General features: G+C 33.7%; 6 pseudogenes; all 6 read left to right on the top strand.

The window, feature by feature from the left end:
• Positions 1-40,392: 40,392 nt before the first annotated feature.
• On the top strand, positions 40,393-43,259 carry LOC149572297 (putative cinnamyl alcohol dehydrogenase 1 pseudogene; annotated as a pseudogene).
• A 188-nt stretch (positions 43,260-43,447) lies between these two features.
• Positions 43,448-45,207, top strand: LOC149572296 (putative cinnamyl alcohol dehydrogenase 1 pseudogene; annotated as a pseudogene).
• A 204-nt stretch (positions 45,208-45,411) lies between these two features.
• Positions 45,412-48,054, top strand: LOC149572295 (putative cinnamyl alcohol dehydrogenase 1 pseudogene; annotated as a pseudogene).
• A 165-nt stretch (positions 48,055-48,219) lies between these two features.
• On the top strand, positions 48,220-50,021 carry LOC149572294 (putative cinnamyl alcohol dehydrogenase 1 pseudogene; annotated as a pseudogene).
• Positions 50,022-50,075: 54 nt separating this feature from the next.
• LOC149572293 (putative cinnamyl alcohol dehydrogenase 1 pseudogene) lies at positions 50,076-51,985 on the top strand (annotated as a pseudogene).
• A 526-nt stretch (positions 51,986-52,511) lies between these two features.
• LOC149572292 (putative cinnamyl alcohol dehydrogenase 1 pseudogene) lies at positions 52,512-61,527 on the top strand (annotated as a pseudogene).
• Positions 61,528-72,089: the final 10,562 nt, after the last annotated feature.

Genomic DNA, 72,089 nt, shown 5'->3' with positions numbered 1-72,089 from the left:
CTTGAGGCCTATAATGAGGAGGTAAAAATGAGAATTGAGCTTGAGGACAAGCTAAAAAGGAAGCCCACAAGGCCGAGAATTACATACCCCCCAAGACCACTTGTTGAACCCCTCAAATCAACTCCAAATATTGAAATACTAGAAACCCCAAAAAGGCCTCAGTTCTACACTGTAGAGGAGTTTGAAGAGGAGGAAAACAAATTATATGCACTACATGTAGAACTAAATGATCAGTATCAAGAAAATTTGAGGCAGGGTGTTATGTATTTAGTGGACAGGATAGAATGGCCACCATTTTTTGATTTATTGTTAGGGATTGCAATCATCAAGGATGAATTGAAGAGAGATAAAGTTGTATTCAAACCCCTTGTGCAAAAGTGGACAGAAAGAAATGAAGATATCACTACTATGTGTATATCTATCATCTAGTGCACTATCATCAAATAGAAAAAATATTTGACTTGTTGAATAAATTGCTAGGATTTGATGACAAGGAAAATTATTTTCAAAAAAGATTGATTATTTGTTTTTCCAAGTATATTGTAGAAAAAATTTATTTATTCGCTTGTGCACTAAAGACTATTGATAAAGTGAAGGAAAAAGAGGAATGGAAGAGGGAGGTTGATGAGATTTTTTGTGAAAGGATAAATAAAGTTATAAATGAAACTAGACTCTTGTTATGGTTTATGACAAATGAGGAGTTGGTTAAAGTGCAAATATTCTATAACTCCATCAGAAAAGAATTGGTTGATATAGAAGCAATTGAAAATTCTTTTATAATAGTACAAAGAGATGTCCTCAATTTTGAATCACTTGATGATACTGCCTATAATGAGTGGAAAGTTAAATTTATGTCAGAAGAGAAGATGCTACAGGATGATGAAACAAAAGATGATGAGGAGGAAGAACGTGCCAAAGTAAAAGTTACCCTCATAGTTAATGATGAAGACAAGGAATATCATCGGATTAAAGTAAGTTTGTAGGTAGTCGAAGATGAATCATTGCTTTCAAACTTGATGGCCACTTACACTGAGGAATTAGAGTAATCAAAGAGTTAGATGGTAACACTTTTGTCTATTTAGGTAGAATAACAGAAAAGGAACCCACAAAGGAATGTTTGATGTATTAGCCTTTCTGTTATTTGTATTTTGTCTTTTGTTATAGGTGTATGTAAATATCTTTTTGAGGGACACTTGTCAATCACAATTGCCCTTTTCTTTTTGCAACTCATGTTTATATAAATGAGTTTTCAAGGAAATGTGATGGTCCAAAAACTTGTATAATTTTTGTGTTTCTCAAGAAAAGTACAGACAGTTGGTCCCATAGTATGTAGTTGTTTTGAGTTTGCTTCCACTTGTGCTCTCTGGTGATATTGAAATGACAGAATCAACAAGATGTTCTAGGCTTTTCTTTGAATCCTATTGACTATTGTATTAGCCATTCAAAAGAATAATACAAAGGGGTATTAACACTATATTTCTATCACCAATTTCTGTCTCCATTTTATGAGTTTGTTTACTTTGAAGTCACTTAAATAAGGTTTAATTGGTTGAATGCAATCTGGATGGGTTGTATGTTGGTTTTATTGTTGCTTATAATTCAAGGAATTACTAAAATGCTTCATTGAATTAGTAGGGTTTGTGAGCTTATAAAAGGGATATTTCATAAGAAAGGAAATGGGTGATTACAATTGATTGATTCATTTGCAAGTTATTTGAATTAGATCTCTGGCCAATAGTCAATTTTTTGCCTAATGGATAAGGCACTAGTCACATGAGTCAGAAATGGGCAAGGGTGAATTATGCTAATACATATCAAATCATTTTTTAAAAATCAAAATTATATCATTACATTTTGTTTAAAGTTACTATTGTTGGTTACCACTCATTTGCATATAGTTTTCTGAGTCTTAGATAGCCACTAATTCTAGGAATACTTGTAAACTATAGGAGATTTATAACCAGATCTCCGTATAGGGGATGCATATAGATTTGAGAAGCTTTTAGAGAAAATTGATAAACTATGTATGTGCCTAAGGGTAAAAGATGAGAATCAGAATGAAACTAAAATAATTTCTTACCATAGTTTGCATTAGAATCATCCCTAGGTATACCCACCTTGGTTTAGCAGAGCCTAAAGAGTAGAAAACCATTTTTGGTTTTGTTGAAGTTGGGTCAAAGTGGTTTATTCATGTAATTGCTACTAGGAATTGGATAATCCTTAGATTGTGTGAGTAATTTCACTATGATATTGAGCATTTTGTTGCTTAGTAGTTTCAAACACCAACAAAATGGCAACTCTACTGGGGAATTAAACTTAGTGTTCTCATAAATAGTGAATTATTAGAGATCTGTGTCCCCTTGGGTAGAGTTATAGATATTTCATGAGAAGATTCCTGTGAGTTTGAAATTTGTTTACATTTTGCTTGAAACTATTAATTGAAGAAATTGTGATTATCCATTCAACAAATTTATTCCCATTCTGATAGGGTGGGTGGCAACTCAAATGGTTAACCAGTGTCATTTTTTAAAAAAATTGTTGTCCCAAATTATGGAGAATAAAAGAAATACATGGGAAAATGTGAGGAAAAACCCAGGAATCAAATTACAAACTGATCTCCCTCCTTGAAGAAGATAGAATTGGGCTATGAAGGGAAATCAGATGCAGAAAGGAAGCTATTCATAGGAGCAACTAGTAGGGAAAGATAACATTCACCATTCTACTATTGAAAAAATGCCTTCCTCCAAAGGTCCGAGATCTCATCCAATTTTGTCTGATGATGATTTCTATAATACCCCTAAAATGATATGTTAGGAAAAGGTTGTGCAACCACATACATTTGGTCTTGAGGATAGGACTAGTAAAAATATTTTCTAGTGTAGTACAAACCATTTCATGTCAGAATATTCACCTAAAAAGGTTAGACCTAGACACTTAGAACCTAAAAGTTTTAATGATGAGAAAACATCTGCGTTTGAATTCACTATCCCTGATCCCGATGAGAATGAAATTTTGAAAGCACAACTTGCTGAGCAAGAAGCTATTAATGGGATATTTGAAAAGGAAAGGGAAGAAGTGATTACGAAAAATTATGAAGAAAAACAAGAATTACTAAGGCGAATTGCTGCTCTAAAGAAGAAAAATGAGATAGCAGCTAGTACATGGCAGCCTGAGATTGTGGGACAGGTTAGACAACTTAAGAGGCAAGAGAAATTTTTTCTAGAAACTCAGAAAATGAATCTAGAGGGACCTGTAATACATCAGATTAAGAACTATACTACTCTAGAAGTTGATAACAATAGAGTAAAAAATGTGGAACCTGTTGTAGAGGCTAAGGACAAAGGAAAACAAAAGTAGATTGGTATTAAGATCAATGAACCAGTGAAGACAATTTAGATCCATGACTCTATGTCATTTTTTGATATTGAATTGGAAAAGAGAAGAAAAGAAAGAGATGCTTTAGCCAAGAGATTGGAGATTGTAGAAAATGAGGCTGCTATAGCTGAGATGAACAATAAGATCAAATTCTTGGAGATTACCAAGAAGCATTTTGCAGCTATGCCTAAGGATGATGATGGATCTAATTATGCGAATCAAAATACTACTAAGGTACATATTTCTTTCTTGCCTTCATCTTCACAGAAAGTAGATCTTAACAAATCTTTTGGTGATGCTAGCACTAGTAATACTATGAAAAATACTAAGAAAGACAGTGCTAATCAGCCCAAGATTGATTTACAAAGAAGACCTATTCAATTAGAAGGCTATAGGAAAATATAGAATCCCTGGTTTTCCAAATCCTATCCCATAAGAAATGAGGAAAAGATTTCCTAAATTTGATGGAAATAATGTTATTTCTTGTGAGGACCATTTGAGAAGTTTTCTTGATATGATGAGTGATTATGAGGTTGAAGTTGAAGATGTCATTATGAAGTTGTTTGTTTAGTCTTTAACTAAAGATGCTAGAGAATGGTTTAAGAGACTTCCAGAATTTTCTATTGTTGATTGGAAAGATATTGAGTAATATTGTTTCAAAGAGAAATATGGTGACAAGAAAAATAAGAGATATATCTTTAGTGAATTCAATAATATTAAGAGGTTGCCTAATGAATCTGTCACTGAATTTAACACTAGATTTTAGGAAAGGATGTACAAGCTAATGCAAGCCATGTGAATTGATGACAAGGTATGTCTGATCACTTATTTGAATGCTTTTGATGGTAAAATGGCATACCAACTTAGGGATAAAGAGCCTAGGACCTTAAGAGATGCTTTCAGGATTGCCATTAATATAGAAAATAATTTGAGGATTTTAAGGAGATTAGAAATAAAAAGAGATGATCCTAGGTTATTTGGGAATAAGGGAAATAGAAAGGAAGAAAATAAAGCTATAGGAGGAAAAAAGCAAGAGCTTAGTGAAATGAGTCAGATTCTAAATGCTATAAAAGGTTTGAATCTTCCTCAGATGAAGAATGATGGGAACCCCACTAATAATAGGTCTCCCTATCAATCAAATTTCAATAGACAAAATAGGCTGCAAAATTTCCCTTATAATACTACTTAGAAGGATGGCCAGCCTAGTATCCCTCCTCCCAAGAATAACAACAACAAGGTGACCCTTGATCCTTTATCAAAAAATTCTATAAATTTGGTAGATGATCCTAAGTTTTTTGCTGAAACTACTTGGTGTTTTGCATGTCAATTACCCCATTCTCCTGAATCTTGTGCAGTAGCATTGTCATTCCCAGGAAATCAAACTGTAGTAGAAAAGTGTCATGAGAAAGAAGAAAATAATGATGATGTAGGATGCAATATGTTTGAATCACATTATTCTAGCTATGAAGATTATGACAGAGATGTGTATGACCAAAGACAATTTCAAAATGTCATACAATAACAAGTATTTTCTGATCAAAGTGATGTGGCAGACAATGTTGTTAACATGGTAAATGCAAAGGAAGAAGTAACACTAAGAAAACCTTCTAGGGAAGAGATTGATCAAATTATTGCTAATATGATAGCTCAAGTTTAGACTAAAAACATGACTCAGAGAGATTAGAGTAAAAAGGTAGCTAGTATCTTCATAAAAGGGGTTGATCCTAAGAAGAGGGAAATTGTGAAACCTAAAGAAGCTCCTACTATGAAGGTTAAAATTACTAATAGAAGGTGGGAACAAAAGAAAGGAATGTGACTAATGATGATCCTCTTGGTTCTTCCATAGATATGCTTGCCATTTTGTCTCAGATTATTGTTAAGGTTCCTCTTTTTGAATTGCTAAGAATTCCTAAACACCGAAATAAAGCTATAGCATGGTTGGGAAATACTAATGTAAGGGTAAGTATGGTTTGTAATGAAAATCATAGTCCCAAAGAAAGCACTAAAGAAGAAGTAAAGGAAAATGACATTGAAGGAGTCATTTCTCAAATTCCTCAAATTTTTTTGGATAATATTGTAAATCAGTGTTTGGGAAATGTTGAACCATTTTTCTTGAGCATTTTAGTAAAAGCTAAAACATTAAAAAATGGCATGATTGATTCTGGTGCTTCCAACACTATGATGCCTTTTGAAATAATGAAGGAATTAGGCTTAAAATTGGATACAAATCAAGGAAGATGTTGTGCTATGGATAAAAGAGAAGTGATAGTCATAGGCATTATAAACTCTTTGCCATATAGATTAACAACCTGCCTTGACAAAGAACTTACTATGAGTGTATTGATAGTTGACATTCCACCTCAGTATGGCATGTTATTATCAAGAAAATGGAGGGCTGCTATGGGTGGGAGTCTACAATGTGATTTTTCATTTGCAACTTTTAATATTGAGGGGAATTTGATAAAAGTCAATAGGGAGCCTAAAAGTATATACATGATAGAGGAAAATGTAGAAGATAATATGAAAAATTTTGTGGATACAGATGTAAATGCATTCCGAGCTGCGTTCCTAACCTTGAGAAAAGATAAACATAAATCACAGATGGAAGTAGAAGCTGATGCAAAAATAGATGAGGGTGATTTATGGACTATGTTCTTCAATGGTGCCTATTACAAAGAAGGATTTGGTGCAAGTATCTTATTGATTTCTCTTACAGGAATAACATATAAGTTCTCTTTTACATTGAGTTTCCCTTATACTAATAATATAAAAAAATATGAGGCTCTGTTATTAGGACTCAGATTAGTTCACAAGCATGGGATAAAGTGTTTACATGTTATAGGAGATTCTGAATTGGTTGTATCCCAAGTGTGAAATGTTTATGTATCAAAAAACAAAAGATTAAAACAATACAGAAATGCACTATGGGATATGATTGAATATTTTGACTCATTTGGAATAGCTTGGAAGGATAGGACCAACAACAAGATGGTAGATTTGTTAGAAAATGTGGCAATAAAACCTGATGATATTACATTTTCTAGTATACCTAAAGTGGAAATCCAAGCTAGACCCTTTGTTCCTGATGATGTCCACAATTGGCAAGTATTTGAGGATGATAAAGATATTTTGAGGTTTTTGAATTGTGAGTATATGTTGTTAGGGAAAGAAATTGATTGTGTAGCATATGTAGAAAACATAGATGGAAAGGATGTTGTCTTTGGACAAGAAGTTGTGCAATTGAAAACAAGCAAGCTACCAAAAGGTCTAGTGGTCCTAGAAACTATTTTTGATAATCATGATAGGTGTCAAATGGATACTAGTGAATACAGTGCTAAGGATCTAGAGGAGATAAATTTGGGAACTGAAGAAACCCCTAAGAAGGTGTATATTGGGAAAATATTGTCTCCTAACATAAGACAGGGCTTGATAGGTTTATTAAGAAAGTATAGAAATGTGTTTGCATGGTCATATGATGACTTAAAGACCTATAGAGAAGATCTTTTTCAACATGAGATTCTATTAAAACTAGATGCTAAACCCTTTAGGCAGAAATAGAGACCAATAAATCCAACTCTAGCCCCTAAATTGCAAGAGGAATTGGTCAAGATAAGAGATGCAGGGATCATAAAACCTATTAGACATTCATCTTGGGCATCCAATTTAGTCCCTATTAGGAAGAAAAATGGAGATATAAGGTTGCGTGTTGATTTCATAAATCTTAACATATCTTCATTAAAGGATAATTATGGTTTGCCAAATATGGAAGCCATGTTGCAAAGGGTCACTAGTTCAAAGCTTATGTCAATGATGGATGGATTTTTTGGTTATAATCAAGTGGTTGTTAAAGAATCAGAACAATTTAAAACTACTTTCACTACTCCATGGGGTACTTATGTTTATATCAGAATGCCATTTGGGCTTACCAATGCTGAGGCAACTTTTCAACGAGCAATGTATGTGGCTTTTTCTGATATCATTAATAAATTCTTGGTTGTATATCAAGATGATTTAACTTCCTATTCTAAGGGTGAAAATGATCATTGCATGCATTTAGAAAAGGTTTTTATTAGATCCCTCAAGTATGGTGTCACTTTAAATCCCAAAAAGTCTCAGTTTGGTGTCACCAAAGGAAAGTTGTTAGGGCATTTAGTTGGCAAGCATGGAGTAAGGATTGATCCTAAAAGGGTAGAAGCAATAGAAAAGACTCAGAAGCCTAAAAGTGTTAAAGGAGTTCAGTCATTTTTTGGGCAACTTATTTTTCTCAAAAGGTTTTTGACTAACTTTGCAGAGATTAGTAGGCCTATATCAAGAATGCCAAAGAAAGGATCTGAGATAAAATGGGATGGTGAACCTAGTATTGCAATTCAGAAAATTAAGCAAGGTATTAAAGATGCCCCTATTCTTAGAGCTCTTGATTATGACAAACCAATGCATATATTTTCTTTTTCCTCATTTCACACTATTGCTACAGTACTATTACAGAAAAGTGAGGAATGTTATGAGCAATCGATTGCATTTTTTAGCAAGTCATTGCAAGCAGTTGAGCTAAAGTATGATATTAATGAAAAATAGGCATATGCATTGGTCAAAGGAGTGAAGGCCTTCAAATGTCACTTAATGGGGGCTATAGTTATTTCTTTTGTCCCTACTACTGTTGTGAAAGACATTTTCTGACAACAAGATGTATCTAGCAGGAGGTGTAGGTGGATCAATAGAATACGAGAATTCAATATTGACATCTAGATTACTAAATTGGTCAAAGGTCAAGTTTTGGCTAAGTTGATGATAGAAGAAAATCTAGAGGAAAACCAAATTAATCAACTAGATGATAATTGCAAAGAAGATATCTATGATATGGACACCTCTGATTGGTGCAAGGATGTAATCTGTTATTTGCAAACTATGAAATCTTGATCAGAGTTAACTGATAATCAAAAGAGATCCCTTATGTTGCATGCTATAAGATATGTTATATTCCAAGGACAGGCATGGAAGGAGTCCTCTTAAAATGTGTGGATGAAATTGAGTCTAAAATAATTTTGAAAGATATGCATGAAGGTGTATGTGGTGGTCACTATATGGCCAAAACTATTGCTCATAAGATTTTGAGGGCTAGGTTTTGGTGGCCAAAACTTTTTATAGATGCTCATAACTTTGTGAAATTATATGATACTTGTCAAAGATTCAGTGAGAAGTTGAAGTTTTCTAGAAATCTACCCTTAAGACCTATTGAGGTGCAAGCACCCTTCTAACAATGGAAAATTGATTTTATAGGAAAAATCACAAATAAGTCTAGTGGAGGCCATTCTTGGATCTTGGTGGCTATTGATTATTTCACCAAGTGGGTTGAGGCAATCCCTACTAGGAATGCAACAAGAAAGGTGGTGATTAATTTCATCTTGAATAATATTATAACTAGGTTTGGATGTCCTCAGAAGATTTTAACTGATAATGTCATGTGTTTCAAATTAGAGGAATATAAAGTTTTTTGTAAAAAGTATGGCATCACAAAATACACATCATCACCCTACCACCCTCAAGGTAATGGTCAAGCTAAATCTAGTAATAAGAGTATATTGAAAATCATCAAGAGGATCTTAGGAGAAAACAAGAAGGCTTGGGACTCAAATTTTCCATTAGCTCTATGGGTTGATAGGGTTACTATGAAAAAGGTCATTGGGTGTGCCCCATTTGATTTGGTCTATGGTATATAGGCTAGAATTCCATAAAATAACCTCAAAGAGATGTATAGATTTGTTCAATTGTATGAAGATGATATCATTGATGAGATGCAACTCAGAATGGATGATATATTGCAACTAGAAGAAACAAGGAGAGAATCTATTGTTCAAAATGCAAAGTTGCAATCACAAATGAAGTAGTTATATGACAAATGAGCCAGTAATAGAAAATTTGAAATAGGTGACATGGTACTGATGTGGAATGCTAGATTGGAAGATAAAGCAAAGCATGGTAAATTTGACCCAATCTAGCTTGGCACATATAACATTTGTGATAAAAATGGAGAAGATTCATATTTTCTAAAGGATTTAACTAGAGATATTCTTGAATTGCCAATTCATGGACAATTCTTGAAGAGGTGCTTTTCTTAAAAGTATCTGTTTTCCATGAAAAAAAGTTTTAGGGTTGTTGGTTTTCCTATACATTCTATATATTTTGTAAATACCTATAAATAGTTTCTCTATATAGTTTGGTTTTTGGTTTCTTGTTTCTGTGTGTTATTCTATGCTCTCTGAAAAAGTTGTCATCCCTATACCAAGTATGTGGTCTGCTCTTCCAAAGATTATGAATTCTTGAATAGACTCAAGTAGTCTATCATCCCCAAATAGAGCCACTGTTGGTCTAATTTTTTACATATTAACTTTTATTAGTATCATGGTGAAAAAAATTAGATGTAAGTTCTTTTGTAAGGTCCTAGGGTTTTAGGTTTTGGTCTCATATTTTTTATATCTTTTAAAATTTGTATAAAGCCCTAGATCTTGCCCTTTTATTTTATCTTAGAACAAAAGTTTTACAAAGGAGAAGCAAATATTCTTTTCCTACCTACTTTGAGCTCATTATTGAAGTCCTTTTGAAAAAGGTTTTATCCTACTATTTGATCTTATTTGAATCTATGGTTGTTGCATACTCGCTATAGCAAGATGCTCGAATATTATGCCTAGTGAGGTAGCAACCATCAGAGAACTATGTTGTCATATTGAAAAATGAAGTCCAGTGCCGAAAAATGTGTGTTAATATGAAGGAATTATGATCACGTGCTATGTCCCAAGCTTGTTAGTATTAAGAAGAATGCACATGGAAATACTTGCAAACAGTGTCATCGGAGTTCAAGTTTCTATGACAATTCGCTAAGTTGCTATCCAAAAATCCATGCAACTTGCTAGTGGCAACGTAGTGAGTGCCCAAATTTTGCAAAAGGAAGTAACCTATTTGAGGTTATTGTGACTGCAAAAATTCCCATGCACTCTTATAAATATGCACGACTACCTTCCCTAACGCCAGTTTTAATTAGTAAAGTCTCAATCAATGTATCTTTTGTTACCCATCAACAAAATTGTGAATCCGTCAGAGGTCGCTATATCGTTAGCCAGAAAAACACCAATTTTTTGGTAGCAACATAGCGAGGGTCCAATCATTGCAAAAGATGACATTCATTTAAAATAAGAAATTATTTTGAGGATCCTGAGTAAAATATTGAGCAAGCTTTTCTTTTATTTCTATGCAAGTTGTGTCACTCATAGTTTTATTTCCCAGTGTCAGTTTTGATGGTTACTAGAAAGTCACTATATCGCTAGCCAAGAAGTTGGTGTTTTCACTAGTAGTGAGGTAGTGACTAGTCGAAAGGTTGTGATATAATAAAAAATCTTCAAAGGTGGGCCCCAAATGAGTGACTTGACAAAGCTGAGTTATGTAGACCAAGCAACATGATGGCTTCCTATTAAACATTTATCAGCCGAAAATTCTAAATTCATTGGAACTAGCTATATCGCTAGCTGGATGGTAATTTTTCTAGTAATGATGTAGTGACATGCCTATAAATAAAAAAATGGAAAGGCCAAGGACATGTGATGTCATTAAAGGTTTAAAATAATCTATATATGTGATTACATATTAAACTAGCTCAATGCTAGTAGTAACCTAGACCCACTCCCCATGCATAAAATAGGCAAATAATTTTGATCATCAAATCAAGCATAGATCAATGATACTTGCTAACTTGCTATGAAAAGATGTGCAAAGATTATGTATAATGAGTTAGTGAACAAGAGACCCACCATTGTTCTCTTAAGAGTTGTTTCAAATGTCTGCCACACGATCAAAGAAAAATCATTGGTTATCGCTAGCTCGCTATAGAAAGGTGTTTGAAAGTTATGTATAGCGAGGTAGCGAGTTGATGATATGTGTCCTCAATTATCCATGGGCCTAGTTTGAAATGATAGCATTAGAGGAAAGGTATAGATGGAGGCAGTTTATTGGTTTGATTGCCAGTGTGTTAAGAAGAAAAGTGAGTCAACCTAGTTTTCATTCCTGGATCGTAGAACTTTTCAAGGATCAACGGCACAAATTTAAAAGGAAGTGCAATGCCACTCTATTTTTCTATTCTTCACATTTATGATGAATGAAAGCTTCATGTGTGGGAGAAATCGAGTATAATACAATAGATTTCATTAGTTCTAGTCCTATGCAAACAAAGATTTCACATTTTTTGAGCACAAGAGCCTGTTGATCATATTGTGTTTAGCCTGGTACAAATGTGAACTAATTCCTCATCTATTTGAGAGAAACTATAGAGGTTCAAAGAAGAACAAGTCTATAAAGTCAAGTAAGTACTCATATATAACTTTTGTAACATTCTAGTTCCTATTATTAAAATCAAGATGCCTCCTAAGAAAGCATTTTCTGGGCAAATTAATTATATGGATAGAAATGTCCATGATGATTTGTTAGAATTACTCCTAGAATCCACTACCGAGCCTGCACAAGTTAAAAGGTCAATTTTCTTAAACCCTAGACTTAAGATTATTGATGGCCTATATGACAAGGGGAACTGAGTTAGGGATGCAACAACTATGCAAACTGGTCTTGTCTTGTTTAAAAAGTGGTTTTCATAAAGGAATTTGTTTGCCGCGCATGCTAATGCCTTGAATTTTGATTTGGGAAAGCTAGTAGTTCCAAGTTTTTCATGGATTATGATATGCTTAAAGCCATTGCCAAGAATTATGACCAAGCTATTAGGGTGGTGAGAAGAAATGATGGTGTGCCTTTTATCTCAAATAGTCGTGAAGAAATTAGAGAGGTTTTTCACCTAGAACCATTATTAGATTACCATGTGCCAATTAATTTTCCACAACTAGAAAATGAATACAAAGAAAAGAAGGATGTAACTAGGGGAGGTGTACTAAGGGCACACATTGGTAAAATAGGAAATCTGCTGGTAATTACTGCAGTCTCTGGAGAACCTTTTAAGAAGAGTCTTTTCACTTCCTGGGCTGTAGAGATATACAAGACCTTGTGCCATGTTTTTGGTGAAGATGAGCAAGATCTCATGCCCATTAGCCTTATGTATATGATGGTTCAAATTGCTTCTTTTGGTGTAGATGTTATCTTTGATTTTGCTTCCTTTTTGGTTGAAGAAATTCATGCTGGTTTAGTTGGAATTGCGAAAGGCAAAGTGGACAAAACTTTTGGCCACTACTCTCTATTAATGCATATACTCTTGTTCAAGGGGATGACATATTTTGGTAATGAGATGGAATTGAATAGAGAGGAGAATGGGGAAGCATTGACAGTCCATTTGTGGAGCGCAGATATGACCTGGGATGCAAATAACGCCAGTTTTGTCAAATTTGATAGGTATTTTGCTTCTAAATTGAGATGCCTCATATTAAGAGACAATCCTAGAATCCATAAGTTATTAATGGACCTCCTTAGACCTATGGATAAACCCCATCACTTGAAAGTTTCACATAATTGGGGAGATATCATTCCTTACCCTGTTTCTACAATTTTCAAAATCTATGGTTTTAAAGGGAGTCCTCGTGTCCTTCCTTACCAAGTACCTTTGAAGGTAGGAATGGCTTAAGTTTTGTGGCAGATAGGAGGAGTAGAAGAAATGTTTCTGTTGAAAAGACAACAAGGGTCAATTTTCCCTACCTACACAATGGCCCATCAGTTTGTGATTACCAAAGGGGGTTGGCTCTTTTTGCATAAATTTTTTTATTAGTATATGATTGTTGTCTCCCATCCCCGTTTTTGTGATTCTGTGGGATTTTTTAATCAAACCTTGAGGCATAGAATTAAGTTGGGATAGGTCAAACATGTTTTATATTATCTAGAGGAAATTATAAGGAATGAATTCTCATTGCAAGAGTAGGAAACTGAAAAATAAAAATGGAGAGTTTATTCCTAGGTCCTATAATTCATTCATTGGTTTGATAAAAAAATATAGTCCTTTAGATAATGTTAATACAAAGGCTGACAGAATAAATAAGCTCATGAATAACTTCCCTGAAATAATGGAAGCTATGAATGAGAAGAAACAAATTTTTATTGATTCTTATCCTAATAGGGCCAAAGAAGTCATGAGGAGGTTGGCTTTCACTCCTAATATAGGAGTTGGTTAAATAATTGTACAATCAAATAATGGGATCCACCAGTACAACCTAGGAGAAGAGACCTGATGAACCTAGTCTGAAGAGATAGAAAGTAATGAAAGAAGAGAGGCCTCAAGCTAAGGAATATTCACCCACTCAATCCCCTTTGAGAATTGGAGAAGAACAACTCACAGGTGAGCAAGTTGAGTAGATGGGATCATAGGGAGGTATCTTTATTACTCAAGCAGAATTGGATGAAGGTAACCCTGTAGAACCTCCCCTCCCAAGTTTGGATCTAACAATAGCAGACTATAAAGGCAAGGAATTGGACCTTGTGTTAGAATAGGGAAGTCATCAATTTTTGGCTGATGACAGCTTTGTGAAATCTAGGGCTTTTCAATAGTTTGCATGGAGGGAAAACATGAATATTTTTTAGGAAAAATGTAAGAGGTTGAAAATAGAGCATCCATAAATGGATGAAGCTTCCATCCAGAACCAAAAAAAAGAAGAAATGATAAAATAATTTTAGAATATAAGCCCTGAGGATGGAAGGAAAATGGTGAAGGCATCTAACATTTTATTATTACCAAATTGGGATATTGCTAATGCCTTAGTTTTTAGTTCTGTTTCAAATAGATTGAATTTGTAAGATCACAATAAAAGGGACTTCCAAGGCACTACATTCATTGAAGATCAAGCTACATTGGTCAATTGGTCATTGAGAAGAGGATGTAGAGCCACATCATCACAACCACATGAGTCTGGATTGATGGGAAGCATAATTGTGAGAAGAGTTGTTGATACCTCACATGTGCAGGCAACACATTGGAATGTGGATTCATCTCAATTTCTTTTGGCCACTGCTAAGAAGGAGGAATATGCTATGTTTGAACTATAGAGTAAATATGAAACAATTCTTGAGGCCTATAATGAGGAGGTAAAAGGAGAATTGAGCTTGAGGATTAGCTAGAGAGGAAGCCCACAAGGCCAAGAATTACATACCCCCCAAGGCCACCTATTGAACCCTTCAAATCAACTCCAATTATTGAAATACTAGACACCACTAAAAGGCCTCAATTCTACACTACAGAGGAGTTTGAAGAGGAGAAGAACAAATTATATGCACTACATGTAGAACTAAATGATCAGTATCAAGAAAAATTAAGGCAGGTTGTTATGTATTTAGTGGATAGGATAGAATGGCCACCATTTTTTGATTTATTATTAGGGATTGCAATGATCAGGGATGAATTGAAGAGAGATGAAACTATATTCATACCCCTTATGTAGAAGTGGACAGAAAGAAATGAAGATATCACTGTTATGTGTATATCTATCATCCAGCTGCCCTATCATCAAATAGAAAAAATCTTTGACTTGTTGAATAGATTACAAGGATTTGATGATAAGGAAAATTCTTTTCAAAAAAGATTTTTTTTTTCCAAGTATATTGTAGAAAAGTTTGATTTATCCCCTTGCGCACTAAAGACTATTGAAAAAGTGAAGGAAAAAAAGGAATGGAAGAGGGAGTTGGATGAGATTTTTTTGTGAAAGGATAAATAAAGTTAGAAATGAAACTGGACACTTGTTATGAGCTATGAAAAATGAGGAGTTTTTTAAAGTGCAAATATTTTATAACTCCATCAGAAAAGAATTGGTTGATATAGAATCAATTGGAAATTCTTTGATAATAGTACAAAGAGATGTCCTCAATTTTGATTGGCTTGATGATATTGCCTATAATGAGTGGAAAGATAAATTTATGTTAGAAGACTAGATGCTATAGGATGATGAAACAGAAGATGATGGGGAGAAAGAAGGTGCCAAAGTAAAAGTTACCCTCATAGTTAATGATGAAGACAAGGAAAATCCTCAAATTAAAGTAAGTTTGTAGGTAATCAAAGATGACTCATCGCTTTCAAACTTGATGGCCACTTACTTTGAGGAATCAGAGTAATCAAAGAATTAGATGGTAACACTTTTTTCTGTTCATGTAGAATAAAAAAAAAAGGACCTACAAAGGAATGTTTGATTTATTAGCCTTTCTATTATTTGGATTTTGTCTTTAGTTATAGTTGTATGTAAATATCTTTTTGAGTGACACTTGTCAATCACAATTGCCCTTTGCTTGTTGCAACTCATATTTATATAAATGAATTTTCAAGGCAATGTGATGGTCCAAAAACTTCTATAATTTTTATGTTTCTAAAGAAAAGTACAGATAGTCAATCTGATAGTTTGTAGTTTTTTTGAGTTTGTTTCCACTTGTACTCTCTAGTGATATTGAAATGATAGAATCAGCAAGATGTTCTAGGATTTTCTTTGGATCCTATTGGTTATTGTATTAGTCATTCAAAAGAATAATACAAAAGGGTATTAACATTATATTTGTGTCACCAATTTCTATCTCCATTTTATGAGTTTGTTTGCTTTGAAGTCACTTAAATAAGGTTTAATTGGTTGAATGCAATCTAGGTGGGTTGTATGCTTGTTTTATTATTTCTTATAATTCAAGGAATTATTAAAATTCTTCAATGAATTAGTAGGGTTTGTGAGCTTATAAAAGGGATATTTCATAAGAAGGGAAATGGGTGATTACAATTGATTTATTCATTTGCAAGTTATTTGAATTAGATCTCCCACCAATAGTCAATTTTTTGCCCAATGGATAAGGCATTGGTCACATGAGTCAGAAATGGGCAAGGGTGAATTCTACTACTACATATCAAATCATTTTTAAAAAATCAAAATTATTTCATTCTATTTTGTTTAAAGTTACAAATGCTAGTTACCACTTGTTTGAATATAGTTTTCCGAGTCTTTGATAGCCACTAATTCTATGAATACTTGTAAACTATAGGAGATTTATAACCAAATCTACTTATAGGGGATGCATATAGATTTGAGAAGCTTTTAGAAAAAAATGATAAACTGTGTATGTGCTTGAGGGTAAAAGATGAGAATCAAAATGAAACTAAAATAATTTCATACCACAGTTTGCATTAGAATCATCCCTAGGTATACCCACCTTGGTTTAGTAGAGCCTAAAGAGTACAAAACTATTTTTGGTTTTGTTGAGGTTGGGTCAAAATGGTTTATTCATCTAATTGCTACTAGGAATTGGCTAATCCTTAGATTGTGTGAGTAATTTCACTATGATATTGAGCATTTTGTTGCTTAGTAGTTTCAAACACCAACAAGATGAAAAGAAGCACAAAAAGTAAAAAGGATATAATGATTTCAAAAACTACAAAGATTACAAGAAAAAAGGTAAGACATCTTGTTTTATGGCTAAATATTCAAATAGTAGTGAAGATGATGAAATGGTTTATATTGTTGTAAAAGATGAATCTAATGAGGAAGGAGATACAATGGAACTTATCTCTCATATTAGAAAAAATGATACATGGATTATTGATAGTTGGTTCTCACATCATATGAATGGTGATAAAACAAAATTTGAACACATGGAACATTATGATGGTGGTAGTATGAGATTTGGAAACAATGAACCTTTTTTCATGAAGGGAAAAGGTCGTATCTCACTAACCAATGAACTTAAATGCTAGAAAGACTAAAGCATAATCTACTAAGTGTGGAACAATTGAATAATATTGGATTCAAGGTAGAATTCATGAATTCAAAGGACAAGCTACTGGATGGAAAAGGTAATCTAGTTGGGTCTGGCAAACAAACAAAAGGTAACCTATTCTACCGAGATCTCAATGAAAGTTCATGTTTTATTGCTCAAGTAGAAGAAAGTTGGTTATAATATAAAAGGTTGTGTTGTGTGAACTTTGATAATCTAGTCAAGATCAGAAAAAATAAAAGAATAAGAGGTATTCCTAGTCTCAGGAAACCTGATATGGGTCTATGCAAAAATTGTCAAATTGGTAAGATGGGAAAGACAAGTTTCAAAAGCAAAGACTATAATTCAGAAGAAATCTTGGAGGTAGTTCATAGAGACTTATGTGGAGCCATTTGAATAGAGAGTTACATTGGAGATAATTATTTTATTCTATTTGTTGATGATTATTCTATAATGATTATTGTAATGTATCTAAAAGAAAAATTAGTAGCTTTACAAAAGTTTAAGCAGTATCTAGCAAGAGTAGAGAAAGAAACTGGAAAGAAGCTAAGGTTTTTGAGATCAGACAGAGGTGGTGAATTAATTTCCAATGAGTTCAATGAATTTTGCATTGGAACAAGAATTAAGAGGGAAGTATCAAACCTTGATACACCTCAGTAGAATGGTACAGCTGAAAGAAGGAACAAATCTATCATAAAACCTTAATGATAGAAAAGAGTATTGCAATCAAATACTGGAAGGAAAAAATCAATACCATAGTGCATACCTTGAATAGAGTATAGTTGAAGAAAGACTCAAATCATACTCCTTATGAACTATGGTATGGCTGCAAACCTAATGTAAGTTAATTGAAAGTATTTGGTAGAAAATGTTATATCTTGATGGAATCTAGGAAAGGTAAATTTGAGATCAAAGGTGATGAGGGCGTATTCCTAGGATACTCCTATAGAATTAAAGCATACAAGTGTTTGAATCTAACTACTCATAAAATCATAGAAAGTGCACATGTGAGAATTGATGAATTTGTAGAAAAGAGTGAAGAAGAAAGTAGCAGAGAATTTGAGGATTACAGAAGGTATGTTTACTATGAACTTGATACATTATCAAATTTATTTGGAAGTTAGGAGGCCTCACCTCTCCAGTCCCAAAAATATCCAAAAGCTACCAAGTTGCAACCAGTGCAACCCAAGTCATAGTTTGAAGGAACCAAGTTGTAGTTAGAAGCTACCAAATTGTTGCCAAAGAAAACCAAGTCTAATGGACCTGAGTCATAGACAATGGGACCTAGTTTGATATAGAATATCATGAAGAGGTTAATGGAACATGTTATAAATCCAAAGTACCTATGCTAGCAAGATATGTCAAAATGCACCATGCACTTGATCAGATTATTGGAGACAAGTCAGATGAAACAATGACAAGAAGCAAATTGAAAGGTACATGTTTTCTTGCTGAATTTGAACCTAGAAATGTTAAAGTTGCTTTGGATAATGAAAGTTAGATTGAAGCTATGAATGAAGAAATAGAATAGATAGAGAAGAATAAAACATAGACTCTTGTTCCTAGACCAAAGGATAAAAATGTAATTGGCACAAAATGGGTCGTTAGAAGTAAGATGAATGAGGATGGAAAAGTTTTCAGAAACAAAGCAAGGTTAGTTTGTAAAGGTTATTCTCAAGAAGAAGGTATTGGTTATTGTGAACCTTTTTCTCCTATTGAAATATTAGAAGGTGTTAGAACTTTAATTTCTTATGCTACACGTGAAGGATTTAAATTTTATCAAATGGATGTAAAATCTGCATTCTTGAATGGAATTAATGATGAAGAATTCTACATAGAGTAACCTAAAGGTTTTGTAGATCCTAGCAAAAGAGATATGGTTTAAAAATTACACAAAGAATTGTATGGTCTCAAGAAAGATCCCATATCTTGGTATGAAAGACTTCATAACTACTTGATAAAATTGATTTTCAAAGAATAAATTATAACAATAGTCTAAATATCAAAGAAGGACCAAACAAGAAGATTGTGTTGGAAGAAATATTTGTGGATGACACTTTATTTACAAGAAATGATTATTTATGAAAGGAATTTTAGGTAGAGATGAGTAAAGAATTTGAGATGTCCATGTTTGGAGACATAAAATTCTTTGTTAGATTCTAGATCTAGCAGAAGAAAGATGGCATCTACATTACTCAATCCAAATATATCAAGGAGATATTAAAGAAGTTTGGAGTGGAAGATTCAAAACCTATTGGAACATCTATGCCTATTGGACATAAGCTTTCCAAAAATGATTATTCCAAAGAGGTAGAGCAAACCATATACAGATCAATGATTTGAAAATTATAGTATGTAGTGCACACAAGACCTACTATTACATAAGGAGTTAGTATGGTGGCAAGATTCTCAAAAAATCCAAAAGAAAATCACATGATGGAAATCAAGAGAATCATGAGATAATTGAAAGGCATTGAAGACTATGAATTGTGGTATAAAATAGGAGGTAATTTGGATTTTGAAGCATTCATAGATGTTGATTGAGTAGGAAGTGTTGATGACAAAAAGAGAAAAAGTGGTGAAGCATTCTTTCTTGGTAAAAGACTAGTGTCTTGGATAAGAAATAAGTAGAGTTTTATTTCATAGTTCACAATAAAGGCTGAATATGTGGTAGAAGTAGTTAATTGTTCCAATGTTATTTGGTTTAAGCAACTATTGGCAGGTATGAAGATAAAGATCAAGGATCTAGTGGTAATATTCTGTGATAACACTAGTGTAATTAATATATCAAAAAATCCTATGATGCATACCAAAACCATGCATATTGCTATAAAATATCATTTTTTGAGAGAGTTGGTACAAGATAAAGAGGTAAGATTGGAATATGTGAATACTAAAGAGAAAATTGTAGATATATTCACTAAACCATTACCTAAAGATGAATTTATGTATATAAGAGGTAAGTTGGGTGTCATACCCCTATCTAAAGCTCACTAAATAAAGTTTAGTGATGCATCAAAAAGAGAATATTGAAAATCAAATAGTTAATGTATTATTGACAAGGCACATTGCATATGAATTAATACATAAGGTACACTGATATTCACTAAATATGGTCTTTGTCATGAGATTTTAAAGAGGGAGATGTTTGTTGTCATATCTCACAAAAATTTTGTTACTTCCATCAATGTCATACAGGGAGAACTTGGTCTGATATCAAAGAGGGAAAGTTTGCTATCAGAAGAAGATGTTGAAGATAGAGTTTTACTAATAGAGGAGGAAACTAATGGCCGAGTGAGTTCACATTGATAGAAGGAGTTCTCATGGATGAGAATTAGAATGAAACTAAGGACATGTTCCTTTATTCTTTCTCTAAAATTTTTATTATATTATGACATGTTGTGTTTCCATCAATGTTAAAGAGGGAGATTGTTGAAAATAATTGATTAATTATGTATTATCTTTGATGTTACACAAAATTTCATATCATTTCCAGTTAGTGTATGCTGAGCTCACTTGGGAAATGAAAACAATTTTCTATGTCTACCAAGCATTCTAGAGTTTTCCAAGTACAAAAGATAGTATCTACCAAGTTCACTTGGTCATCAAAGGAAAGTTTACAGAAGTTGAGTGTTAACTGAGCTCACTCAGTTAATTAAGAAAATGTTAGTTGGAACCAGTGTTAACTAAGATCACTTAGTTACCAAAGGAACTTTGTGAATATACAATGTTAATTGATTTCACTTGGTTAACAAAGGAAAATGATTTCTAAGTTAGTGTCTACCACACATGGTTGGCTAATGAATGATTTTATTGCTTTGGCATGTTGAGTTCAATTAATTTAATTGTTGATTCTAGCCAACTAAGGAGATGAATATTAAGTATTCTAAGTTGTATTCAATCTGATTTGACAATGTGTAAGATATAAATATAAGGTCAAGTTGAGGATTGAATGTGGCAAACATAATAGAGGATTTGATGATGCTTAGAGGATGAAAATTAGAAGGACAAGTAGAATATCCTCGTTGAGCAGAAAAAATATATTTGATTAGAAAGGATCAAGTATTCAAGCTAGAATTGAGATCTATAATCAGCAATTCAGTTGTATCAAAATTAGGTCATTTCATTTTTACTCTCTAACCATTGTAATAGTGATCAAAATTTCTTAACAACGTTAGCTTAAAAATTATTTGTAAATCCTCTAACAAGGTGGCATTTCTATTTGAAGTGTCTAAAGACCTCTAACAAGGCCACTCCTAACAAGGTGATTAAATCCTTTAATAGGGTCAAACCTAAAAGTATATTTTTTAACTTTTAACAGGGTTGGCTCCTACCTAGGATCACTCTAGAAGAGTGAAAATCAGTAACTAGTTGCAATTGGTGGTTTTTCCCAAATTGGGTTTCCATGTTAAATCTTGGTGTCACTTTTGTTCATTCTATTTCTTTTATGTGTATGCAACTAAGTTGAGCTTAAGGTGAATGACATATTTAGTTATTTCCAAGTTATAGTATTTGCTAGAGTAAACCAAGTACATATGTGTTTTTCAATTTATGCCAATATACATTTTAATCATAGTTTTGATTTGTATTGACATCTAAGGGATCTGGGATTTATTTTTGTAGTAAATGATTCACCATTCCCCTTTCGGTTACTCCTCTTATATTTCCAAAACTTCTCTATCCTCTTGACTAGACCAAACCTCTTCTGATCTCAATACAAGATCACCAACTTCACATCCAAATAATTCCTTGGATTGCTTATATGTATTTATGAACTTCACATATCACATGCACAATTCATATTTCACTTCTCAAATTCATTTTCCACCAAAAGGAAAATAACCTTTCTTTATACATTATCCTCAAAATAATTCCTTGACTTGGTCTTGAGGTCTTCACAATTAATTACAATAGGTCCTCATTAATCTAAACAATTATTTTACAATAATGTTAGCTCACAATCTTTACAATTTTTCACTCACATGACCTCAAACCTTGCACACTTTCTGATGTCATTATTAGTCTATCTACTATCATAGTCTAAGTGCACCCCCATCATGATTCTATCCCTATTAAGAGATAAAAATCAATCATTAGAAACCACTTATTAGATACCCTATCTTCTTACTAGATCTTTTGTAAATCAAGCATATCTTCTTCATGTACTTGATTCTTTGTATTCACACTTATCCATGTCATCATAATATATTGTAGGACACATCCTTAACTATGCTTGGCCTAATCATCAATACACAATCCATACAACCTTCTCCTCTATCTTCTACTCTACTTGTCTTAACAGAAATAATTCTACATTGACATTATTGATAAACATAGTCATGAATGCAACATGTCAATCATGTTAACAATCTCTCCAAGTGTTCTAGAAATACTTAGGATACACCCCCAAAGGAATATTATCAACTTTCATGTAGACACACACACAAACACACACACACACACACACACACACACACACACACACACACACACACACACACACACACACACATACATATACCTATATGTATGTATGTATGTATGTATATATACACACACATATACATATACATATACATATAAATACATATGCATATGTGATCGTGTGTGGATATACATATATATAACTAAAGACACATATGCATTTATCTATGTTGTTGTGTATGCACACACATGTGTAAGTAAATAACTATTTGTATTTAATTATTGCCTTGATTTTAGAAGTGAAATTATTTATTTATTTATTTTATTAGGTATGAATTAGGTTTTAGTTCATGGTCATTATATAGGGCCACAATTAATCTAATCTTCAGATATTCTTGTTTTGGATTAGTTAATGTACTTGAAATTCAGTTTTGAAGTATCTAATATGTATATTATTATGATAGGTAAATTACAAAGGATTTTAACAATACACATTTTCATCCATTCCCTGGTGTGATTTCTTTCATTTGGCATGTTATTGGATGAATATATATTATTGATATTATCTATTAGGCACAACTTATTTTTACTTTAGTGGGTGTATTGTGTTAGTTTATAGTAAGACCCTTTGGAAAGGTTGTGATTTTTGTCTTATGGTTGTCTTATATAGAAAATTTGTATGTTATTTTGGGGAATGTATTTGTAAGACCTTTATCATGCTGTTAGTGATTTTTTGTTATTTTTTTGTCCCAAAGGCTTAGGGTTAATAGATTTCTTGGTCTTTATTTCCTTTCACAACATATTGATTTCATTAGAATGATTGTAAGACCCTTTGGAATGGTTGTTATGTTTGTCTTATGGTGGTCTTATATAGAAAATTTGTATTTTATTTTTGGGAATGTATTTGTAAGACCTTTATCTTTGTGTTAGTAATTTTGTGTTCATTTTGTGTACCAAAGGCTTAGGGTTAATAGGTTTCTTGGTATTTATTTCCTTTCACAACTTATTAATTTCATTGGAATGATTGTATTAGATCTAATCACGTAAATAAAGTTGCATTAGGGTCCAAGTCATGTTCTTGGAATCCTATTCTTGGAATTCACTAAATGTTAACCTGTGGAAAAGGCTACTCTCTTGATCTTAGGTTTTTGTATATGGTGATCTTGATGTTATTGTATTATGGTTTATTGATATTCTTGGAACCAGATCATTCTTTTGGTGGATAAAGATGCATTACTTTATCCATGTACTATTATGGGTCGAAAGGAAAATTTATCTTATTTAATGAGGAATTTGGAACAAAGGAAATGCCTAAAACTTGGGGATTTTATATGGAAATTCCTTAATAATGTTTCATGAATTGATGTCCTCTTTGTATATTAACTTTATGGATCTTATTAGTGATTTGCATCTATGCTCCAAACATTGTCTTAAGGATTTTTTATTATGAGAATTTCATATGGCTCCATTTGTGAATTTTTTATTCTTTTATTTTTTTGGAGAATAGGAGGGTCTTTCTAGGAACATAGTGTGAAGGATAGCTTGCAATGGGGGATGGAGCCTAAAGTGGGTAGTCATTGATATCTTATTCTGGAGTTTCTAATCAAATGATAACTTAATAAAATTAAAGGTTTTTGAGATCTCACACTAATAAAATATAATGATACATTTCTCTTGCCTAGGCTATGCATAAACTCTTCTATGAGGATTGGAGGTGAAGGCTTCAGCATCTATGAAGCATTGATTTGGCAGAATGACACCTTGGTTTAGAGAGGTAATTATTCGCATATGATGTATATCTAGGTACTAATTCTAGAGAGGATACAAGATGGTTATACTATTGGATGATTATGATGAGTCCCTTTCATTTGTATCCTAGAAATCCCCTCATTTTATGTTATATTTTCCTCTAGTTTAGGATGCCTTTTCATGATTACATTGAGACATTTTGTTGATCATTTAGGTGAACTTTTATGTCACATCTTTGATGAGATTTCTATGTCATGTTATGTAGCTTTTTAAATAGATATTTTGATGTTAGAAGATTCAAACTACAAATTCTTTGACCATGAATGTAGAAAGTCCATTAATGATGATACCCTGAGGCTTAAGGTCCAACCCATAGTGTTTTTTTTTAAGTTTTAAAAATAATTATACTACATTTTAACTAATGGTTTGCATAGGTAAGATATTTTTGACGAATTTATTTATGATCATGTATCTAACATGTTACACCTAGTTTGGCAGGATGTGTCTACTTATAAAATTTCAACATGGTGGTCATTATGAATTGGAGAGTTGATGATATTCAAGTTTTTAATAAAGATCACCTTTAGTTAAGAATGCAAAATAGTATAATATCTTAACTATATTGAATCATATGATATAAGACACATGTGATAATATCAATATATGATTTAATTTGGATTGTATAACTAATATGATCTAATATAGTATTGTAATTAATCTAATTTGAAGTAACCATGTCTTTAGAACCTTTGATAAAGTTGGAAATATTATAGTAACTTAATGGTTAATCTCTTTTTGATACATTTTTAATTTATTGGATTCATGTTGTATTAAGTATATTTAGTGTTATCAAAAGGAAAAATAAAAAAATTGTATCAAGTTTTGTCTAGCTAGTTTACTTTGTCATGGGTTCTTGGGCAGTGCATTGCAATGTAACTATCATATTTATTACAACGAACATTTTGGATATCATAATTATGTTGAACATGAGCTTTATTTAATTTTTTTTAAAAAAAATAGAATTCTTCACAATTTTCTTGGTCATTAGGAATGGCCATAAAAAATTACCCCCTAATGTATTACTGTAATAATAGTGTAGGAAAATAATACACATGGTAGATACTAGAATAATGGTGGAAGAGAAAATTCTACTAAACAAGGTGAAGCTAGTAACTCCAAGGCAATTTTACACACTAAATAATTTAGTGGAAGAGGAGAGTTGTAGAAACATCCATACAATTAAGCATGAATGTTGATGGTGTTCCTATAGTGGAGTATCTTAACATTGTTGGAGACATGAATTAGATGTTATGTCTCACATTCATGATAGATTTTATCATTGTTCTCAACATATTGGTTATTCTATGTAGATAGGTAGTACAAGAGATAGAGTTTGTCTTTGTGAGGTTTGAGGAATAGGATAATTTTCTATAAAGTGTCTTGATGTTATGGTTAAGATCACATGACAAAATATGAAGACACTACAATGTTATTGGAGATTTAGTGAATGTAGTGTCAAGGTAGAGCTACTGGATAATAGTTATTCATATTTTGATTATATATCTTAATAGAGATAGAATCATGTTATCTAGACTTGGACAAAGGTAAAAAACAAGATGAATATTCTATGGTCAAACACGCACATCCTAATGAGCATCAAGTGAAGAGTTATGAAGACTATGAGCTGACAGTTGTGTGTAAATGTGAAAGTTGTAAAAATGTAATGTAACTTGTAAATGTAATATCTTACATTGGTACTATATTATTATTGTAAATTGGGAAAACCTCAAGACTAACACAATAAATTTTTTGAGGACTTGGTATAAAGGAAAGATATTTTCCTTGAGGTAGAGTGTGAATTGTACCATCAAGTGTAGATATTGTGTATTGCAAGTATACAAACTTGTATATGACATCCTATGAATCTGATAAAAAATATGTTTTGATTAGAGAAGTGTTTGGTGTAGTGAGGAAGAGTAAGTGGATAAAGAAAGATATTTGGAATAGAAGTTGTTATTGGACAATGCCGATGAACCATTGTATTATTTAGTAAGGATACTGAAGCTATTTGGTGTTAATCTTAAATTGGTTTTGACAAATGAGTGACAATATACTTAAGTCATTTACTTAGCTCATGCCGAACAAGTAATGTATGCTAAGTATAAGTTTCTAGGTAGTATATGTCAAGTGAGAGATATACAGTATATGTTGAGTAACTAGTAATCATTGAGTCATTCAGAGGTTGAGTTACAACATTGAAGAGATAGTGGATGCCAAGCATCAAACACTTTAGATGCTAAGTAAATAGTTTTGGACATAGTTTTTTGTAATGGTACAAACTTCTATGTAAACTATTTTTGAGCCAACTTAAGGATTATTTTATGATTCTAAGATGATAAGGATGAATCTGTATTGCAGATCCCTATGTAATACATGTAACAAATTGGCTAAATAGATGTTTTGAGTGACTAAATGGATTAATTACAATCATTGATTCATACCTAACCCTAAGTCACCTAAGTCTTCTTAAGGAGGAAAAACCCTAAACTTTCTATGAATGTGGAAGGAGAAAAGAGAGAAGTTTGCATGCATAAACAGAGCATTGATGGTGACTAAGGAGTTGTGAACTAAGATACATTGCAAAATTAGTTAGAGGAGAACAACGGAAAGAAATTAGAGGATAGAAGAGATACCTCCAATTACTGAGGATCAAGTACACATCTAGAAAGAGGTGATATGTTATCCAACAACACAGTACTAACTATAGGATCATTGCTAGGACATTCTAAAAGGTGAATCAATTAAATCACTTAATAGAGTAGTCTTAACAAACTATTGTAAATCCTTTAACAAGGTTCTTACTTCATTTTAAGTTAAAGTCCTTTAATTAGGCACACTTCTAATAGGGTGTTGAAATCCTTTAATAGGGTAAGATCTAACAATCTTGTAAGCCTTTAATAGGGTAGACCTTTCATAGGGTAGATCATGTTTCATGATCAAACATTATAGCCTTCATTGGATACACTTTATTATTGCAAAAGTGGAGATTTGTGGGCGTCATTCCCACCCCATTTTTACCTTCTAATTAAAGGGTCTCTAGGTAACCAAATATCTTGTGTCATACATGTATTGAATGTTTTTTGATTTCATACTATGGATGAATATGTTTAGGTAGCTATTTTAGTTTACATGCAAATTGTGAGATGGATGTCTAGTGAATGAATTTATGGTTAAATTTTTGAAGGACTGATTCACCCCCACCACCTCATAGATTTTAGTTTCCCTATTGTATTTCCAACAATTGGTATCAGAGCAATTGGTTCTCTAAAAAGGAAAGCTTTGCAGCTTTAAGGAACGATCTTGAAGATGGAAGTCAACAACTTGGGAAAGATTATTGATAATTAGAAGATTGAAATCCAACTTTCCCAACATCAGTAAATGAAGCAAGAGATGAGTTAAAGCAATCATTGAAGAGAAGGAAAAATATATCTATTGAAGAGAATGACAAACAATACCAAGAGATTGACACTATTGAATTATTTGCAGATGGAAATTCAAGCGAGTTTGATGTTGTACATGCAGATCTAATGGAAAATAATGGAGCCCTAATTATAGAGCTTAGAAATCTCAAGATAGAGAAAAAATTCCAATTAGTATTACTATGTGAGGTGACTAAGTAGAAAAGAAAAGTTGAATAAGACAAAGTCATGATTGAGGATGAAAAAAGGATACTGACCAACAGACTAGAAGAGAAAACATCATCCGTAAATAGGATTGGCAACATGCAATTGGAAAAATTCAATCAAATGATGATCAAAAATCATGAATTGAATGGAAAATATATTGAGATCACAACACTGAAGTTGTAGAATGAACAATTGAGAAATGGTCTGAAAATAGTAAAAGAATTTTCTGAAAGTTTCAATGAACCTAGTGAAGATATCAAGCATTTTGGGCAATTGATGAGATCTCCTTGATCCAATAGTAATACTACTACATTGGGTTACACTAGTACTAAAGAAGGAGAATCATCAAAAAGTGGTGTTAGCCATATTGTGAGTTGCCATATGTTAAACTTTCCTAAATTGCCCATCCAGTTATTGAAGCTTCCTATCATAACATCATGTTGTCCTAATCATCAAAAACATTGTACAAAGCCTTATGTTTGTCTGAACCTCTTTGAACCACTTTGAACCTTGGTTTAAAGTAGTTCAATCAAAGGGTTTTATGCTGGCCATTTTCTTCTATAGGTAATTTGCACAAGACTATAGTCTTCTTTTGAACTACTTCAAACCCCTTTGAATCTTGGTTTGAAGCTGTTTCAAGCGGTTCTACCACTAAGGCTCCTTGGCAGAAATTGATTGTGGATTGTTAAAAGCCACCATTTTCCAAAGGAATTAATCACCACATTAGGAGGTAATAATTTAAAGGAGTGCCTTAACTTCAAGCATGGGAAATCATCATCATGATTTAAAGTGGGAGATCTTTTAATGAAAAAGAAGGATTGGGTGTCAGTTGAAGTTAATCATTATCAGTACAGCCACAAAGGGAAGTATTTAATAAAAAGTTCATCTTAAAATATTTCAAATGTGTGAACCTAGCTATAGTTGATTTATAATGAATTCCTCATTATGAGGTTGTACTTTTGCATGTATGTTCTCTTTCCCTTAAAAAGAGCATAGATTTTCCTTTTTGTTTATCATGCAAAAAAGGGATTTGAAGAAGGAGCTACTAAGGGATAAGAGAAGAGGTCATTTTTCTTAGCAAGTCATAGGTGGTGTGTCAACTCCTAGTAAGTAAAAAAGGACACCAACTCATACACAAAACACAACTCGTCGAACTAGACCTAAAACCAAGTCTAAAGCTCTCATGCAGTAAGAAGTTCATAAGGAAAAGATGCTGACCTAAGGAAAAGATTTAGGTGATGGCCTTGGTTTCTCAAACAATCCTAATGGTGAAGTGAAATTCATTGAAGCTCCTAGGGTGGATCAACCTATATTCATAATCCCTACCTGGGATACTCAAATAATCTATGCTAATCCTATTGTTCCATCCTAGTTATCTAACTCAATCAGTAAGAAAAGGAATTTGTAGCCAGTATGTACACCTATGAAAGATATTGTAACTAAGTATGCAACTTGTGGTTGCAAGGCTAAAAAGCTAAAAATTGATGCTCATTTGGTTCAAGATCCAATAACTGGGAAAATCACAGTGGAATTAGCCACGTATAAAGAGAAAACTAAATATGGAGAAACTAACAATGAAGGCTTCAAGGTTAGTTGTGTTGAACTTGGGACCATAAATAGAAATATATGTAATAAGTTTTTAGAGTTTTATTTTGATCATATGTTGACCTAGTTAGAGAAGGATAGCAGAGAGAAAAAGGAACTCAAAGCCTTCGTGGTGACCATGGTTGCTTATATAGATTCATTGATGAATCTAAAGGCTTTACCAGTTGTCCAGACTCCTCAATCTTTCAATCCTAATTCTGTAGATAGTTAGCAATTGGTTAAACAGATGCAAAAGGGGAAGTTGGCAATGATTGGGCAAATTCAAGAAGGTAACAAATTCATCCTAGATTTTACCACTATGTATATTGAAGGGGAAACACTCTTAGGTGAAATTCAAACCCTTACTCTAGGATGGGAAACCAAATAGAGTCAATGTTAGGCTATTGTGTTCTAGGTGACCTAAGTTGAAAAGTGTAGAGTGCTCAAATATCTAAGTGAGAACCCTATGAAAATTTTAGATTCTTATATGTTGTTCATTATGAAAAATAATATGAGTTGGAAAGAATCAATCTAGAAAGAAGCTATTAAAGGAATGTAATCCATTGAAACCAAGATTGTTAGGATGCATGAGGAACTTCTTAAGGATATGAACATAGTGAATCCTATAGGAATTCTACAATTTGATGATGGCAACATGGATTCTGAAGCATTAACAAAAATCTTCATTGATTCTATTGCAAAGATTAAAGACAATGAATCACCTACCACTAGTTATTTCACCACACTAGCAAATATTGAATCCATGCTATGTTTAAATAGGAACCTCATGTCATGGTGGAGTCTGAAGATCCAAGAATTCAAATGGCAAAAAGATGCCTGTAGATCTAAGCTACTGAGTTTGAAGAACCCCCATTCTCATGCAAAATAAGAATTTATGAACACCTTCAAAAGCTAGAAGTTGGTAAGACAAACTATGGGCCAAGGGGAAAAGGTTGACAATGAAGTCTAATCAAGATAGCTACTTCTGGTTGTGTCTTTTGCAACCATTTTTAAATTATTTTTATTTTATCATAACTATTTCAACCAAAATGGTTGGGCTTTAATGGAGGCCTTTCAGATATGTAAAAATATTATAAATGTTGGGGCATGGAACTAATTATGAGTTAGAATAGAAAGCTAGAAAATACTCTGATAAAATAGGTTCTTTTTAGATAGCAATAGATAGGTAGTGCGTGTGCACGCGCACATACACACACACACATTTTCTTTTTGAATGACTATGTGTAAGAAAGACCTTTCTAAATATAAATATATATCATCTTTGATCCTGCTTTAAAACTTGGCGTTTGAAGTGATTAAATCATTGTTACTTTGTGAACATTTGATTTATTGTTTGAAACATCTATCGTTATTTCTACTGCAATTTATACTGCTCAATTTTCTTGAATGGTTATTATGAAGTTGTTGAAGCATTCCATTTCTTTTGAATAATTGGTTATAGTGAAAAGACTATGAGCTTTTTATCCTTATTGTATGAATAAATTGTCACGTTGCTACCTAAGAGTATGTGAGAGCACCTTATGCACTTTTTGGAAAAAGTGTGAAATTTATTTTTAATTCATTGACAAGTCTCATAAAGGAAGTTATATCTATAAATATAGAGAGAAAACAAATATCATGATGTTTTCTCAACTGTTGTGAACATTTTTGTACTTTCCAAGTCTTGGGCATAGAGTAACTTATCATTGTGTAATTAGAAAGACAATTTGTTCACTAATAGATTTTTGGTGTCTCTACTGGGAAGACTCCTTGTAAAATAGAACCAAACTTTTGAAAAGGAAATGAATTATGATGGTTCTCCCATATAATGATGTGTTCCTTGTGTTACATAGTAATCTTAGATTTGAAGATACATAGGAGGACATAGTCTCGGATTTAACTACAACTGCCTAGACATTGCATCGAAATAGCCAACAATTTCAACAAGTATTGAGTCCCCTAGAAAGAGAAGAAGAATGGGTTGAACTATTGACGGGCATGCCTAAAGTTCAAGAAGAAGCAGTGGTCAATAGGCTTTCCCAAGCACCTACAAGACCCTAAATAAAGAAGTAAGAGGTAGAGCTAGCTGCTAGGAGATATACAAGAGGAGAAAGAGAAAAGGGGATCCTAGATGAAAACTTTGAACCTTTAAAGAATTTGACTTTCCTGCCTAATTTTAATAATCACAAAAAGAAGATAACTATGTCTTGTAGTAGACCTAGTCCCCCACCAAAACAGTCCCCTTTCTCACCTTTAGTGTAGTCTTTACTCCCATTGAAAGTTATTTTTTGTTCTCATTTGAATATCTAACCTCTACAAGTTATATTACCAAAAATGGTTGTCAATCAACCATGGGGGCAGAATATAGGTCCATTGAACCTTGGTGTCAATCTTGCAGCATTGCCTAAAGGTGCCACAAAAATCTTGCCTAAATTTAGTGGAGATGGTAAAGTTTTAACAGATGATCATTTGAGTGCCTTTCACATAGCTGTTGGTATTATAAGCGTCCCTACCCAAGAAATTGTTGTTAGACTATTTGTCCAAACACTAACTGATGTTGTTGCTAATTGGTTTAATCACCTACCCCAACATTCCATTACTAGTTGGAATGATATGAAAACTGCATTTGAAAATATATTCAAAGCTACTGATAATGAGTGCTCCTTATTACTTCAGCTTAGTCAAATGAAAAAGGAAATGCACGAACCTATGAGAGAATTTGTGGCAAAATTCAAAAGATTAATTCAAAGAATTCCTATAGCATCTAGACCTAATAAAGAAAACCAAAAGATACTCTTTGTCAATGTTGTTCCTCTGGATATAAGTTTTCACCTCATTAAAGATGTAGCTTCTGATTTACCCACTGCCCAAAGGCTAGCTATTCAATTGGAAGATGCATTTATTACTGCTAGCAAATGGAGAAGATAAATTCAAACTTCTATGACTGCTTCATCCTCTACTCCTATAGATCCTGTAATGCAAAAGTTGATGAATGACGTGGAAATGATGAAAAGATAGAAAAATAAACCTCATGGCCCTTACCAAGCTCCTTATCAGGATATTCATAGGCATCAACAACCCCAAAATTATGGCAAAGCCCCTACATTGATTGCCCCTCAAACAAGGTTGCAAATTGAAGAGGTCCTGTTGGTGTTTGAAAATGTTACCCATTTCCAATTACCCTGATGAGAACAAGACACATGTAGGGGCAGCTAACTCCCATTTTCAACATGCCCATTCAGACACTAGGCCAACTGTAAGGCTATACTCCTTCTGCACTTCAGGCTCTGCAAAACCTAGGTGGGTTAACCTATAGATTCCTTATATGGTACCAATTGTCAAAGCATACACTGAATCTAATGTAAAGTAGATAAAAACCCCTAAATCTTCTATACTTACCCAGGAATCACAAGCATGAAATAGCTAAGAACACACTTCATGAAACTGGCATGATAAGTGCGGGTTAACATTGAATAGCTTTCAACATAAAAGGGAAAATTGATTTAATATGTTGATATCAGCAATACCCAAATATGAGCAACAAAATCTAGTGATCCTATTTCTGATCAGTGCCTTATCTATTGGGCAATTAAATGAATTATAACCATACATCTTTTGGAAATATGAGACACATTACTACATCCAAATCCCTGATCTATCCTTCACCTTGTAAACATACATCTACTTCAGGTTTGAATCTCATACTCAAAATATCCCATCATGAAATCTGCAAAACCTTGTGATAAATGCCAAGCAATTACATGGGTCTTTGATCCATATGTAAGACATTTTAACCACATACATTCCAAAATGAGATGCACCCTAATCTATGATCCTTTATCACAGACTAGAAATATTACAGATCCACAAATAGGAGATAAGACTCAAATTGAATTTGGAAACCTTTGCTGTATTTTATACATTCTCCTTGAAAATGAATACATGAAAGACGTACAAAAAATAACTCATAGATCACCTAACAAAAAAGAACTGTCTGCAATAAACATACATGCTGCTCAATACAATAGAGAAATGTTGAAGAATATGGTGTCTCAGTATTGGAAATGCATCAAGAACTGGATCCAAAATCTGGTATCACAGTCATGAGAAATTTTTTTCCAAGGAACTGGAACCCTTACAATAGAGAAAGACAAGAAAGATATAGGAGAAGAGTTGATTGTCGGATCTGATCTGTAACTGACAAGTGTCCACTTGGAAAACCTTCTCAACAGGTTAAAACAACTCTCTCATCTCTCCCCTCAACTGATGAATCAAATCTTCAATCATTAGGCCTCTACCAGCACAAAAATATTTGAAATATCTGATTTGAACAATTAACTGATTTGATTCCTGATCTGGAACGACAAAAATTTGCTAAAAATGAACTCAAGAAAGGGAAAAACATCTCCAAAATTCATTTTAAGCTTCAGCAAACATCAAAATACGTCCCCCAACTAATTCTGACACTCCGTGTTGATTTCTGCTCATTCCATTGAGAATGCCTTTGAAAATTGAAAATTTGCTTATACACTGAACCTGTGAAGACCTGTGCATAATCTGACCCTGAATCTGGAAAATTTAGATTCTCCCGGTTCCAACAGTTTATTGCACTACCCTTTTCTGATAAAAATTGCCCCCGTTATGGCATTTTGAAAAATAGGCCCCTAGACTAAGAACAGAACATTAAAAATGAAAAATTTAAAAAAGTATATAGTCCAAACTATATAAAAATTTAAATTCATTTAAATTTTGCATCTTATGCGTTGATCCTATTTGAATTTTCATTTGAACTTTATTTTCTATCTCTCTCAATCCGCTGTCGCCACTTGTCATATGTTGATTGGCCATAACCTTTGGAAAATTAATTAATTAATTAATCCTTTAATTCCTTCAAATTTTCATTTCCCATAGAATCGGGGGCCCCCAAATTCTGCTTTATGTTCTCACGCTCAGCCTTGCCTTTACTCGCATTCAAACCACCAGAAGCTTCTAAATTTTCTCTTACGTTCATACGCTTCCTTTCACCCTTTACTCTTTTATGGCAATCAACACTTTAATATTTTTAATTGATATTTTAAACAATCTCATAGCATCGGGACCCTTTCATTATTTTCTTCCCGACTATACGCTGAAGCTTCTCCCGTAGCCTCGTAAAGCTTTTTCTTTCACCTTTACGCTCCTACGACCTTTACGCTCTCATGCTATGAGCGTATCCCCGAAGATGTTTAAAAATTGCTCCCCAGGCCTACAGGGTCTTTAATTCACATATGGTCGTAATGAAATATTTATCACCCTCTGCTTTTACACTGAGCATAATATCGGAGAACACTGAAGCTCAACTTACGTTCATACGTCGCGTTCTAAATCGTGCTAGTCAAAAGACCACTTTGACTTGAGACCCCGTGACCCCCACAAGCAAGGCTCAACTTTAAAAGCCGACTGTCTCATTAGACACCATTATCTCCATGTGCGATGCTATTTAAAATACTAAAGTATTGTCGCCCACTACATGTGGGATAAAATCTCATAATAGTTTTCCTTTTCTAGTGAGTTTTATCACGCCCCTCCTGCATGTTTCTCTTCTCTGCCCTGTCCATGCACTGCCTCTAAAAAATGCGTGAGGCTCTCTGCTATTTGGTGGCGCTGCTCTGAGCTTTTGACAGCTTTCTTTGATCAATTTGGGGTCTTCTACTTCTAAATCTGACGTTGGTCTCTTCTGAGGGTGTTTCCTGATTTGTGAGGAGTTCTTCTACTTGGGTGGCTTTGATTGCTGATACCTCTCACAAAGTGGGGCTCCTTTAATGCCACACTCTTTCTTTTAAAACTTGATTGCTCCTTTGGAAAAGGTGATATCTCCCTTTTAAAACTATATGTGCTCATTTCCATTTATTGCGCGAGCTATGGGTCTTCATACTTTGATTTGGGCTGCTTCTTTATGTGTTGAATCATGGATTAGAAGCTACAGAACTTGCTGGCAAGTTTATTTTAGTTCTAATGGGATGATTTATATTTGAAAATTTTGGCATGACATTCATACAATCTACCAGAAGGACCTTCACACCACCCACTTCCTTGGGGTTTGGAATTATCTCCATTGTAAGTCGATACAATGAGATTTTGATGAGCTATCATTCTTAGATATCTTCCTCAAAAGATTTCCCTCTTCTAATTGGAACTCCAAACTTCTTGAGAAAAGATCTTCAAATTCAGGCAAGAGCATTTGTTTCCCATCAGAGAAGCCCTTTCAACTCAAACTAGGGCTCATTACATGATTAACTCTTTTGACTTCCTCTTCTTCCACCTTTTTATCCTGATAAAGCCAAAGAACATGAAGCACACCAAGCATTGCAAGTGTAGCCATTGCTGCCCCAGGAACAAGAAACTAATTTGTTGAATCCTTATTAGCTTGCTGAAGTCAGTCAGACCCCAAAGTGGGTCCGACTAAAAAAAAATTTCATTTTTGGGTGACTGACACCTCAAATTGATCTAATAGCCATCTAATAGAATTCTAAATCAAAATCTGTCACTAAACTGCTAATTAAGACTCATTTTGTCACTTTTTTGCAAACCATCAATTTGATATCAAGAGGTTCATTAACTGCCTTTGAAAACTGACCCAAACTCTGACTAAGCTTTGAAACTTAGGATCTCTGTTCTTTCTGACATGTTCAACAGGCCTGCTAGATCTCGTTGGATGACGACATCAAGGTCAAAAGATGTTGACCATCAAAGTTGCCTTCTCGGATTTATCTGCAAGAAAACACATCAGAAAGCAATAAACTAGGTTTGGATTCGGCTCAGAAAACTGGACAAATGAATACTTGGGAAGACGAAAACTGGGGCATTGATTCTCTATCATGAGGAAAATATGAATCTGTGATTTGGGATCATGACGAATCATGGGACGAATTTGGCAAGTGTCTGAAGTTGGCTACCTGGATTTGTAGGACAGGAAACAATGACAACATAACAATTTTTACAAATGGAATGACTCTGGAAAAGTGTGCAAACGGATTCGTCAAGATTTGAAAAATGTCACACTTGGAGTATTTTTAGAGGAAAACACAATGGTACAATCCATTCAATCTCACCAATCACAGATCAGGAGATATGATGTCACGAACAGGGGTTCCAATCAATCTGGAAATGCTGACAGTAGTAAAAGTTAGAAAATCCATTTGGAATCGCGTTTGAAAACTGATCAAACGGATTTGTCAAGACTTAAAAATTTAAACATAGGAAGTCTCTGATGTCTACCATGCAATACAAAAGGAAATTCAAGATTTCAATCCACTAGGTCAAAGTTATAGCATGTCAAACAGGGCCTCCCAGAAAAGTGTGCAAAGGGCAAATGAATGAAAACAGTAACTAACCAACTTTGAGGGATTCAAAACCTAGTCAAATGGACTTGAAACGACTCAAAATCTGAAACATAGGTTCTTGGATATGGCCATTAGACACTCTCAAAGGGGTAAGTCATGACACATTTTTGGGTGTGAGATATTCACTTGCCAACAAGGCCTCTTGTCGCTGTTTGACACTAAGGTGAAAATGCAAATTTGATATTGGCTCAAAACGGGACTTAGCCAAATAGCTCATAATGATGATTTATCTTCATGGAATAGGTAGACGGGCTGAATGGAAGGTGTTAGAATCATTGAACACCTTTTAGGCCTCATACTGACAGCGGGGTACAATCTCATCAAAAGCGTTTATGGGGCTTGTATTCTCAAAATTTTGAAACGTGACTAAAAATGAAGCATGCAATTTTTAGTCCCAACAGGTCCATAAAGAGACAATGTGTTCTTTTCATATGACTATGGATTATGATAAACGAACTTGAGCTGATTGGTCAAATTGTATTCAATTAGTGAAAGATGCTCTCATAGCAGAACTATAACTTGAAAGTGAAAAAGAAGAAAGTGAAAGTGTAGGTGCTTATTTTCTTGAATATGAACATGATACAGAAAGAGGATGTGATGTTTTCATGACATTTCAAGACCCTGCTTGTATAGTAATGACCAGGGGTCAAAGAAATTAAAAATCCTATGCAGGAATCAGTCCAAACCCATCAAATACTAAGGGAAAAGAACACATACAAGCTGATTCTACAAAAAAAACATAGCCTAGAATATTTCCCAAAAAAAAATCAATAGTTGGTACATCAGCTTTTGATATCATAGAATTCTGTAAGTCTTCTTCTATATCCATTTCTCTAGCCAAATATTTAATGTTGAATCCTAAGGAATTAGACAAGTTAGTCCAATATGTAAAGGGAGATTTTTCTGCTAATGCTCAATTTACTAATAATATGATTGAAAGCCCAAAGGCTTCAAGTGAACCTATTTTTATAATTGAAAGATACAAAAAAAATGCTCCTTATAGGGAACTAGTTGTTAATAGTGTTGATGGGGAGATAGAAGAGAGGAAGCCCAATTCTTTCTATATATCCTTTTTATTAAACAAACAAAAACTTAGTAACTATATCATTGACTCTAGAGCAACTAGTAATATTATGCCAATGCATTTTGTAAAAGCCATCTTCTTACATCTTACGAAAACTTTTTGGTGTTTTTATTATATGGACAAGAAACAAATACCCCTGGTTGGCCAAGTGATAGACATGCAAGATGTTCTTTATGCCTGCTTAGAGAAAAGGTTAAAACTTACTATCTTGGTAGCTAACATACTAGCTAGTTATGGAATGTTTCTTAGTAGGACTTTCTATAAAGATATTGGTGGAAAAATCAAGATGGATTGGTCTGAAGCTTACATCCCAATAGGGAAGAAAATGATAAAACTAGAGCGAAAAACAAAGAATAAATACAAAATTGTACCTTCAAACAATCCTAAAGCTTAGATATTGTATGAAGAATTTTAGTTTGGAAACAATGTTATATTACACGAGAAACAATGTGAGGAAATTGAAAAAGAAAATTGTGATGAAGCCCTGTGGACTCTGGAGTTTGATGGAAGTTATTCAAATTTAGGGTCAAGGGTAGGTGTTGTTTTGATTTCACCTTCAAGAGACATATTTACATATTCCTTTAAATTATATTTTCATAATACAAACAACATTATGGAGTACGAAGCATTTCTCCTAGGTTTGTAGGAAGCCAAAGCAAAGGGGCTAAAGCAACTGACGGTGAGGGGTGATGCTGAAATCATTGTAAAATAGGTAAGGAAACATTTGTTGAAACACTATAGAAATCTAGTTTGGGATGACATTGAATCTTTTGAAGCCTTTTCTATTGAATTTGTGCCTCGTTCTCAAAATACTACAGCAGACTCCTTAGTTGTTCCAGCTTCCTTGTTGTTACCACACCTAGAGTTCAAAAGTGATACCTATAGGATTGAAATAATTTATAGACCTATAGTCCAAAATAATTTAAATCACTGGCAAGTTTTTGATAGTGATGCATAGTTGAAGGATTTCATTGAATGTGTTGGAAATTTTGCTGAAACTTTCTTTGAAGGATCAAACCATGAGGGTAAACCTATTGGAGAAGAATCAATTGAATCAGGAGAAGTTGTTCAATTGAAAGGTGATTTGATCCCAAAGGGGTTGGTGTCTTTAGAACATCTCTTTCGAAGAAAAGATTATAGCACTAAAAATAGGAGAATTGACCCTGATAAAGGTGCAAAGGAACATGACAAAATAAATATCAGAATGAAGGAAACCCCAAATGGATTTCCATTGGCCGAACCTACTCCAACAAAGAGAAGGATGAGTTGTATAAACTCCTTGCCCAATATCATGATGTCTTTCCGTAGGGATATGAAGACTTGAAGAACTTTAGAAATGGAGAGTTTGTACATCATACACCTTTAAAGCTAGAAGCTACTAACTTTAGACAAAAGCTTAGAAACTATAATCCTAAGGTATTTGAGGCTATTTTTAAAGAAGTGGAGAAGATGTTAAAAGCCTACATAATCTATCCAATTCATCACTCAACTTGGGTAGCGAATATTGTCCCCATGAGAAAGAAAAATGGTGAAATAAGTAATTTGTGTGGATTTTAGAAATCTAAATCAAGCTAGTCTCAAGGAAAATTATGCACTTCCCACTATGGATCATATTTTGCAAATAGTTGCTAGATTGGAAGTTATGTCAATGCTTGATGGGTATTCAAGCTACAATTAGATTAGTATTGCACCAGAGGATCAACACAAGATGGCCTTCATTACTCCTTGGGGTACTTTTTCTTACAATTGGATGTCATATGGTTTATTCAATGTAAGAGTGACTTTTTAGAGAGAAATGAATTCTTCCTTTAAATATTTGAGGGATAGAATAATTGTAATATATCTTGAAGTCTTGACTATATACTCTAAGAGGAGGAAACATCACTTGAGAGACTTGGGAATGGTGTTGGATTGATGCAGACAACACAGTATATCCCTCAACCCTAAAAAGTATGTGTTATTTGTAGAGGAAGGAAAATTGTTTAGACATATTGTTTCTAAAGATTGTATAAGGATTGACCCAAAAAGGGTGAAGGCAATACAGAAACTAGCACTACCCACTAATAGAAGTGATTTGAAGTCCTTTTGTCAAATCATTTTTTAAAGAAGTTTTGTTCCTAAATTTTCTAAAAAGGTAAGACATATGTTGGGTATGATGAGCAAAAAACATCCCTTTAGATGGCAGGAAGAGAGCAAGAAAGCTTTTGAGGATATTAAAATAGCCATTTCAAATGCTTCCATGCTAGTGAGTTTAAATTTTGAAAAAGATTTTATCATTTACTGCTATGCTTTAGAACATACTCTGTCTAGTATTCTGACTCAAAGGGATGGTAAAGAAAATGAAGCCCCAATTGCTTTCATGGGCATTCCCTTGATGTAGCATGAATTAAACTATACCCAAATGGAGAAACATGCATTCGCTATGCTGAAGGCATTGAAGCAATTCAGGTATTACATTCTACATTCCCATTCAATTGTCTATGTGCCAGAAATAGAAGTAAAAAGTATATTAACTCAACAGTTAATTGGGGTAAATAAAAGAGTTGTATGGGTAACTAACATTCAGGAATATGATTTAACCATTAATCCTACTTCTTTAGTAAGAGGACAAGGTTTATGTAAATTGATGGCCGAAAACAGACAATACTAAAGAAGCATCCATTGTTTTGTTAGTAAGCTCAAAAAACCCTTGGTTCTCCAGCATAGCATACTTTTTGACATATGGTGAATGCCCTCCAAACATGAGGTATAAAGAAAAATGGAATCTTAGATTGAAGGCTACAAAATATGTGATTTCCAACAACATTTTGTATAAGAGAGGGATGGATGAAACCTTTTTGAGATGTGTAGATGCAGAACAATAGGAAAACTTGTTGAGAGCATATCATTCAAATGTATGTGGAGGACATTTCTCATCTACAGTGACTACTTTTAAAATCCTTAGGAATTTCTTCTACTGGCCATGTATGTTCAAAGATGCTTACAAGTTTGTAATAAATTGTGAAAAATGCATGTGTACCCGGCTATACTTTTGAGCCCCAATAGTTGTCTTAGTATGTCCACATATTCCATGGTGATAAATTTTCATTCGAAGCCATTTCATGAAGTCGTCTTTTGAGCAGTTGTCAATTCTACATTTTCACCTAAGTGTCAAATAGCAATAGGAGGCCTTGTTTGCAATTGAATATCTCACACCCAATAATATTTCACAACTCACTGCTTTGGGAGTGTCTAGTGTCCATACCAAAGACCCTATATTTTAAATTTTGAGTCATTTCAAGTCTATTTGACTAGGTCTTGAATCCCTCAAAGTTGGTCATTTATCAATGTCATGCTGATATGAATTGTTTTGAATTCTAGGAAGCCGTGTTTGACTTGTTATAACTGTGACCCAGTTGACCAAAATGATGGAATTCCTATTGCATTGTATTTTAGAGGTTAGAGAGTTGCTATGTTTCAAGTTTGAGATCATGATGAATCCATTTGTTTAGTTTTCAAACGTGATTCCAAATGCAATTTCTAACTTTTTACTAGTCTCAAGAAATGCAGACTGATCCGTACCCCTATTCATGATGTCATATCTTGAGATTCGTGATAGGTAAGATTGAATGGATTCTACCCCTATGTTGTACTATAAAAGTACTTCAAGTGTGCCAATTTTATAATCTTGACGGATCCATCTGCACACTTTCCCAGGTCCATTCTGTTTGCAAAAATTACTTTCTACCATTTGTTCCCAGTCTATGAATTCTGAGTACCCTACTTTGACTACTCGCCATTTGCGGCTAGTTATTCATCATAAGCCCAAATTGTAGATTTATACTCTTGTCATTGTAGTGAACCAACACCCCAATTTTTGTGCCCCCAAGTGTCTGTTTGCCTAGTTTTTGAAGACAAATCTAAACACAAATTATGTTTTCTAACATGTTTTCTTCCAGGTAGTTCTGAGAGGGAAACTTCAACAGTTAATATCTTTTGATCCTAAATTTTTTATGAGATGAGATTTGACATGGTACAAGTGTGCAGAAGAGAGAATCAATGGGCTAGATTTCAAAGCCCAATCAGGTGTTTGGGTCAATTTTTAGAGGCTGGTCAAAGGACCCTCTAGTATTAAATTGATAGTTTCAGATTAATGGTAAAATGATATTTAATTGATGGTTCAGTGATCAAACTTATTTCTAATCAGTATGAAAGGGTGAAAGGATCACTTTGGCACTTTAGGTGTTTCGAAATGAAAAAAAATTTAGTCGGACACACTTTAGGCCCAACTGATTTCATCGTATTAACGTAAATATGTGTGAATTAATGATTCTCAAAGGTTTTTAAAAGGGGGATAAGTTTGAAAAGAAGAAGAATATTATAAAGGGATAAATAAATTGAAGAAGAGTTAGAAGAAAGGTTTGGAGGGGCTCTTGCTCTTGGTAAGGGTGGTGAAGGTGACACAGAAGAGTTGAAAGAGATGACATCTCATTCAAGATAACACACTATGGAGTTAGTTATGCAAATCTTGTCTGGTCTCAAAATAAACATGGTGATTCAAGATATCCATTGGTGCTAGGGCACAAGTTTGTGGAAATTTTCAAAGAAACTGGTTCTAATGTGGTTCGCTTCAAAGTTGGTGATTGCATAGGAGTTGGCACATATGTCAGTTCTTGCCAAGAATGTCAATATTGCAATGCTAAAATAGAAGTTAATTGTGTGAAGGGAAGTATTTTCAGCTTTCATGGTGTTGATGTGGGTGGCACAATAACTAAAGGAGGATATTCTGACCATATTGTTGTTCACCAAAGGCACTGCTTTAACATACTAGAAAACCTACATGTTGGCTTCGGCAACTCCTCTGTTGTGTGCTAGTATTATTGTTTATAGCCCCATGATGCGCCATCACATGAACCAAGAAAGAAAATCTCTTGGAGTGATTGGGCTTGGTGGACTAGGCCATATGGTAGTCAAATTTGGAAAGGCCTTGGGTTAAATGTTATAATTTCTAGCACACCTGTATCAAAGAAGGAGGAAGCATTGAGGATTCTTGGAGTAGATAAATTTATTGTGTCATCTAACAAAGAGTAGATGGAGGCTTCATCCAACTCTCTATATTTCATCATTGACACCGCTTCAGGGGACCACCCTATTGATCTTTACACGCCACTTTTGAAAATGGAAGGAATGTTTCCCATTGTTGCTTTCCCTTCTAAAATCAATGTTCAACCTACAAATATAACCAAGACCATGACAGAAGATTGTCATTATAAAATTTTCTTTCCTTAATCATGTGGTAATTATAGTCAGAGACATAAGGCACAAATATTGAAAAGTCGCCAACAATAGAGGACCACACTGACAAAGCCCATGGGCTAAAAAATTTGTTTCCCATGGAATCTTGCCCATAGTATTCGATGCAGTAGATTGAAGAAGAAATGCCAAAGAAAATCTGGAGGTGTCAACAATAGAAGCCCATGGCATGGACAGTGGTTTGCATAGTTGAAAGAAGGTAGTGACAAGTTGAAGGGGCCCCATTTTATTTGCAAAAACTGCTTTTTACCATTTGTTCCTAGTATACGAATTTTGATTAGCCTACTTTGACTGCTTGCCATTTGCGGCCAGTTATTCGTCATGAGCCCAAATTGTAGATTTATACTCTTGTCATGATATGAAACCAAGACCCCAATTTTTGTGCCCCCAAGTGTCTATTTGTCTAGCTTTTGAAGTTAAATCTGAACACAAATTATGTTTTCTAACATGTTTTCTTCCAAGTAGTTCTGAGAGGGAAACTTCAACAGTTAATATCTTTTGATCCTAAATTTTTCTTGAGACGAGATTTGACATGGTACAAGTGTGCAAAAGAGAGAATCAGTGGACTAGATTTCAAACTCTAGTCAGGTGTTTGGGTCAATTTTTAAAGCTGGTCAAAGGACCCTCTAGTATTAAATTAACAATTTTTAGATTAATGGTAAAATGATCTTTAATTGATGGTTCGGTGATCAAACTTATTTCTAATCAGTACAAGAGGGTTAAAGGATCACTTTGGCACTTCAGGTGTTTGGAAATGAAAAAAAATTTAGTTGGATCCACTTGGGGCCTGATTGATTTCATCGTACTAATGTAAATATGTATGAATTAATGATTCTCAAAGGTTTTTAAAAGGGGGATAAGTTATGAATGGGAGCCCATGGATCCCCAAAATCTCAATTGGCTATAAGTCGAGCATTAAGAGTTTCACTAATAGATTGAAAGCAAACTGTGAAAGTTGAGGATTTCAAGAAAGAAACTCAAATCAGGTAAACATGTTACTGAGAAATTTGAAAAGAAGAAGAATATTATAAAGGGATAAATAAATTGAAGAAGAGTTAGAAGAAAGGTTTGGAGGGGCTCTTGCTCTTGGTAAGGTTGGTGAAAGTGACACAAAAGAGTTGAAAGAGATGACATCTCATTCAAGATAACACACGATGGAGTTAGTTATGCAAATGTTGTCTGATCTCAAAATAAACATGGTGATTCAAGATATCCATTGGTGCTAGGGCACAAGATTGTGGAAATTTTCAAAGAAACTGGTTCTAATGTGGTTCGCTTCAAAGTTGGTGATTGCATAGGAGTTGGCACATATGTCAGTTCTTGCAAAGAATGTCAATATTGAAATGCTAAAATAGAAGTTAATTGTGTGAAGGGAAGTATTTTCAGCTTTCATGGTGTTGATATGGGTGACACAATAACTAAAGGAGGATATTCTGACCATATTGTTGTTCACCAAAGGTACTGCTTTAACATACTAGAAAACCTACATGTTGGCCTTGGTAGCTCCTCTATTGTGTGCTAGTATTATTGTTTATAGCCCCATGATGTGCCATCACATGAACCAAGAAAGAAAATCTCTTGGAGTGATTGGACTTGGTGGGCTAGGCCATATGGTAGTAAAATTTGGAAAGGCCTTGGGTTAAATGTTATAATTTTGAGCGCACCTGTATTGAAGAAGGAGGAAGCATTGAAGATTCTTGGAGCAGATAAATTTATTGTGTCATCTAACAAAGAGTAGTTGGAGGCTTCATCCAACTCTCTAGATTTCATCATTGACACCGCTTTAGCGGACCACCCTATTGATCTTTACATGCCACTTTTGAAAATGGAAGGAATATTTGCCATTGTTGCTTTCCCTTCTGAAATCAAAGTTCAACCTACAAATATAACAAAGACCATGATAGATTCAAGATTTTCATTATAAAATTTTCATTCCTTAATCATGTGCTAATTATAGTTAGAGACACAAGCCGCATATATTGAAAAGTCACCAACAATAGAGGAACACATTGACAAAGCCCATTGGCTAAAAAATTTGTTTTCCATGGAATCTTGCCAATATTATTTGATGTAGTAGATTGAAGAAGAAATGCAAAAGAAATTCTGGAGGTGTCAACAATAGAAGCCCATGGCATGGCCAGTGGTTTGCATAGTTGAAAGAAGGTAGTGACAAGATGAAGGGGCCCCATGCTATTTGAAAAAATTGCTTTCTACCATTTGTTCCTACTCTACGAATTCTGAGTATGCTACTTTGACCACTTGCCATTTGTGGCCAGTTATTTGTCATGAGCCCAAATTGAAGATTTATACTCCTGTCATGATAGTGAACAAACAGCCCAATTTTTGTGCTCGCAAGTGTCTTTTTGCCTAGTTTTTGAATCCAAATATGAAAACAAATTATGTTTTCTAACATGTTTTCTTCCAAGTAGTTTTGAGAGGGAAACTTCAACAGTTAATATCTTTTGATCCTAAATTTGTCATGAGACAATATTTGACATGGTCCAAGTGTGCAAAAGAGAGAATCAGTGGGCTAGATGTCAAAGCCCAGTTAGGTGTTTGGGTCAATTTTTAAAGCTGGTCAAAGGACTCTCTAGTATTAAATTGATAGTTTTCAAATTAATGGTAAAATGATTTTTAATTGATGGTTCAGTGATCAAACTTATTTCTAGTCAGTACGAGAGGGTGAAAGGATCACTTTGGCACTTCAGGTGTTTGGAAATGAAAAAAAAATTAGTCGGACCCGCTTGGGGCCCGACTGATTTCATCGTATTAATGTAAATATGTATGAATTAATGATTCTCAAAGGTTTTTAAAAGGGGGATAAGTTATGAATGGGATCCCATAGATCCCCAAAATCTCAATTGGCTATAAGTCGAGCATTAAGAGTTTGAAACTTTTTACTGGTGTCAAGAAATGCAGATTGATCGGTACACCTATTCATAATGTCATATCTTGAGATTCATGATAGGGAAGATTGAATGGATTCTACCAATATGTTGTACTATAAAAGTACTTCGAGTGTGCCAATTTTCAAATCTTGATGAATCCATCTGCATACTTTCCCAGGTCCATTCTATTTACAAAAACTACTTTCTACCATTTGTTCCCAATCTATGACTTTTGAGTAGCCTAATTTGACTACTCACCATTTGCGGCTAGTTATTCATCATGAGCCCAAATTGTAGATTTATACTCTTGTCATGATAGTGAACAAATACGCCAATTTTTGTGCCCCCAAGTGTCTGTTTACTTAGTTTTTGAAGCAAAATCTAAACACAAAATATGTTTTCTAACATGTTTTCTTCCAAATAGTTCTGAGAGGGAAACTTCAATAGTTAATATCTTTTGATCCTAAATTTTTCATGAGATGAGATTTGACATGGTACAAGTGTGCAGAAGAGAGAATGAGTGGGCTAGATTTCAAAGCCTAGTCAAGTGTTTGTGTCAATTTTTAAAGCTGGTCAAAGGACCCTCTAGTATTAAATTGACAGTTTTCATATTAATGGTAAATTGATCTTTAATTGATGGTTCGGTGATCAAACTTATTTCTAATCAGTATGAGAGGGTGAAAGGATCACTTTGGCACTTTAGGTGTTTGGAAATGAATAAAAATTTAGTCAGACCCGCTTGGGGCCCGACTGATTTCATCGTATTAATGTAAATATGTATGAATTAATGATTCTAAAAGGATTTTAAAAGGGGGATAAATTATGAATGGGAGCCCATGGATCCCCAAAATCTCAATTGGCTATAAGTCGAGCATTAAGAGTTTCACTAATAGATTGAAAGAAAACTGTGAAAGTTGAGGATTTCAAGAAAGAATTTCAAATCAGGTCAAGATGTTACTGAGAAATTTGAAAAGAAGAAGAATATTATAAAGGGATAAATAAATTGAAGAAGAGTTAGAAGAAAGGTTTGGAGGGGCTCTTGCTCTTGGTAAGGGTGGTGAAAGTGACACGGAAGAGTTGAAAGAGATGACATCTCATTCAAGATAACACATTTTGGAGTTAGTTATGCAAATGTTGTCTGGTCTCAAAACAAACATCGTGATTCAAAATATCCATTGGTGTTATGGCACAAGATTGTGGAAATTTTCAAAGAAACTAGTTCTAATGTGGTTCACTTCAAAGTTGGTGATTGCATAGGAGTTGGCACATATGTCAGTTCTTGCTAAGAATGTCAATATTGGAATGCTAAAATAGAAGTTAATTGTGTGAAGGTAAGTATTTTCAGCTTTCATGGCGTTGATGTGGGTGGCACAATAACTAAAGGAGGATATTCTAACCATATTATTGTTCACCAAAGGTACTGGTTTAACATACCAGAAAATCTACATGTTGGCTTCGGCAACTCCTCTATTGTGTGCTAGTATTATTGTTTATAGCCCCATGATGCACCATCACATGAACCAAGAAATCAAATCTCTTGGAGTGATTGGGCTTGGTGGGCTAGGCCATATGGTAGTAAAATTTTGAAAGGCCTTGGGTTAAATGTTATAATTTCTAGCACACCTATATTGAAGAAGGAGGAAGTGTTGAGGATTCTTGGAGTAGATAAATTTATTGTGTCATCTAACAAAGAGTAGATAGAGGCTTCATCCAACTCTTTAGATTTCTTCATTGACACCACTTCAGGGGACTACCCTGTTGATATTAACATGCCACTTTTGAAAATGGAAGGATTGGTTGCCATTGTTGCTTTCCCTTCTGAAATCAAATTTCAACCTAAAAAAATAACCAAGACCATGACACATTCAAGATTCTCATTATAAAATTTTAATTCCTTAATCATGTGCTAATTATAGTCAAAGACACAGGCCACAAATATGGAAAAGTCGCCAACAACAGAGGAACACACTGACAAAGCCCATGGGCTAAAAAAATTATTTTCCATGGAATCTTGCCAATAGAATTCCATGCAGTAGATTGAAGAAGAAATGCCAAAGAAAATTTGGAGGTGTCAACAACAGAAGCCCATGGGATGGCCAGTGGTTTGCATAGTTGAAAGAAGGTAGTGACAAGATGAAGGGGCCCCATTCTATTTGCAAAAACTCCTTTCTACCATTTGTTCACAGTCTACGAATTCTGAGTAGCCTACTTTGACTGCTCACCATTTGCGGCTAGTTATTCATCATGAGCCCAAATTGTAGATTTATTCTCTTGTCATGAAACTGAACCAAACACCCCTATTTTAATGCCCCCAAGTGTTTGTTTGCCTAGTTTCTAAAGCTAAATCTAAACACAAATTATGTTTTCTAGCATGTTTTTTTCCAAGTAGTTTTGAGAGGGAAACTTCAACAGTTAATATCTTTTGATCCTCAATTTTTCATGAGACAATATTTGACATGGTACAAGTGTGCAGAAGAGAGAATCAGTGGGCTAGATTTCAAAGCCCAGTCATTTGTTTGGGTCAATTTTTAAAGCTGGTCACAGGACCCTCTAGTATTAAATTGATAGTTTTCAAAATAATGGTAAAATGATCTTTAATTGATGGTTCGGTGATCAAACTTATTTTTAATCAGTACGAGAGGGTGAAAGGATCACTTTGGCACTTCAAGTGTTTGGAAATGAAAAAAAATTTAGTCGGATCCACTTGGGGCCTGACCGATTTCATCATATTAATGTAAATATGTATGAGTTAATGATTCTCAAAGGTTTTTAAAAGGGGGATAACTTATGAATGGGAGCCCATGGATCCCCAAAATCTCAAGTGGCTATAAGTCAAGCATTAAGAGTTTCACTAATAGATTGAAAGCAAACTGTGAAAGTTGAGGATTTCAAGAAAGAATTTCGAATCAGGTAAAGATGTAACTACTAAGAAATTTGAAAAGAAGAAGAATATTATAAAGGGATAAATAAATTGAAGAAGAGTTAGAAGAAAGGGTTGGAGGGGCTCTTGATCTTGGTAAGCGTGGTGAAAGTGACATAGAAGAGTTGAAAGAGATGACATCGCATTCAAGATAACACACTGTAGAGTTAGTTATGCAAATGTTGTCTAGTCTCAGAATAAATATGGTGATTCAAGATATCCATTGGTGCTAGGGCACAAGATTGTGGAAATTTTCAAAGAAACTATTTCTAATGTGGTTCACTTCAAAGTTGGTGATTGCATAGGAGTTGGCACATATGTTACTTCTTGCCAAGAATGTCAATATTGCAATGCTAAAATAGAAGTTAATTGTGTGAAAGGAAGTATTTTCAGCTTTCATGGTGTTGATGTGGGTGGCACAATAACTAAAGGAGGATATTCTAACCATATTGTTGTTCACCAAAGGTACTGCTTTAACATACTAGAAAACCTACATGTTTTCTTTGGCAACTCCTATATTGTGTGCTAGTATTATTGTTTATAGCCCCATGATGCACCATCACATGAACCAAGAAAGCAAATCTCTTGGAGTGATTGGGCTTGGTGGGCTAGGCCATATGGTCGTAAAATTTGGAAAGTCCTTGGGTTAAATGTTATAATTTCTAGCACACCTTTACCGAAGAAGGAGGAAGTGTTGAGGATTCCTGGAGCAGATAAATTTATTGTGTCATCTAACAAAGAGTAGATGGAGGCTTCATCCAACTCTCTAGATTTCATCATTGACACCACTTCAAGGGACCACCCCGTTGATCTTACTTGCCACTTTTGAAAATGGAAGGAATGTTTGCCATTGTTGCTTTCCCTTCTGAAATCAAAGTTCAACCTATAAATATAACCAAGACGAAGACAGATTCAAGATTTTCATTATAAAATTTTCATACCTTAATCATATGCTAATTATAGTCAGAGACACAAGCTGCAGATATGGAAAAGTCACCAACAACAAAGGAAACAACTGATGAAGCCCATGGGCAAAAAAAAATACTTTCCATGGAATCTTGCCAATAGTATTTGATGTAGTAGATTGAAGAAGAAATGCCAAAGAAAATCTGCAGGTGTCAACAATAGAAGCCCATGGCATGGCTAGTAGTTTGCGTAGTTTAAAGAATGGAATAACAAGATGAAGGGGCCCCATTCTGTTTGCAAAAATTGCTTTCTACCATTTGTTCCCAGTCTATGAATTCTGAGTAGCCTACTTTGACTGCTCACCATTTGTAGCTAGTTTTTTGTCATGAGCCCAAATTGTATATTTATACTCTTGTCATGACACTCAACCAACACTCCAATTTTTGTGCCCCCAAGTGTCTGTTTCCCTATTTTTTGAAGCTAAATCTAAACACAAATTATATTTTCTAACATGTTTTCTTCCAAGTAGTTCTGAGAGGGGAACTTCAACAGTTAATATCTTTTGATCCTAAATTTGTCATGAGACGAGATTTGACATGGTACAAGTGTGTAGAAGAGAGAATTAGTTGGCTAGATTTCAAATCCCAGTTAGGTGTTTGGGTGAATTTTTAAAGTTGGTCAAAGGACCCTCTAGTATTAAATTGACAGTTTTTAGATTAATGGTAAAATGATCTTTAATTTTTGGTTCGGTGATCAAACTTATTTCTAATCATTATAAGAGGGTGAAAGGATTACTTTGGCACTTCACGTGTTTGGAAATGAAAACAAATTTAGTCGAACCCACTTGGGGCCCGACTGATTTCATCGTATTAATGTAAATATGTATGAATTAATGATTTTCAAAGGTTTTTAAAAGGAGGATAATTTATGAATGGGAGCCCATGGATCCCCAAAATCTCAATTGGCTATAAGTCGAGCATTAAGAGTTTCACTAATAGATTGAAAGCAAACTGTGAAAGTTGAGGATTTCAAGAAAGAATTTCAAATCAGGTAAAGATGTTACTGAGAAATTTGAAAAGAAGAAAAATATTATAAAGGGAAAAATAAATTGAAGTAGACTTAGAAGAAAGGTTTGGAGGGGCTCTTGCTCTTGGTAAGGGTGGTGAAAGTGACACAGAAGAGTTGTAAGAGATAACATCTCATTCAAGATAACACACTATGCAGTTAGTTATACAAATTTTGTCTGGTCTCAAAATAAACATGGTGATTCAAGATATCCATCGGTGCTCGATCACAATATTATGGAAATTTTCAAAGAAACTAGTTCTCATGTGGTTCGCTTCAAAGTTGGTGATTGCATAGGAGTTGGCACATATGTCAGTTCTGGCCAAGAATGTCAATATTGCAATGCTAAAATAGAAGTTAATTGTGTGAAGGGAAGTATTTTCAGCTTTCATGGTGTTGATGTGGGTGGCACAATAACTAAAGGAGAATATTTTGACCATATTGTTGTTCACCAAAGGTATTACTTTAACATACCAGAAAACCTACATGTTGGCTTTGGAAACTCCTCTGTTGTGTGCTAGTATTATTGTTTATAGCACCATGATGCACCATCACATAAACCAAGAAAGCAAATCTCTTGGAGTGATTGGGCTTGGTGGGCTAAGCCATATGGTAGTAAAATTTTGAAAGGCCTTGGTTTAAAAGTTATAATTTTGAGCACACCTATATCGAAGAAGGAGGAAGCATTGAGGATTCTTGGAGCAGATAAATTTATTGTGTCATCTAACAAAGAGTAGATGGAGGCTTCATCCAACTCTCTAGATTTCATCATTGACACCGCTTTAGGGGACCACCCTGTTGATCGTTACATGCCACTTTTGAAAATGGAAGGAATGTTTGCCATTGTTGCTTTCCGTTTTGAAATCAAAGTTCAACCTACAAATATAACCATGACCATGATAGATTCAAGATTTTCATTATAAAATTTTTATTCCTTAATCATGTTCTAATTATAGTCAGAGACACACGCCGCATATATGGAAAAGTCACCAACAATAGAGGAACAAACTGACAAAGCCCATGCACTAAAATTTTGTTTTCCATGGAATCTTGCCAATAGTATTCGATGCAGTAGATTGAAGAAGAAATGCCAAAAAAATCATGAGCTGTCAACAATAGAAGCCCATGGCATGGCCAGTGGTTTACATAGTTTAAAGAAGGTAGTGAGAAGATGAAGGGGCCCCATTCTATTTGCAAAAACTGCTTTCTACCATTTGTTCCCAGTCTACGAATTCTGAGTAGCCAGTTATTCGTCATGACCCCAAATTGTAGATTTATACTCTTGTCATGATACTGAACCAACACCCCAATTTTTGTGCCCCTAAGTATCTTTTTGCCTAGTTTTTGAAGCCAAATCTGAACACAAATTATGTTTTCTAACATGTTTTCTTCCAAGTAGTTCTGAGAGGGAAACTTCAACAGTTAATATCTTTTGATCCTAAGTTTTTCATGAGACGAGATTTTACATCGTACAAGTTTGTAGAAGAGAGAATCAGTGGGCTAGATTTCAAAGCCCAGTTAGGTGTTTGGGTCAATTTTTAAAGCTGGTCAAAGGACCCTCTAGTATTAAATTGACAGTTTTTAGATTAATGGTAAAATGATCTTTAATTGATGGTTTGATGATCAAACTTATTTCTAGTTAGTACGAGAGGGTGAAAAGATCACTTTGGCACTTCGGGTGTTTCAAAATGAAACAAAAATTTAGTCGAACCTGCTTGTGGCCCAACTGATTTCATCATATTAATGTAAATATGTATGAATTAATGATTCTCAAAGGTTTTTAAAAGGGGGATAAGTTATGAATGGGAGCCCATCGATCCCCAAAATCTCAATTGGCTATAAGTCGAGCATTAAGAGTTTCACTAATAGATTGAAAGTAAACTGTGAAAGTTGAGGATTTCAAGAAAGAATTTCAAATCAAGTAAAGATGTTACTGAGAAATTTGAAAAGAAGAAGAATATTATAAATGGATAAATAAATTGAAGAAGAGTTAGAAGAAAGGTTTGGAGAGGCTCTTGCTCTTGGTAAGGGTGGTAAAAATGACATAGAAGAGTTGAAAGAGATGACATCTCATTCAAGATAACACACTGTGGAGTTAGTTATGCAAATGTTGTCTAGTCTCAAAATAAACATGGTGATTCAAGATATCCATTGGTGCTAGGGTACAAGATTTTGTAAATTTTCAAAGAAACTGGTTCTAATGTGGTTCACTTCAAAGTTGGTTATTGCATAGGAGTTGGCACATATGTCAGTTCTTTCCAAGAATGTTAATATTGCAATGCTAAAATAGATGTTAATTGTGTGAAGGGAAGTATTTTCAGCTTTCATGGTGTTGATGTCGGTGACACAATAACTAAATGAGGATATTCTTACCATATTATTGTTCACCAAAGGTACTGCTTTAACATACCAGAAAACCTACATGTTGGCTTCAGCAGCTCCTCTGTTGTGTGCTAGTATTATTGTTTATAGCCCCATGATGTGCCATCATGTGAACCAAGAAAGAAAATATCTTGGAGTGATTGGGCTTGGTGGGCTAGGCCATATGGTAGTAAAATTTGGAAAGGCCTTGGGTTAAATGTTATAATTTTTAGTACACTTGTATCGAAGAAGGAGGAAACGTTGAGGATTCTTGGAGCAGATAAATTTATTGTGTCATCTAACAAAGAGTAGATGGAGGCTTCATCTAACTCTCTAGATTTCATCATTTACACCTCTTCAGGGGACCACCTTGTTGATCTTTACATGCCACTTTTGAAAATGGAAGGAATGTTTGCCATTGTTGCTTTCCCTTTTGAAATCAAAGTTCAACCTACAAATATAACCAAGACCAAAACAGATTCAAGATTTTCATTATAAAATTTTCATTCCTCAATCATGTGCTAATTATAGTTAGAGACACAAGCCATAGATATGGAAAAGTCACCAACAACAGAGTAACACACTGACAAGGCCCATGGGCTAAAAGATTTGTTTTTCATGGAATCTTGCCAATAGTATTCGATGCATAAGATTGAAGAAGAAATGCCAAAGAAAATCTAGAGGTGTCAACCATAGAAGCCCATGGCATGGCCAGTGGTTTGCGTAGTTGAAAGAAGGTAGTGACAAGATGAAGGGGCCCCATGCTTTAGCATACAAAAAATAGGGGTGTGCATGCTATGAAAAGAGGAGGCCACACCATGAGGAGGAACCCAAATCATAGCAGGGAAGCCAAATGCAATAGAGGCTCAAAGCCATGCCAAATCAAGGAGTCTCATGCACAAAACAACATGTGCAGATCAGTGTAGAAGAGAGCCTGCAGGCAGTCCATAGTAGGAAATACCCAAATATAAAGAAGAACTCATGAGTAAGAAGATAAAAAGGAGAATCCAAAATAAAGGAAATGCTAGGGTCTTCTTGCAAACATATGAAGGAAAGCTTTGAAGAGGAATCCCCATGGGAAAGATGGGATCAAAGTTACAGAGGAGATGGAAGTTCAAGCATGGAGTCAAAATGGGACTCTCCTCTAGTGCTTTTGTCCCACATTGGGGATATGGGTTTAAGTTTTTAAATACAATTCTACCCCACATACCTATCGTCCAAAAGACAACAGCCTTTTTTAAGGCATGCAACATGTAGGCTTACTTGTGGTGGACCCCAGCCAACTGGAGGTGATGTTCAATAAATTTTTAATGAACATGCAACAAAAAGTATGATGACATTAGCAGGCCATCAAAAAACATGAAAAATCTAGCAAGGCACTATGTTGCCACCAGAAAATGGTAAGGTTTTCCGGTAACAACATAGCGACCTGCCAAAAACCTTGGAATTCAGTAGGAGTTGTTGTGGGGCCCACACAATGCAGTCAGTGAACTAGAGAATGACAAGTGGTGGCATATGATGATAGATTGATGAACCAAATAGTGATGTGGTGATCAAATTTTAGAAGGTACTAAATTGTGCTACATGGCGCATCTGACAGTTATCGCGATGTTGCCAAAGCAAAAATGCACACCAATTAACATAGTGCCATGTCAACCCAATAGAAATTTGACATGTGGCATGTTGATATGGTATAATGGAGGACAAATCAAATGATGCCATGTGGCATCTAGGTGGTAGGGGTCTAACTTGGTGAAATAGAGAACTAATCTAGTTTTGACATGTGTCAAGGGTGGTCAAACCAAGTTTGACCCAGATTGAAAAGTGAGGGAAAATTCAGAGGCTTTAATAATAATAAAATATTTTTTTCTCCTCTAGAAGTCATGTGTAGAGTCAAATTTTTAAATAAAGTCTAAATTTTTAATATAGTTCAAACTATTGAAAAAGGTTAAATTTTTGCAAAGAGCTATGGAATTCATGAACAAGAGGCCTAATTTTCAGAGGGGCATAACTAGGGCATTTTTTTAATCTAAAATATGGACTCCAATATACCATTGGAACTGGGAGGAAATGAACTTTCTGAATATGTAGTTTGTTTTTCCACAGGTGCTCATTGGTTTAGTCTATAAGCATATTTGTGATTCTCGAGGCATTCTCAACAAAATGGGTAATTTTCACCATAGAGCATCAAAATTGGTTAGAAGGTAGATATAAAGGCTTTTTGAAATCTAAATGTGAAGAAAATCAATTCTAAAAGGTTTTCTTGGCTTCTAGAGGTCATATTTAACTAAATTTTCACTTTTACCTTGAGTTCAAATTTGACATCAAAAATCAGTTATTCTTTCCAATCAAATATTCTAAGATACTTTATGCTTTTAAGAGGAAAAATGATCAAGGAGTTGATATATAGTTATAGAGAGAAGGTAGAGAGAGGATTTTTAGCTTTTTGGGAAAGAATTCTGAGGGGACATTTGTCATCTTTTAATCAAATCGAAGAATTGCTTCCTTTCTATTTTATTCTTTCTTCTTCTCTTTTGTAAGAGTTGGCAGTTTTCTTTATGGTACCAATAGGGTTCCAGTGTTCTACTATGAAACAATGGTTGTTGATGGTTTTACTTCCTATCTATTGAGCTGAGCTCTAGCAGTAAAGGCCACACACCTGCACCTATACAAATTTTCATTTCATTTTCATGTGTTGTTATTCTAAAATATTGGAAATTGATGCTAGATTATGTGAAGTATCTTGAATTACATTTAGTTTTACCAGTTTATGTATTTAGTCTTTCCATGGATGAATATACAAGGGGATTTACAATTAATTATCTGAGTTTTCTTACTATGTCTCCTAATTCATCATATGTTATTAACTTTGAGATTGAGTGAATAAGGTTCATTTGATTTAAGACATCTTGGATCAGTTGTGTATTAGATTTTTGCTTTTGACTGAAGGAGTTAAGTAAATGCTTTAGTGTTTTGATAGGGTTTCTAGGTGTATGAAGGGGATATTTTGTAAGAATGGGATTTGGGGATTTCAGTTGAAAAACTTAATTGTAAGGCAATCAAATTAGGCCATCCTACTAATAGTGACTCTATGTCCCAATGGATAAGGTACTGATCACTAAATCAAATGCAAGCTGATATGATGGTTATTTGCACAAAATCTTTTTAATTGAATAAATTTAGTTTTTCATGTTTTGTAGTGGGCTAAAAAGAATTGACCTTTTCTTAGCTTATGGATTCATAGGTTATGATTTGTAGCTATCTCATTTCTATGTCATTGCATAAGTGACAAAAGATAAAGGGGGTTACATCTACTATTAATAGGTTCAAATTTATGTTTTAATTGCACTGGTACCATTTATCAGAACCTCAAGGTTAACCCACCTAGGTCTTACAGAGCCTAAAGTGAAGAAGGAGTTATGCCTTATAGTTGGCCCAAGACTATAGTCAAATGTATCTATCATAGGAATTTGCTAGGCTTAGATGCATTGGTCTAGTTTCTTGGTTATTTTTAAAATTGTAGTTTTAAACACTAACAAAGGGAATGAACGGGCATAATCTAGTAACAAGATCCTGGTTGCTATAGTGAAAATGTTGGTAGCCAATAATCCTCGAAATTGGCACAAAAAGCTATATGAAACATTTTGGGTTCATAGTATTACTCCTAAAAGGGCCATTGGCATGGCTCCATTTGAGTTGGTATATGGAATTGGTGCTCAAGTATCCCTACCTCTAGAGTTGTCAGCTTTAAAATTGCAATCTATGATTGAGGGTCATTTTTTTAGACTCCCTAGTGAAGAGAATTATTTATTTGAACAAATTAGAAGAAGAGAGGGAAAAGCTTGTTGATCATATTACAAAACATTAGATGAAGGTGAAGAAAAAAATTTATATGAGAGTCAGGCCTCATAGTTTCCTAAAAAAATGATGAATTTCTTTGTGGGACAAGAGGAGAGAACCTAAAGGAGCACATGAAAAATTTGACTCCCTCTAGAAAGGGTAATTTATCATTTTTGAAGTCATTGGTCCAAACATTTTCCATCTAAGTTACCCAAATGGCACAATTCTGCCCGTTACTTATAATGGATAGGATTTGAAGTTAACAAAGACCTAATGTCATAAAGATTTTGATCATGTACATACCCTTTTGTTTTTAGTTTAGTTTTTTATTTTCTTTCCTCTTCCTATTATTTTCTATTTTGGTTCTAGTGCTATTTTTATTTCTAGTTTTTTGAGTTCTCTTTGTACTCTATGTGCCCGGTCCCTAGTGAGAGCCCCTATTAGCCATATTGTGAGTTTTCATATTTTAAACTTTTCCTAAATTGCCCATCTAGTTATTGAAGCCTCCTATTGTCACTTTGTGTTCTACTAGTCATCAAAAGCATTGTACCAAGCCTTTTGAAGCTTCACATTATTCCTTTTGTTTTTCTAAACCTCTTTGAACCACTTTGAACCTCGGTTCAAAGTAGTTCAAAAAAATTCAATGAAAGGGTTCTATGCTAACCATTTTCTTCTACGAATAATTCATGCAAGACTATGGAGTGTTCTTTTGAACTACTTTGAACCCCTTTGAATCTTGGTTTGAAGCAGTTTGAAGCAGTTCTTCCACTAAGGCTCCTTGGCAGAAATTGATTATGGATTGTTAAAAGCCATCACTTTCCAAAGACATTAATCACCATATCAAGAGGTTATAATTTAAATGAGTGCCTTAATTTTAGGCATGGGAAATCATCATCATGATTTAAAATGGGAGTGTTGGAAATATAGATGGAGTAACTGAGAGGGAAGGTGAATCAGTTACCACAAAATCAAATCCATAGATCCCTTAGATGTCTAATAAAACTACTTACTATTATCACTCGGTAAACATACAAAAATTGTTGTAACTTAGTAGATGCAGTGTATGTTAACTTTAATAGATCTTAAACATTCACAGTGATTAATGTGCAATCATAAAAGAAATAACATGAACACATGAGTAGTAGATTTAACATGAAAACCCAATATGGGAAAAACCACCAAGTAACTAGTTACTAATTTTTACTCTTATAAAGTGAGCCCTATTAGGAGCCAACCTAGTTAAACGTTAGAAAACACACTGTTAAGTGTGACCTTGTTAGAGGATTTAAACACCCTTTTAGGAGTGGCCTTGCAAGAGGTCTTTATAACAATTCAATGGAACTGTCACCTTGTTAGAGGATTTACAAATGGTTATTAAATCAACTCTATTAAGAGATTTTGGAATCACTGCTACAATGGTAAGAAAGTAACAATGAAATGACCTGAATGAGATGCAACTGAATTGCTGATTATAGATCTCTATTTTGCTTCACACTAGATCCTTCCTAATGAAATAAAACTTTACTACTCTACAAGGACATCTAACCATCCTTCAAATTCACTCACACTTTCCTCTTCAAATAACCAATGCACTTGCGTACTCACTCATACATTTAGAATTCTCAATTTGGCCTTTCATTTATACCATAAAAATTATCAGGTTGGCTCATTTACAAATTACAATCACCAATAATCATTACCTCAGTCAGCTAGAATCAATACTTGAAATAATTAAACTTTATTTCTCAAATTAACAAAATCCTTCATTGGCCGACCCTGCTTAGTAAACACTATTCCTGAAATGATTTCCTATGTTAACCAACAAAAGCTTGTTTAACACTATGAATCCTCTAAAATCCTTTGGAGACAGAGTGATCTCGGTAAACAATAAGTTTTCTTTGTTAACCAGGAGAGCTTAGTTAACACTACTTCTTGCCACATTTCCTTCAATGTTTGAGTCAGCTTAGTAGACATTGTTTCCACAGAGCAATTTCTAGGAATGCTCGGTAGACACAAAAAATTGCCTTGTTGACCAACTAAGCTCAGTAAGCATTGTCTGCCAATTGATATGAAATTTGTGTAACATCAAAGACAACACACAATTATACAATTATATCCAACAATCTCCCTCTTTGGCATTGATGGCAGTACAACATGTCATAGCACAATGAAATTTGAAAACAAGTCTTTCTATGATAGAAATTTTCTCCCTCTTAGATTTTATGCCACAAACTTCTCTAATGTAGTAATCTCCATCTATGAAGGAATTACATAGCTTCTTCTTCAAATAGCAAACTCTTCCTCAAACAAATTTTAGAAAGATATGATAGTAAACTCTCCCTCTTTGACAACACATGCATAAAACAACACATACCAAGTGAATATCAATGTACCTTGAGTATTGATTTATATGCAATGCTCTCATGATTATGTTGCATCAACTGATAGATTTTCAACTTGGGTCCTACTAGTGCATCACTAAAAATTTTTTTTAGTGAGCTTCAGATAGGGGAATGACCCATAACTTACCTCTTAGATACAAGAATGTATCCTTAGGTAATGGCTTGGTGAATATGTTTGTAATCTGCTCTTTTGTATGGACATATTCATTTGATTTCTTTATCCTACACCAATTCTCTAACAAAGTGATATTTTATTGCAATGTGCTTGGTTTTGGAATGCATCACTGGATTCTTTGATATGTTAATTACACTTGTATTATCACAAAACATAACAACTAGTTCTTTGATCTCAACCTTCATGCCTTCCAACAACTATTTAAACCAAACAATATTAGAACCGTTGCAACATACTCTACTTCTATTGTAGATTGGGATGTGCAATTTTTCTTTTTGCTTGTCCAAGATACCAACCTTTTTCCAAGAAAGAATGCTCCACCACTTGTACTCTTTCTGTCATCAATGTATTTTGCCCAATTAGCATCACTAAACACTTTTAAATCCAGATTACCTCCAATTTTATACCACAATCCACAATCTTCAGTTCCTTTCAAGTATCTTAAGATCCTTTTGATTGCCATCATACAATTTTCTTTGAGTTTTTCTAAGAATCTTGCCACTATACCAACTACAAGAGCAATATTAGGCCTTGTATGAACTATATACTATAATTTTCCAATCATTGATCTGTATAAGGTCTGATCTACCTCTTTTGAATCATCATCTTTGGTAAGTTTTAGTCTAGTACACATGGGAGTTCCAACTAGTTTTGAATCTTCCATACCAAACTTCTTGAATATCTCATTGATATACTTAGATTGAGTGATGTAGATACCATTCTCGCCTGCTAAATTTGAAGACCAACAAAGAACTTAATCTCACCAAACATAGACATTTCAAATTTTTTGTTCATTTTATTTGAAAATTCTTTGCATAGATCATCATTCCCTATAAACAAAGTGCCATCCACAAATATTTTTTCCAAAACAATCTTTTTATTTGGTCCTTCCTTGATGTATAAGTTGTTGTTATAATTAGTTCTCTAGAAACCAATCTGAATAAGGTAGTTATGCAATCTCTCATACCATGCTCTAGGAGCTTGTTTTAGACCATACAATGCTTTGTTTAATTTTCAAACCATGTCCTTTTTGTCTGGATCAACAAAACCTTTAGGTTGTTCAATGTAGACTTCTTCATCAAGAATACCATTGAGAAATGTAGATTTAACATCCATTTGATATACCTTAAATCCTTTATGTACAACATATGCTAGTAAGGTCTTAACACCTTCCAATCTTGCAACAGGAGAAAAAGTCTCACCATAATCAATTCCTTCTTCTTGAGAGTAGCCTTTACATACCAATCTAGCTTTTTTTCTTGATACCTTGCCATCTTCATTCAACTTATTCCTGAATACCCATTTTGTTCCAATCACATTTTTATCTTTAGGCCTAGGTACAAGAGTCCAAGTTTTTTTCTTTTCTATTTTCTCTATCTCTTCATTCATAGCCTCAATCCAACTTTCATTTTCCAATGCATCTTTGACATTTCTAGGTTTAAAATCAGCAAGTAAACAAGTACCTTTTAGCTTACTTCTTGTCATGGTACCTTTTGATTTGTCTCCAATAATCTGATCTAGTGCATGATGTCTCCTAACATACTTGGCCAATATAGGTTCCTTGCCTCTTGAATGGATTGCATTGTCATCCTCTTGAACTTCAACTTTAGGTTTTGGTTTCTCAAACTTGATAGGCATTGGCTCGGTAGCTTCAGAATGTGACTCAGGTTCATGTGACTCAGTTTGAACTTCTTGCAACTTGATGTTTGAGGAAGACTTAGGAGTAGAAGTCTCCTGATTGAAAAATGTGTCTGGCAATGTATCAAGTTCAATGTAAACAAATCTCTTGTAATCTTCTAGTTCTATTTTTCTTTCTTCTTCAATCCTTTCTACAAGCTCATCAACTTTCACATGTGCACTTTTTATGATTTTGTGACCAAACAAATTCAAACATCTATATGCCTTACTCTTGTAAGAATATCCTAAGAATATGCCTTCATCACCTTTCACATTAAATTTTCCTTTTCTAGATTCTTTCAAGATGTAACATTTACTTCCAAATACTTTTAGGTAACTTACATTGGGCTTATAGTCATACCATAACTCATTGGGGGTTTTGAATGAGTCCTTCTTCAACTGTACTTAGTTTAAAGTATGAATTGCAGTGCTAATAGCTTCCTTCTAGTATTTGATAGCAATATTCATTTCAATCATTAGATTCCTTGCACAATCCATGATAGATCTGTTCCTCCTTTCACCTATTCCATTATGCTTGGGAGTTCGAGGAGCTGATACTTGTCTTTTGATTCCTCTTTCAATGCAAAAGTTATTGAATTCATTAGAGATGAATTCACCACCTCCATCTAACCTTAAGCATTTCAATCCTTTTCTTGTTTCCTTCTCTACTCTTTCCAAATACCATTTGAATTTCTCAAATGCTTTTGACTTCTCTCTTAGATACATAACAATCATCATTCTAGAGTAGTCATAAAAAAAAGGAATGAAAAACTTTTCTCCACTATAGCTCTCAATTCCAATAGCACCACACAAATCAATATGCACAATTTTTAAAATATCTTTAGACTGATAATTTTTACTTTTGAAGCTAGTCTTTCCCATTTTTTCAATTTAACAATTCTTGCATAAACCAACATCAGGTTTCTTTAAACTAGGAATGTATATAACTTTCCTGAATTTGCTTATTTTTACCATGTTTGTAATGACATAACCTTCTGTGCCACAACCAACTTTCTTCAAATTGAGCAATAAAACATAAGCAATCATCAAAACAAGTTAACTTTTGTTTGTTTTCCTGATCCAATCAATTTTGCTTTGTCATCCAGTAGTCTTGCCTTGCCATGCATGAATTCCACCTTGAATCCAATACTGATTAGCTGTGCCACACTCAACAAATTATGTTTTAACCCTTCAACCCAATAGGCATTATCACATACAAGTTCTTTGGTTATTAAGATTCGTCCTCTTCCTTTTATGCAACAAGGTTCATTACTTCCAAACCTTACACTGCCACCATCATAGTCTTCAAAATGTTTAAACTTTGTTTTGTCACCAGTCATATGATGTGAGCATCCACTATCTATGATCCATGTATCATTTTTTATCACATGAGAGATAAGTGCCATCTTATCTTCTTCATCATTAGATTCATCTTTCACAGCAATGTAAACTATTTCATCTTTACTATTATCAGAATCCTTAGCTATAAAACATGTTTTCTTACCTTTTTCCTTGAATGATTTGAAATCTTTCTTGTCATTGCACTTGTGACCTTTCTTCTCATCCTTGCTTTGCTTGTTTGGGCACTTGGCTGCAATATGACCAATTTCTTCACATGAAAAATAGATTAGGGAAACTTTACCTTTGTATTTTTCTCTACCTCTAGAATATTTCCTTGCAAGTAGAGCTTCAATAACCTCAAGATCACTATTAGAAATTTGCTTTGATTCTTCTTCTCTTTCTAACTACAAGTCCTTTATTTTCTTGCAGTTTTTCTTAGGTGAAAGCTTGGCTTCAAATGCTAATTCAATATTCTTGGAAGATGGAACATAATTGTCATAGTTATCTAGCTAAAAGGCTATCAATCTTCCTACTAGAGTATCAAAAGTTATCTTATTATCTATTTCACACCTTCTTTCTTGAATTGTAGATACTCTTATTACATAAATGGGAACAATGGTCTAAGAATTTTACTTACAATTATTTCCTCCTTGATCTCTCTGCTAGAAGCTTTGATTGCACTAACACTTGCTTTGATCCTTTCAACATATTTGGCAATATTTTCATCCTTTCTCATTCTCATCTGATCAAAGTTTCTTGTTAGGCTTTCTACTTTATCTCTCCCCACATTGTCATCACCTCCATAGATATCCTTCAACTTGTTCCACATAGAAAAGTAGTCTTGCAGTCCTTGATATCATCAAATTATTCATAGCTTAGAGAAAATAAAATGTCTATCATCATGGTATTATGAGTGTTCTTCTTAGCAATGTCATTAATAGATAATGTACTAGAAGAAGTTGTATATTCTTCATCAAGGTATTTCAATCCTATATCTCCAATGGAAGCCAAATGAAGTCGCATGAGACCCTACCATGGTGAAAATTTATCCATATTAAGCCTTGGAATTTCTCTCTTGTAACACATCCTGATCTTTAGCTTAGGTCCTTGAAACCTTTCCTACAAGCATCAAAAGCTTTGATACCAATTGTTAGAAATATAGATGGAGTAACTGAGAGGGGGGGGGGGGGGGGGGTGAATTAAATCCACAAATCCCTTAGATGTTTGATAAAACTACTTACTGCTATCACTTGGAAAACATATAGAAATTTTTGTAACTTAGTAGATGCAATGTATGTTAACTTTAACATATCTTAAACATCCATAGTGATTAACATGCAATCATAAAAGAAATAACATGAACACATGAGACACTAGATTTAACATGGAAATCCAATATGAGAAAAACCACCAAGTAACTAGTTATTGATTTTCACCCTTATGAAGTGAGCCCTGTTAGGAGCCAACCTGGTTAAAGGTTACAAAACACACTGTTAGGTGTGACTTTGTTAGAGGATTTAATCACGTTGTTAGGAGTGGCCTTGTAAGAGGTCTTTAGAACAATTCAATGAAACTGTCACCTTGTTAGAGGATTTACAAATGGCTATTAAACCAACTCGTACTAAGAGATTTTGGAATCACTACTACAATGGTAAGAAAGTAACAATGGAATTACTTGAATGAGATGCAACTAAATTGCTGATTATAGATATCTATTTTTCTTCACACTAGATCCTTCCTAGTCAAATAAAACTTTATTTCTCCCCAAGGATAGTTGACCATCCTTCAATTTTGCTCACACTTTCCTCTTTAAACAACCAATGCACTTGCATACTCACTCATACATTTAGAATTTTCAATTTGACCTTTCATTTATACCATAGAAATTATCAAGTCGGTTCATTTACAAATTACAATTTTCAATAATCATTACCTCAATTGGCTAGAATCAATACTTTAAAAAATTAAAATTTATTTCTCAAATTAACAAAATCCTTCACTGGCCGATCCTACTTGGTAAACACTATTCCTGAAATGATTTCTTGTGTTAACCAATAGAAGCTTGGTTAACACTACAAATCCTACAAAATCCTTTGGAGACTGAGTGAACTCAAGAAACACTAACTTTCCTTTATCAACTATGAGAGCTTGGTTAATGCTACTTCCTGCCACATTTCCTTCAATGCTTAAGTGAGCTTGGTAGATACTATTTCCATGCAGTAATTTCCAGGAATACTCAGTAGACATAGAAAATTGCCTTGTTGACAAATTGAGCTTGGTAAGTACTATCTACAAACTGATATGACATTTGTGTAACATCAAAGACAACACACAATTAGAAAATTGTATACAACAAAGTGTTCCTTTTAACTACTTTGAACTCGTTTGAATCTTGGTTTGAACCAGTTTGAAGTAGTTCTGCCACTAAGGCTCCTTGGCAAAAATTGATTGTGGATTGTTAAATGCTGTCATTTTCCAAAGGAATTAATCACCACATCAAGGGGTAATAATTTAAAAGAGTTCCTTAATTTTAGGCATGGGAAATCATCATCATGATTTAAAGTGGGAGATCTCTCACTAAAAAAGAAGGATTGGGTGTCAGACGAAGCTAATTAATGTCAATATAGCTGTAAAGGGAAGTATTTAATAAAAAAGATCACATTGAAAGATTTCAAAGATGTGAATCTAGCTGTAGTTGATTTGTTATGAATGCCTCATTATGAGGCTATACTTTCACATGTATGTTCTCTCTCTGTTAAAAAGAGCATAGATTTCCCTTTTTGTTTATCATGCAAAAAAGGAATTTGAAGAAGGAGCTACTAAGGGACAAGAAAAGCGGTAATTTCTCTCAAAAAATTTTAGGTGGTGTGTTGACTCCTAGTAAGTAGAAAATAAAACCAAATCATACATAGAACACAACTCGTCAAACTTGATCTAAAACCAGGTCTAAAGCTCTCATGCAGTAAGAAGTTTACAAGGAAAAGATGCTGACCCAAGGATAGGATTTAGGCGATGGTCTTGGTTTCTCAGACAATCCTGATGGTGACATGCAATTCATTGAAACTCCTAGGGTAGATCAACCTAAATTCATCACCACTACTTGAGATATTCAAACAATATCTTCTAATCCTATTGTTCCATCCTAGTTATCTAACTCAGTCATTAAGAAAAGGAATTTGCAGCCAATATGTACACCTGTGAAAGATATTGCAACTAAGTATGTAGCTCATGGTTCCAAGGTTCAAAAACTAAAAATTGATGCTCATTTCATTAAAGATCTAGTAATTGGGAAAATCACAGTGAAATTGGCCACGTATAAACAAAAAATTAAATTTGGAGAAATTGATAGTGAAGGCTTCAAGGTTACTTCAGCTAAACTTGGGACCATCAACAAAAATATAGGTAATAACTTCTTCAAGTTTTCTTCTGATCATATAATGACCCCATTGGAGAAGGATAACAGAGAGAAGAAGGAAGTCAAAGCCTTAGTGGTGACCATGGCCACTTATATAGATTCACTGATGAATCTCAGGGCTCTACCAGTTGTCCAGACTCCTCAATCTTTCGATCCTAATTCTACAGATAGCCAACAACTAGTTAAACAAATGCAAAATGAGAAGTTTCTTTTAGATGTAATGCAGGATTGGGTGAATTCCATCATTAAAAAAGGTAACAAATTCATCCTATATTTCACCACTACATATGCTAAAGGGGAAATACTCATAGGTGAAATTCAAACTCTTGCTCCAGGATGGGAAACTGAATGGAGTTTATGTCAGGCTATTGTGTTCTAGGTGACTGAAGTTGAAAAGTATGGAGTGCTCAAATTCTTAAGTGAGAACCCTATGAAAATTGTAGAGTCTTGTATGTTGTTCATTATGAAAAATAATATGGGCTAGAAAGAATCAATCTACAAAGAAGCTATTAAAGAAATGCAATCCATTGAAAAGAAGATTGTTGGGATGCATGAGGAACTTCTTAAGGATATGAACATAGTGAATCCTACAAGAATTCTATAGTTAGATGATGGCAACATGGATTCTGAAGCATTAAAAAAAACCTTCAATGATGTTATTGCAAATATTAAAGACAATGAATCACCTACCACTAGTGATATCACCACACTAGAAAATATTAAATCCATACTATGTTTAATTAGGAACCTCATGCTGTGGCAGAGTTTGAAGATCAAAGAATTCAAATGGAAAAAAGATTCCTATAGATCTAAGCTATTGAGTTTGAAGAACCCCCATTCTCATGCAATGTAGGATGTTACAAACACCTTCAGAAGCTTGAAGCTTGTAAGACAAACTGTGGGCGAGGGGGAAAAGGCTGACAATGAAGTTTGATCGAGATAGTTAGTTCCAATTGTGTCTTTTGCAACCGTTTTAAAACTATTTTTATTTATTGTAACTCTTTCAAGTAAAATGGTTGGGCTTTAATGAAGGCCTTTTGGATATGTAAAAAGACTATAAATGTTGGGGAATGAAACTGATTAAGAGTTCGAATAGAAAGCTAAAAAATACTATGATAAAAAGGGTTTTTTTTGGATAGTAATAGATAGGTAGCATATATATTTTTCTTTTTGAATGACTGTGTGTAGGAAAGAAGTTTCTAAACACACACACACACACACACAGATATATATATATATATATATATATATATATATATAGCACATTAAAACTTGGTGTTTTAAGTGATTAAATCATTGTTACTTTGTGAACATTTGATTTATTGTTTGAAATATATATTGTTGTTTCTACAATTTACATTGATCAATTTTCTTGAATGGTTATTATGAAGTCATTGTAGCATTCCATTTCTTTTGAATAAGTGATTATGGTGAAAATATTGTGAGCTTTTTATCATTATTATATGAATGAATTATCACCTCACTACCTAGGATTCTGTAACAACCATACTAAAACCAAAATGATAAAACCATACAATTTTTTTTTAATTTACCATACAATTTCCATAACATTAAACTTTTACAATCAGGTACAAGAGTGAACTTATGATAACATTATTACAATCTAGAATAATTACATCTGAGTATATAATATACTTTGATAACACAATCCTCCAAAGTTTATAAATACAATTAGACTGACAACTAATCCATATCAGTTCCAAAGATATTTTATTACTAAACAGATAGAGCTACAATCTTTCCACAATATTAAAATCGTAGTTTAATCTTCTAAATCCATAGGCCAGTCCTATTTCGAACTTGAAAACATAACAAACACAAACAGGGCTTAGTCGCATAAACTAAGATGATGAAACCTCCAGTACTTGCATGTTAGATTTAATAACAACATGGTAACTTGTAATCTAAATAATAGATATGTTGGAATTTAAAAACTTATTTATTTTCATTTTCCATAATCATTTTAAAGCAAGTACATAATTTCTTAAAAACAGATATGCATAAATAAACTTGCACAGAATATGACAAGGTAATGATCCATTAGTTCATGAGTGTCTACATAAGAATCTACAATCTTCCATTCATAGGATTCATTATATCAGGTGAAACCATAATGTTTTTATCTTTTTACATGTAACCCCACCCATGAATTCTAAGTATTACCACTTGATTAAATAACTGTCATAAACTTTCCCATAAGGATGTAGACTAGTGTCAGAGAACATTCGGCAAAATATTTCTATCACCACAAGTTACTCATTTAATGATAGCCACCCAATCTAAAGGATCACACTTGCATAATTTGGCACACACATAACTCTATTTATACATATCAGAAGAGAACAACATTTTAATTATTCAATTCAGTAATAGAGCTATTTATTTTGCTTCAATATAACTATTGTTCCAGCAAACAGAAATCATCAAATGAAACGAAACTTCCAACTTTCCAATGTAACCACTTGTTAAATTTTCCAAATGAAACCATATGTGTAATTTTTCCAAAAAGTAATCCATATTTCAATATATCTAATGAATCCATGCCCTTTTATTTTCATAAGAAACCACATATCTTAAATCACATAAAAATCGTAACTCAACATTTAATCCTATAACAAGAAAATGATATTCAAATTCAGTCCTTCTTCTTTCTAATTCAAAGAAACGCTTAGAAACTAAAAGAATAGAGTATTATGATATAACTCATTTAATTGAAAATCATACTCATTTAAATGGAAATCATATTTAAGATAAATTTATATGCATTTCATTAAAACATAATAAATGCTAATACTATCATTATTCACACTATTCAAAATATACTAAAATCTGAAAAATTGAATCAACAGTTCATAATTCAGAAACAAGTAACCACAGTAACCTCATAAATTTATTTATTTGTTTCAATTCTAATCAATACAATCATAAAGAAATACATATATGTTGAACATGTACGTTAATACATATGCATACATACATATACTTGGCTATATATATACATATATGTACTCATTTATACATATAAATACCAACATATATATAAAGCCTTATAATTTATAATCATAATTAAAATAGATAATTAATATTCTCTTCAATATAAAAATATAGTAACTTACTGTTACCTTAACTAAAATTTTACTATTTAAATAACAAATATTGTCCAAAATTGATATCGAGTTTTCACTGTGTGGTTGATTGTTATCAAAACCGAAGCCATGAAGATTTTCAACCAATTTAATACACCCAAATAATAGCTGTGATCAAAATTTCCAGACCTCCAAAAATGAATACAGCCTACAATTCTTCATGCTTGAATTTGAAATTCATGATTGAAAATGAGTTATCAACCACAGTGAATAATACTACAAAGGAATTTAATACAACAACCTTAACCTAAAAGAATACCAGTACGACTCATTTGTTTGCCTAAACAAACAACTCCAAAAATTTTGTAAACCCTACTTGGACATTCAACAGGATCTAACCATTAAAACCGATCTAATTTATTAAAAGCCCAAGCTCGACTCTACTTCTATCATAGAGATTTTAAAACCCACATTGTTTTTGAATCATACTACATGTGATAGTTTGGTTGGCCATCACAACCTCTTTCTTAAGCCATAAAAGTTTAAAACAATGTCAAACGATAACAAAAACCATTAGAAAAAATACTCATCTTTCATACTCAAAGGTTCTTAAATATTAATAGTCATAAACAAAAAAATCCACATATGATACGACTGAGTCAAGATAAACCAAAAACTACGCAATCTCTTTGAGAGTAACCATAAAAACTTTTCCCTAACTGTCCTGCTTAGAATTTTTGTTTCTCATACATCCTCTAAACTTTCCTTATAACCCATTTGCAAAACACAAAAAAATATAGAGTGTTTTCATTCACACAACCAATTCTGGGTTAATACTCAGTAAAGCAAAGAACAGAACAAATACTGCCTAAACTCACACTGTTTTTTTTTTTTTTTTTTTTTTTCTGAATACCATTTAAACAACTCTCAGTATTTAACAATCATTTCATGCAAATGAAAACTTAACACTGAAAACACATAAAAATGGAAACAAGACAGAGTTAAAGAAAAGCCCCCTGCCTGTAAGTGTGAATCGATGCTCACAAGAATCCGCCTAGAGAGCCTTCTGCCACAACTCTCAGACCACGCTTTCAACTTTTTATGCCAATTTCCAAAGACAACAAGAAACTTTCTCAATGGCAAAGACTGAGAAACACAACCATGGAGCAACAGAAGAATGAAAATCATGAAATTATGAGGATTTAAAGAATAGAGGTGAATCAAACACTCCTCCATGATTAACAGTTCCCTCAATTTAATGCCAAGAAACCCGTTCCACAAAGATTTCACATTTACCATCTGGGGATCATCGATAATAGATTGAAATCAAAATGCAACGAACACCCATCAAAAATGATAGATTAACCATGCGATAAAATGCTCATAACTGCGAGCATATCCCAATACTCCATTTCCTGAGCACTCTTTGACACTTGTCAAAGATAGTACCTATTTGAAAACCGAGTTGTCCTATCAACTTAAAAACTTCCCAAGAAACTTGCCGCCATAAACAGTGGCATACAAAAATGCCAATACAAGTTGATATGCTTAAGGAAACTTAGGTTATTGCATAGCATTAGGTAAACTTAGTATATACTAACAATATTCCCAAATTAACATTTAAGAATTTTATAACATCATATATATATTGTTGAGTTTAATAATATGTTAATACATTTAATTATAACTTATATACATACAAATACATGCACACTAATATATATATATATATATATATATATAATGTTATAAATAAATCTATTTATATATATTTGTATTTTGATACAAGCACAATAAAATTTCCACATTCAGCAAATATTTTAATGTCACCTTAATCATAAACACCATTTCCTTAATGCAGAACTCCTAAATATATATACTTGATTCAGATAATAAAATTATGATAATAACATAATAAGAATAAAAGCATTAAAACATATTTTATTTTCCTAAGAATTTGATCTTAAAAAAAAAATCTGAATTCTCATAGTTTCTGCAAAGTCATTGCTCAAAACAAGTACCAATCATCCAGTAAACTAACTAATCTCAGAGCTCGAGGTAACAATTATAGAACTGTCATAGCCATGACAAATTCTATGAGAGTACCTTATGTGCTTTCTAGAAAAACTGCAAAATTTATTTTTAATTCATTGAAAAATCTCATAAAGGAAGTCTTACATATAAATATAGAGAGAATAAAAAACATGAAGTTTTCTCAACTATTGTGAACATTTTTGTACTTTCCAAGTCTTAGGTGTTGGTGTTTTAAAATGTACTAAAACTACTAAGCGACAAAATGCTTAATACCAGAATGACAGTACATACACAATCTAAAGACTAGCCTATTCTTATTAACAATTGCATATGTAAGGTATTTGGACCAAACTTCAACAAAACCACAGATGGTTTTCTACTCTTTTGGCTCTGCAAAACCAGTGTGGGTATACCTAGGGATGGTTCAAAACTAGAACAACTATATGAGGATTATTCTTAGTTTCATTCTGATTCTCATTTCAAAATCCTCAAACATATACATAATTCTCACTAACTTGGTAAACACATCCCATAAAACAAATATGGCCAAGAATTCTTCTATAGATCTGCAGATGTTTTTAACAACAATGGCTAACTTAAGCTAAAACATTCCATGCAGACAAGTGCTGGCCAACTTTGAAGATCTACAAGAAATAAAAGTAAAATTTGATTTGA

Source organism: Cupressus sempervirens, chromosome 2 (genome assembly GCF_028749045.1).
Source record: "Cupressus sempervirens isolate cs-2001-9-10 chromosome 2, ASM2874904v1, whole genome shotgun sequence".
NCBI lineage: Eukaryota > Viridiplantae > Streptophyta > Pinopsida > Cupressales > Cupressaceae > Cupressus > Cupressus sempervirens.
The sequence above is the reverse complement of the archived record's forward strand: the minus strand, read 5'-3'. Positions and strand labels throughout refer to the sequence as shown.